Consider the following 72,089-nt stretch of genomic DNA (forward strand, 5'->3'; position numbering starts at 1 on the left):
AATCTTGATTGCATTTGCTTTTCAGGAAATCCGTCGTGCCAACCCCGACTTATGGCCTAGCTACGCAGCGCGTTTGGACCGAAGGCCCAGAAATATTGCAAGTATGAGATTTTGCTTTTGGCCTGTTTGGGGGTGTTATGCTTCTTGGCGGGTGGGTTGCCGGGTCTTGGGGCATTCCTGGGAAGGTCTAATACCGGGTAGAAGTGGTTGGGACAAAATCCAGGCCGATTTTTTTTTGGGCTATTTCAGACATTTTGCTCTATGTAGCGTTTTCGGGGGCCTGTTTGGGGGGCTTCCTGGTGTTTGCGGGTGAGTTTCGTGGTCTGGGAGCACTGCTGGGACACTCTAATCTTGATTGCATTTGTTTTTCAGGAAATCCGTCGTGCCAACCCCGACTTATGGCCTAGCTACGCAGCGCGTTTGGACCGAAGGCCCAGAAATATTGCAAGTATGAGATTTTGCTTTTGGCCTGTTTGGGGGTGTTATGCTTCTTGGCGGGTGGGTTGCCGGGTCTTGGGGCATTCCTGGGAAGGTCTAATACCGGGTAGAAGTGGTTGGGACAAAATCCAGGCCGATTTTTTTTTGGGCTATTTCAGACATTTTGCTCTATGTAGCGTTTTCGGGGGCCTGTTTGGGGGGCTTCCTGGTGTTTGTGGGTGAGTTTCGTGGTCTGGGAGCACTGCTGGGACACTCTAATCTTGATTGCATTTGCTTTTCAGGAAATCCGTCGTGCCAACCCCGACTTATGGCCTAGCTACGCAGCGCGTTTGGACCGAAGGCCCAGAAATATTGCAAGTATGAGATTTTGCTTTTGGCCTGTTTGGGGGTGTTATGCTTCTTGGCGGGTGGGTTGCCGTGTCTTGGGGCATTCCTGGGAAGGTCTAATACCGGGTAGAAGTGGTTGGGACAAAATCCAGGCCGATTTTTTTTTGGGCTATTTCAGACATTTTGCTCTATGTAGCGTTTTCGGGGGCCTGTTTGGGGGGCTTCCTGGTGTTTGCGGGTGAGTTTCGTGGTCTGGGAGCACTGCTGGGACACTCTAATCTTGATTGCATTTGCTTTTCAGGAAATCCGTCGTGCCAACCCCGACTTATGGCCTAGCTACGCAGCGCGTTTGGACCGAAGGCCCAGAAATATTGCAAGTATGAGATTTTGCTTTTGGCCTGTTTGGGGGTGTTATGCTTCTTGGCGGGTGGGTTGCCGTGTCTTGGGGCATTCCTGGGAAGGTCTAATACCGGGTAGAAGTGGTTGGGACAAAATCCAGGCCGATTTTTTTTTGGGCTATTTCAGACATTTTGCTCTATGTAGCGTTTTCGGGGGCCTGTTTGGGGGGCTTCCTGGTGTTTGCGGGTGAGTTTCGTGGTCTGGGAGCACTGCTGGGACACTCTAATCTTGATTGCATTTGCTTTTCAGGAAATCCGTCGTGCCAACCCCGACTTATGGCCTAGCTACGCAGCGCGTTTGGACCGAAGGCCCAGAAATATTGCAAGTATGAGATTTTGCTTTTGGCCTGTTTGGGGGTGTTATGCTTCTTGGCGGGTGGGTTGCCGGGTCTTGGGGCATTCCTGGGAAGGTCTAATACCGGGTAGAAGTGGTTGGGACAAAATCCAGGCCGATTTTTTTTTGGGCTATTTCAGACATTTTGCTCTATGTAGCGTTTTCGGGGGCCTGTTTGGGGGGCTTCCTGGTGTTTGCGGGTGAGTTTCGTGGTGTGGGAGCACTGCTGGCTATATATACTTTACTTTGCAAGAGGTTTGAAGCAAATCCATGGTGGCTGAGGGGACTTAGGGCCTAGCTGCAGAGCGCGCGCGGAGTGATTTGGGAAATTTGTGAAAAAGTGACTAAGTCCCCATTTTTGTACTTTTGCTCTTTGGCTGTTTGGGGGTCTTCTACTCGTTTTCTCCTGGGTTGACGGCTCTGGGGCCATTGCTGGGAAGCTCTAATACCGGATAAAAGTGTTTTGGACCAAATCCCAGGCTGATTTTTTTTTGTGTTTTTGATGACTTGCTTGCCTTTGAGGTGCTCTTAGGGGGGGTTCCGTCTGTTTGCGGGTGAGTTTCGTGGTCTGGGAGCACTGCTGGGACACTCTAATCTTGATTGCATTTGCTTTTCAGGAAATCCGTCGTGCCAACCCCGACTTATGGCCTAGCTACGCAGCGCGTTTGGACCGAAGGCCCAGAAATATTGCAAGTATGAGATTTTGCTTTTGGCCTGTTTGGGGGTGTTACGCTTCTTGGCGGGTGGGTTGCCGGGTCTTGGGGCATTCCTGGGAAGGTCTAATACCGGGTAGAAGTGGTTGGGACAAAATCCGCGCGGAAAAGCCTTTAGTTTTGGCACTTTTTGTAACTTAGGGTTCGTTAGGGTTAGCCCTAGCAGCAGGATTGCATGTGTTTCGGGGTGTTCTAGATTTTTCAAACTGAGTTCTGGGGTCTTAGAGCACTCGTGAGAATGTGTAATTTTGGTTGCAAGTCATTTGAAGAAAATCCATGGTGGGAAAGGGGGGATTTGGCATAGTTAAAGAAAGCCTTTGCCACTATTCTTAACTTAGGGTTCGTTAGGGTTAGCAGTATTTCTATTGCATGTGTTTGAGTGGGGGGGATTTCGAGTCTTGGAGCGATGCTGGCTATGGCTACTTTTGCTTGGTTGCTTGCAAGTGGTTTGAATGCAATCCACGGTGGGTAATGGGTAATTAGGGTACTTCGGCCTACTTTTACTTTCAAAGTAAGTTTTGTCACCAGTTTTCTGCTAGGCCTCGTTTTTTGAGATTTGATTGGGGGTCTTCTACATTTTTGCGACTGGCTTTAGTAAGGGTCTGGGTGGGAGCACTGCTAGGAAGATCTAATTTTGTTCTAAAACACAGTTTACAGTACACCTAGCTTGAGGGGCAAGATCCGATACATTAATTTGCCCATACATCCTTCAAAAGGTGACTCAGAGTACGCACTTTCAAAAACATTGTACTGTCTACTAGGAAAAACAAATTGTGACTTTTTGCACTCATAAGAAAAACAGGGTGCCTCTTCCTGATTGTTATACCTTGTTTGGTGTGCCTCTCCCACTGGGGGTGGCCACCTCTGTGTATACAAAAGTTGTGCAGTCTTATTAAGGTTACCAAATTTACAACATGAACTAACAATCCTTCAGTGTCATGGGGGACCAGATATAGAACAAAGACTTGTTTAAAAAAATTTTTGTGCATTTATTCAAAAAGAATTCGTAGTACTACAAAATAGTTACATTAAAAACCGTTACACGGTATCTGTTCACATTTATACAAACAATATTCATAACACATTTCTTAAAATCAATTTCAGTTGTTTCTAAAAAAAGGATTATTCCTTATGCAGCATTATTTCCAAAAACCATATATATACAAATGTAATAAAACACAAATAATAGGAACAAAACTGTTGACGCGGCGTTTCGGTGCCTCTTATGTTCTTGCACCTTCTTCAGGACTCGTTCCCTGATTGGTCAAATCCAGGTAAGATTCCCTGGATCTTTTTTGGTCATATGAGTCTGTTTAACCTCTGCTCATATTCTCGTTCCCTTGATTCATATGGGCTTTTGTTCGCAACCAGTATTATTGGTCTTTCCTCAGAGACTATGGAAATTGACCACTTCAGTACGGTCTTTATTTCCAATGTTACTTTAATTTTCAGGAGGATGCCTCTGGGAGCTCCCTTTTCTTTCAGTTGGACACTTCACACCCCTGCTCCATCTCGTTAGAGATTTTGAGTTACTCTTAATTTACTTCACTCGTGGGGATGTAGGTCTTTAAGTTGAAGCCTTTTTACTTGGCTTTTGTCTTTAGTTGAGGGAGCTGAGCTGCGTGGCGTCCTCCTGGTCTCTTGAGTCTTCTCGATCTTCGCGAACAAAAGCCCATATGAATCAAGGGAACGAGAATATGAGCAGAGGTTAAACAGACTCATATGACCAAAAAAGATCCAGGGAATCTTACCTGGATTTGACCAATCAGGGAACGAGTCCTGAAGAAGGTGCAAGAACATAAGAGGCACCGAAACGCCGCGTCAACAGTTTTGTTCCTATTATTTGTGTTTTATTACATTTGTATATATATGGTTTTTGGAAATAATGCTGCATAAGGAATAATCCTTTTTTTAGAAACAACTGAAATTGATTTTAAGAAATGTGTTATGAATATTGTTTGTATAAATGTGAACAGATACCGTGTAACGGTTTTTAATGTAACTATTTTGTAGTACTACGAATTCTTTTTGAATAAATGCACAAAAATTTTTTTAAACAAGTCTTTGTTCTATATCTGGTCCCCCATGACACTGAAGGATTGTTAGTTCATGTTGTAAATTTGGTAACCTTAATAAGACTGCACAACTTTTGTATACACAGAGGTGGCCACCCCCAGTGGGAGAGGCACACCAAACAAGGTATAACAATCAGGAAGAGGCACCCTGTTTTTCTTATAGTTGTTGACCCAGTCCTTTTCCTGACAGAAAGGGTAGCTCCCTACTCATAACTTTTCTGACTTTTTGCACTCCACAGCCTACATGCCTTATATTTATTTATCAGTGGTGTTGTAATATTATATCACTTCCTGTTTTTCGTTGAATAATTACAGGCCGGGTTTCAGTCTCTGCAATGGGGAAAAAAGGATGGAGTCAGGCTTCACAGTAGCGAGCCACAATTCAGCATCAGGCAGGCAGTGGACAGGGTGTCTTCTGGTGACCAACATCGATGGACGAAGCGTCGGCTGCAATGGAGGAGTGCCGCTAATAGGAGGATTTTTTTTCTGCGGGCAACTTACTTACCACTTCCAACAGGACCACTACAACCACATAGATACAGTATCCCTTGCCTTTTTCTCTGACTGTGACTGCATTTCTTGGCTCTCTCTCTGCTTCTACATTGATCCCTTAACACATCACTTAGTCCACTCCACTATCACATCTGCACCACACATAGTCATTTGTAAGTGCTCCTACGTAATTCGCAAGTCGCAGCACGCCCCAGGCCGTAGAGGACTGGGATGGCCCCAATGATGAAGCATGTCACCAAGGGGCAACCCTGGTGAGTGAGGGGACACCTAGAAAAAAAGCAATTTCTCCTTTTCTATCTACTATACCTTCTGTCAGGTTACGCAGCCCCTAAGCGCCTACCGTACTATGAAACTACATTTCCCATGAGTAGGCGGGAGACTTGCAGACTATTTAGTGAGACTATATGAGAGTACCCTTGTATGTTAGGACAGCACTTCACTGATGCCTGTCTTGTCTTCTGTTACAGGTATCCTTTCCCTGCTGACCCTACCTTTACCCATCCCACATTTTTTATTTTAGTTTGTTATTTTTCTCCCCCGCCTAATGCCTCGAACACCCTGTGTTTACACTTCTGGGTGTTGGTGACATTTGGAGGTGGAACCATATTTGCATCGACTGGATCACGGGGAGTAAACCTGACACCTTCCAGACCAACCCCATTGAGTGTTGTTGTGAATGGATTTATAGTGACCAGCAAGGCTCTCAGGTATCTGGCTACAGAGACCTTATGTTGAATATAGTTATCAATATTTCCACCCACGCCCTGTACTGTCGCATTCTTTCTTCCACAGTTGTCGAAAGTACTAATTACTTTTAACTGACATGCATGCAGTTACAGTAGTGTATGCACTTTCAAAGATTGAGGGATAGGTTTGTACCCAAAGATTTGTTTATGTTCACAATTGTTCGTCCATGCTGTGCTACTTTTTCTTGTCTCCCAAAACCTTTCCCAAAAACCCCCGTACCCATCCATTTTTCAAGCCCTAACCCTCTTCCCCCGGGCTGTGTGGTTTTGATTGATGTGTGACTAAATTACAGCAATAAATGCACACACTTGCTGGGGAGGATAAGGTGATAGCAACAGGCTGGTGAAGAAATCCGAGGATATATTCTTACTCTGCTTGACAAAGACCCATGGCTAATGTCAAAGATCTTCAACCCAATTAGTTATACTTTAACATTTGTTAAGCTACAACGTGGCACTGTTCTAGTGTACTTCTGTCACCTGCTATATTCTGTATTGTACCTTTGTATTGCTCAGGAGGACAAACCAGATTTCATTTTCTTTTTTTCATAGGCAAGCAACTGCCACTGTGTCACACCAGTAGTATCACCGCCATGAGGAAATTTTATCCGCCCAGGATTGCCAACCTTATTTGCTGTTTCCCGTGGAGCCAGCCCTGGGCCTAGCCCTACTTGCAAACAGAAATTACAGGTAAGATAGGCGTTTGGTTGGAGGTAGTATAATGGAGTATTAGGAGAGACGAGAGATTTGATTGACGGTAGTACTACTAAAGTCCTAGGACTATTCAGGAAAACAAACTTACTGTTATGTTAAACCCCCACCCACCAGACTCAAAAGCAGTAAAAAACAGGTATGGTCAGATAAAGTTTCAAAAAGTATATTTTTATAGCCCTAACAAAAGAATCTCCCGCAAGACCCTCCCTAACCCCAACGATTGTCCTTCAAAAGTCCCCAAAAATCACAACTCCCAATTCCCACCCCCCAAAAGTCTCTAAAAAAGGGGCAAGGGACACTATGGCAGGGTGCTGTTGGAATTAGCAGCCAGGGCATCATGCTCCTTGCGGAGGGTGGCAAGTTCGAAGCGGAGGCCCTCCACCACGTTCTTATAATTATGGACCTCCTGCTCCAGGTAGGACAGTCTGAGGGATAAGCGGCGCAGGTGTGCCTTGCAAATCCTGTGAGGGGCAGCTGCTTTCTTTGCTGCTGGGCGGTGGCGTTTGGCTTTGGTAGCCCAGCTCCGTACCGCTGGAGCAATGCGCTGGCTGGCAGCCCGCACGGAGGAGGAGGCAGCTGTCCCAGTGGACGTTGTTGTTGTTCCAGACTGCGTCTCCTCCTCCTCCAGGGCCACCAGCCGCCGATATTCAGCAACAGTGGCATCCAGCCTCCGTTGCCGGGCCATTCGAGCCTGCTCCTTCCTCCTTGATGGTGTCTTGGATTTGGAAGGAGCAACTACATGAAAAAAGAAAGACATAGTCTGTAACCAATGCTCCTTAAGATTAACACAAAATGATTGAGCAGAAAGTTGTCACAGTACAAGTAGCAAATTGAAAGCACAGTGCATAACTATTGAGGACAGTATCTATGTAACCTCCGACTTCTTCATCCTTGCTCTAACATTAGTGGGAGTTTAAGGAACAAATTCTACGAGCACTATGGACTTCTATTACAGTGGACTATGACAGTACACCACTCTTATTCTTCTTCTTCTCTCTTGTTTAGGAAAATTGGTACGTTATCTTATGCAAGCCGGCATAATGCCAGCGCAGTGAACTTGCACCCGAGAAAAACAGACGCACACCATGGTGAGTGAGACAGACTTGCGTTACTGTACCGGTCCAGTACATGCAGGTGGTGAAGCTCTTACTTTTCTATTACGGGTGGCACTGAGAATACTCTGTTAAAAGGGCTACTGCTTAATTAATTTAGCTTTCACCCTACAGTGCAAATGAGTATTAGAAAAGGAAAATGAAGAAGCTAAATTATCTGATTATCTATCACTTCACATGGGATGTATTTGATGACATATGGGATGACTTTAGGTGCTTTGCTTATTATTGAGTGAACAGTGATACCCCCACACATGAATGACGTACTACTACTAAACTAAAGTTATTAAGGGAGGTAGGGAGTGCCCACCGTAATAACTGGATATTTGCTGTGCTTGCAGTTGCAATACAAACTACTGCTACTATTCATGGTAGTCTTTGGACAACGTTACAACTTCTTTTCCTTGCCTTTCCTACACTGGAACGGACGTGCGGGTGCGGTGTTACATGCTCTTCAAAGTAACACTTAGTTCATCCAGTGACCGTCTACTCTCTCTAGATTCACATATGCTATCTAAGAGTCAGATAGTACCATGAATGATCCAGGCATCCATCCATTCAAAGTATATTGCACACATACAGTTTCTGTCTCACCCACCCAGGCTGTTCTCCTTCCACCCATCCTTGCTTCATCATTCACCCAGCCATGCACCATACCATTTTCTTACCTTCCCAGCCACCTCGGGGACCAAGCAAACACATATCATTCTTCTTTGCCAGTCATCATTACATTTCTCGTGCTTCCACACTTACTTACACCCTTCTTTCGCTTTTCGTTCATCCCATCCATCAAGTTCACCTCAGATCTGATTGGGATTCTTCTCGCCAAAAACTTCACAGCTAAGTCGAAGTACATTTAGAGGAGGCTACTACCTGCTTTTTTTATAATACACCCGTGCAGAAAGCACACTCTGCAGTCTTCAATCTCAATGACTAAGGAATGTATAGCTTACCTCTGCCCGCCACCACCGTGTGAACCCTCACAGGCATGTCCTTTTCCGGCACTTGCACCGCCTCCTCCCCAGAGTTGTCCTCCTCGTCCAATGCCACCACCTCCGCGCTGGCCCCGTCTCCAGATGTTCCACCTACAAAGTACATTTAATAATGTTAGAATACACCACTCACTACTATATAATATTTGGTCTAGGAGGAAGAAAGAAATGTGAAAAAAAGTGTACAATTTAATAATTTTTGACTGTGTACTCTAGAGTAAAAATGTCCCTTTTTCCAGGGAAGGCTGTTGTCTTGCTGCACTTTTTGGCACAACTGATGAATGTTTGCTTTTTACTTTTTAACACGCACCACTTTTTCTCCTAACAGACAGAACCTTGACTTCTAAGAACACGAGCAGGATCAAGTTCAAACCAGGTGAGAGCTCGGCTCGACCACAAGAAATGTGTCCAATTAATCGTCAGCACTAAGCACTTTTCCATTTTCAGTTACACGTTCACTTTTATGACAAACTTGAATTTAATAAATGTGTTTACTTTTAATAAAGCTTTTAAACTTAAATAGACTCTGTGGTTTTTGGTCCTCCAGACTAGAGTGGATGAGCTAAAGGTTTTCGAATTTTTGCAAGCATGAGTCCGTGCCTCTGCCATCGGTGACTTTGGGAGCTAAATGACTCTGCCACACTATCTAGTCAGTAAGGAGATTGGGGCCGGGGTTCAACTACAAAGTCTGTTATCACTGAGGTATGTGGAAAGTCTAACAGTTACAGCACCTATTATAATTGATAAGCTAAGCGATGCATTATTTAGTGTCCATAGTTCTGTTTGTGCAGATTTGTCCCTGCAACAGTAGTAGAATGGATTGTCCTATCCAAACCAAAAGTAAAGTAGTATCTTATTATTTCTTGGTGGTGGTCATTCACATTTTTATTGTTGGCAATGGTCAAAGCATAAACATTTAGAATACTTGAAAAGACAATATGGACAATCCCAGAGGACTACACTCAGTGCATAGAGCTATTGCTGACTAGAATGGGAGTCCAATGGAAATGCCAAATGTGCAATCTTAGTTAGCTACACAGACAGACTAATAAGAATAATCTAGTAATACCACACGGAGTCATAGGGATAAGAATTTAGATCCTGTCTACAAGAAGATCAAAGACGATTTAGAAAAAATCGAATGAGGAACGCTAGGAAAAAATAAGTACTCTATATTAAAATTAAAACTTACTGGGGCCAGCAAAGGAGCCCTCGACTGCCCGGTCCTGGCCTGCATCGACAACAGCACCCTCCTCCTCCTCCTCCTGTGTCCTCCTCTTGCCCCTGGGGGAAGCTGATGTACAACATGAAAGAAAGAAAAACAGAAAACATGGATGATATTTATTTCTCAACCAAATCAAACATTTAAAAAAGAACTAACAAAGTAACAAAATATTTTTGCGAAATAGCAAATAGGGAACGACTCCACGGGATATATTATTGACCAATCTCATGTGGTCGACTACGTCATTACTTTAGTATTGCTTGATTTGCGGACCGTCGAATTGGAAACTACCCTATGTAACTCACTAAACAAAGTACTAAAAAGGTTTGCCTAGGATTGGCAGGCAGCAGTCCGCAGCACGCAAAGTGACAGCCAAAGTCCATCGTGATTGAAGATCAGCGACAACACTAAAGTTTCCTACTACATTCACCAGTCATTAAAATACTCAAACTATTAATCCACCACCACTATTTCTTCTTATCGCCATGTGTACAAAGGAAGGACTGGACTTGAGTCTGTAGGGGCTGATTTATAAGGCCCTTGCGGCTCTTTTGCTCCATTGTTGCGTGACTTTTGTGACGCAGCGACAGCACAAAAGAGGCGCAATGGTGCGGCGTATATTAACAACGTGACGCATCTGGGAGATGCATCACGTTGTAAAGCCCTGCGCCAATAGGGGTGTTCCGGCGCAAGGGAGGGCGTTCCTGCGCAGGAACGCATCCTAAAAGTGGCTGAGGGAAATCTACAAGATTTCAATCAGTCACTTTGAGGACAATGATGCGTGACTCAAACCCTGCGCCTGCTTGAAGCAGACGTACGGCTTGACGCAGCATTGGGGAGATAGGGCACCCCAGAGAATTGATGGAGCTGCACCATCGTTGCGACGCAACTCCAGCAATGCGCCACCTTTACGGCACAGATGCGTAACGCTTTGGTGACGTTTTGGGCCCATGGCGCGCCGCATTGTAATACGGCGCACCATGGGTGATGGTGGCGTGACGCACAATTACTGGCGCATCCCTGCAACTTTGCAGGGATGCGCCGGTAATTAAAAATCTGAACCTTAGTGTGTAGCATTGCGCAGTTCTTTCAACTACACTCATACATAATTTCACAGGCCAATGAAATGAACACAAAATCTAAAACAAATAAGCATAGTAGCAACACTACTGAGAAGGAGAGCAGTGTACCTGAAATGCACAGAAGATTTTGAAATAAAATGTACCTACAATGTAATGAGCAGCATTATTGCTCTTGGTAAAAAACAAAAATTTGCAATATAATAACACAGCAGGAGAAAACATAGTAGTAAAGACATAGCTACTACTACTCACCAAGCCCGGGGATCTCAAGGCCAAGGAGGTCGAGCAGATCTCGCTCACGGGTCAGGACATCCGTCCAGCGGTGGGTGGCCTGGTTGTAGGTGCGCCAGACCCGAGAGTGGTGGTAAATGGCCTGGCACACCTTCTCCCACCGCTTCCGGCGCTCCCGGGCCCCGTACCCGGCACTGATCTTGCCGCCTCCCATGATGGTCCTGGGGAGGCGGCGCTGAACATAAAAAATGAGTTGGGCCACCTCCTCCGGGGTAAAGATCTCCCGTGGCATCACTAGCTCCCCCCTCAAACGCCCGCACGGGAGCCGGACACGGGGTGCGGGACCCTTCCCCTTCTCGGGATGCTTCCCGGCTCCCTTCACCATGGTCTGGGCGGAAAGGAATAAAGAAAATAGAATAGGGAAGAGAAGAAAAGAAAAGAGTTTACAAAAGTAGTTTAAAATTAACCAAAAGTAGCAGTAAACACAAAAATATAGGGCTAGAAAAATAGAGGGATAGATAATAAGTAAAATAGATAAAAAAAAACTTCAAACAAGCAAAGGATGGCAGAGATTGACAGAGGATACAAAGACCATGCCCAGAACCATAGCAATGAATGAGAAACAAGATGGCCGCGCCCGTTCACGACCGCGCGGGTAAGTTCGCGCGAGATTTTCCTTGCGAACACGCGCGAGACTGTACTGGCAAACCGCGGACTTTGCGAGATTACACTTCGCGCCCGGAAACGGAAATACGTCAGGCAAACAAGATGGCTGCGCCCTTGAACGACCGCGAGGGTAACTTCGCGTCTTGCGCTACGAGCGGCTCGCAAAAACGCACAAAACCTTGCCAACTAACACGCCGCAAAAAAAACAAATTGCATATTCGCACGAATTTGCGGCTTCCGAATCCGATCTTGCGCGTGTTCGCACCCCGCGAACCCCGCGAAATTGCAGAAAAACGAGTTTTTCAAAAGTGAAAGCACTCGGCAGGGGCAAGAGTTCAAACTCATCATTAGTAACAATTCCCGGTAGTGCTTCCTGACTGGGGCCCCTCCAGAATTCAGTTGCTAGTTGCAACAATTGTATGACCCTGCTCTGACCCTCACAGCAGGCTCATACAATAGCTACAAGTAGGCCACAAAGAAGGTCCTGGGGAAAAAAAATGCACTGCAACAGAAAGCAAAATTACAGATAAGGAAGCAGGTGCCAGACTGGAATTTTAAAACAGTGACACATTAATAAACTAACCCCAAATTAATTCATCTGAGTTGAAGCAGGGATGGTGTGCTTGCTTTTCCCCCCCATAATCTACAGTAATGATGAACCAGAGGGTGGCATTGATGTAACAGAGGGTTGCAGTGGTGAAACAGAGGGTGCTGGGAACCTGTGATGATGAACCAGACGTAGAAACAACATAATTCGCGACCGTTGCGCGACGAAATGTAAGTTCGCAATTGCGAACTGGTACGAAACCCTCGCGAACTGGCAGAAATCCTTGCGAACACAAAAAAAAAAAAAAATCCGCAAATTCGCAAGAATTCGCGGATTTTGCGGATTGCGAGTTCAAAAATCCGCAAATTCGCGAACGCGAGATCCGCAAAATTCGCCCATGCTTAACACCTATACATCCTGTTATACACCGACACTCATCCATAGAGTTACTCACACACATACTCACACATGCAAATAATCAAACATCCATTTATTTGCATATACAGCTATACACACACCACTACACTTACTTTTACAGAAACATACACATATTTACTCTCTTAAATGATCACTTATAGAAACACATACTTATTTATACAGGAACTCTTCCAATCTCTAACTCTCACACATAATCACTTATATACATCAATACTCACATATAAAAGTTTAAAACAGACGTACTTACTCAAAAAGACAGAATTGAGACAGTGATTCACTCACTAAAACACCCATACACACACTTATCCACCCATTCGGTCCTACACACATGCTGTCTTCAAAACACATGCAAACAGTGAGTCACTCATTTATGAATCTATGCGCTAAGTAATACCCCATGGAACCATACAGACACTGATACTCAAAAGACCAACTAACAACCCATATACACACACTTATGTAGCTACTCACTAACCCATGCAGCCACATATACACAAAGTGAGACACTGATACAGATATTTACATATTTAAATATTACTTGCTAATACATGTATTCACTAAGATACACTTAATAAGTCAGTTATACAACCAATTTTAGAAAAAAAGAAATGCATTTAGATAGATATTTGCCCATTTATTCTTCCATCGACCTTGAGATATACATATATAAAACATATTTAAATTTCAGAAAGACACACATTCACTGGATGATGTCATCAGTGATGTCATGAGTGATGTCACTGACCATTTCATGAGTGATTTAATATGTGATGTCTTCAGCAGTGCATTGCGGGCGCGCAAGTTATAGTTAGATGAACCAACTATAACAGGGGAATTTCAAAGGTTTTGTATGAGTTAAATGTCCAGCTAACTATAACATGTGTGAAACCTATGTTTTTTTTAATGAATTTGCAAGGTTTTTTAAATGCTAATTCCAAAGCATAAAGTGTGTGAAACCTATGGTTTTTCAGTGAATATATATATATATATATCCTAGTTTCCATAGGAAATCCGCAACATTCTTTTGGAAATAACTTTGGTGCCGGTGGACAAATCTTTGCAAATTTCTCAAAGAAGATGGCCTGCTCCGCTCCGCTCCTTCCCTTAAAGTTTGGGGGGGGATTCGTCAAGTGTGGGCTGAGATAAAAGGTGGGTCCCAAAACGTGTTTTCCCCATGTTATTTTCCATTGGACGATTAGACACGGCTACAGGCCGAACGGCTGAATGGAATTATAAGAAATTTGGCAAAAAGGTAGAGTCCGGTCCGCAGACGTCTGTCAACATTCGATTCGGAGGAAATCAGGAAGTGCTGTCTGCCATTTTGTCAGTGCGAGTCAACATATTGTAGAGAACAAAGGGGCAGAACGTGGAAAGGGGGCAGGTTGGAGACTCTCTGCCCCCATAGGTTTTCTCAGGGGGTCCATTAAGGACCCCCAAGGCCAAAAAAAACATTTTTTTTAAAAAGTTGCGAGGTGCGCGCACCTGGTCGCTCACCTCGATTTACAAGAGTGTGAAAAACTATAGTGGAGATCGTGGAAAGAGGGCAGGGTAGAGACTCCCTGACCCCCTATGTTTTCTCAGGGGGTCCATTAAGGACCCCCAAGGCAAAAAAAATATTATTTTTTTCAAAAAAGTTGCGAGGTGAGCGCACCCGGTTGCGCACCTCGATTTACAAGAGTGTGAAAAACTATAGTGGAGATCGTGGAAAGGGGGCAAGGTAGAGACTCCCTGACCCCCTAGGATTTCTCAGGGGTCCCTGAAGGATTTCAACGGGCAAAAAAAATATTTTTTCGAGAAAAAAATACTGCGCCGTGTGCGCACCGTGCGCGCACATTGACAAACAAACACAAAAAAATATAGTTAAATAACATGTTTGAGAGTTTAGATGTTGGTTGGCTCTAAAAAGAGCCATTGAGTTTATAAAGTATTTTTGGTACCTACAAGTAAGTACTGATGCAGAGTCGTAAATTCAAAAGAAAGACTATGTTCCTGTCATCTGTTAAATGTACACCGTCTCCTCTATAAATGCCTTGCATGTTGTAACGCAAGATTTTGTGGTATATAGAACCCATTCCATAGTCTCTGAGGTACGCAGAAACAGACTTATTCACATATTTCCTTGCTTTCTCAATCTGTGGACAATATTGGTTGGAGCAATTCCATTTTTGTCTTTTGGCATATATTTGAATATACAAAGGCAGTTTGTGGAAAAAGTGACATCAATTGCCCAAAGGTGTCCATTAAAAGCATTTCCAGACCTACCCCAGTTAAAGTGCCCAGATCATTTCCACCACAGTGCACAATAATTAGGTTAGGGTGTGGCAGATGTAAAAAGGATTTTACCAATGGCATAAATTGGTGACATTTTAATCCTCTCTGGCCAATCCACATAATATCCACATTTGGTAAATCAAGGTTGAGAAAGCATCTATTTTCTGCATAACTTTTACTCCAGTACATATAGCTGTGTCCTATAACCCAAACTTTTAGCATTTTGAAGGCAGAACCAGTAGTACTCAGATAGGCTCTGGAAGTGAAATGGCAGTTAGAAGCTGAGAGTTTAGAAAAAAATGTGGATGAGGTTCAGTGCACTCACTTGGAAAAACTAGAAATGTTTGGTTGTTTCTTACAATTCAAAATTAAAAACTAGGGTGCATGCTAATGTTTTTTTAAAGGAAAAATGATGTTGCTTGAGAAAAATCATCAAAACTAACAAAGCAGTGGATAAGCAGGTGTATTTGAAGGTCATACAGCCTCGCTGGTTTTATTTGCAACATTGAGATATGAACTTCTGACCTGTGTCTTCAGCCAGGTGCAGCATGAGGTGTTACCATGGTAACAGGCAGAGAGGGAAGAGGGGGATGGTTGAACTTTATGTGACTTTGAAAATATTGAAAGTTGAACCAATTGAAATGTTAGTTTGATTTTGAATTTGTGTGGGAAGAACTTTTATTGGTTATGTACATGAATATGCGTCTGAAATGAGAGGGAATTTGTGCCATTATTCTGAGGCTACAGTGACAGGAGCATTTTTCAGAGATTCTGCATAAGAAAATCTGGTTTGTGACTGCCACTGTTCTAAATCTACAAAAGCATTTTTAAAGGTGAGCCTCTAACTCTTTTTCACTCCATTTCTCCTTTTATTATGCATTAGTACCTATAACTGTTTCACTCCCTCACAGTCTGTCACTGTCCTTATTTTTTCTCTCTCACTGTTTTCTTTTCTTTCCACTACTCTTCCTTTTCTTTCCTCTCTCTTTCTATAAATGATTTCCTCTTACTTACTACTTTTTATTTTTTCTTATTATGTTTTTTTTCCTTACTCCTCTTCCTCACTTCATCTCAGATATTCCTTTTCATTTATTCGTTCTCTTTACTTTTTCCCTCTTTTTCTTCCTTACAACTGTTAGAATTGTCAGATTGTCACCTTGTAGTTTTGTAACCATTTTTGGTATACTGTAGAAATGCCATAGAAAATGTTTTAAGAGCAGATAGTAATTATTTTACTGATTTGCAAGCTATACTGTCATGTGTCTAAGATCACACTGTGAGTGAAGCTTGATTTCTAATTAATCTGGGTGAATAATTTGCTTAGTTGATGTGTTTAAAAATATGGGAATACATGTATTCTTGAAGTCAGTTAGGGTTTAGGAAATGTAATGCTAGAGAATCTTAGGCAGCATGCCTGTCAGGCCTCCTAGTTCCCAAATAGGCTTTATGCTGTGCAATAAAGATCCAGGGTGTGCTGTTGAAATGAAAAAGGAATGTTATGTCTTGCTTATATTTATATGGTCTGTTTTTTGCCAGTAGAGATGGTGAGATGGTATGAGCACAGACACAGATAGTGCAAGCAGACACAGACATGGTAGATTACATGTAAAATCCTGGTGAAAAACTTTAAAAGTGCTCATTTTACTAAAACCATTTATCACAGTCATTTATTTAAGACAGAGAACACAGCACATGTGTTGAATATGAGACAGATTTGTTGGCATGAGCTGGAAGCCATTTTGTATTTTTGGAAGTCATTTTGTTTCCCATGTGTTCTATCCTACCTTTCTGTTAACTGTCCTTGTAGCCTGTCTAGAGACAAACTATGTTTAACATACTCCACTTCACACATGGCCAGAAGGGCCTAACTAACGGAATGCACCTACTTCTCTAGTATAACTCTCAGACTATTTTAACCAGGATCACAGAGAGTGTCTGGGTGAAAGAAAGAGTTATATTTCCATGTTTTTCTTTAATCTGTAAAGATGGTGCAGAAAGACGGTGAGATGGTATGAGCACAGACACACATAGTAGAAATCAGAGTCAGACATGGTAGATTACATGTAACATCCTGGTCATGTGTCCAAGATCACACTGTGAGTCAAGCTTGATTTTAAATGAATCTGGGTTAATTATTTTGCTTAGTTGATGTGTTTAAAAATATGGGACTACATGTATTCTTGAAGTCAGTTGGTCTTTAGGATATGTACTGCTAGAGAATCTTAGGCAGCATGTCTGTCAGGCATCTTAGTTCCCAAATAGGCTGTGCAATAAAGATCCAGGGTGTGCTGTTGAAATGAAAAAGGAATGTTATTTCTTGCTTATATATAGTCTGCTTTTTGCCAGTTAAACATAGTTTCAACTTGTTCCATCTCCTTTTCTGTGTGCAGTATGACTCTCTCTGTGAATGCACTTTTTCTCTAGCAGTATATATCATAAAGCCTAAATGCCTAATGCTCTTTTTCCATTACTCCTTTACCTTCACTCTTATATCCCTTCCCTCACTATCACTGCCCTTTACTCAATCTTACTCTTCATCTCCCACTTCATGTTCTCTTCTCTGTGCATCACTCCCATTCCTTTTCCTCTTCTCCAATTTAATCAGTACCCCTCCGTTTCCTTTCCTCACTTCATCTGTCAATCCTGCTCCCTTATTTCTTTTTCCTCATTCCCTTCTGCTAACTCCCTTTCATTTACTCTCTCACTCATCTTTTGAACATTTTTCTCTCCCTCTCTTGCTGTGTCTCACTCAGTTTAACTTCTCTTCCTGTCTGTATCTCACCCCTTTTCTGTTTTCCACTCTCTTTCCCTTAGTCCCCCTCACACTCTTTCACTCATTTAAATACTCAGGGGCAGATTTAGAAGCCCATTGCACCTCTTTTATACCGCCGCTGCGTCACTTTTCTCACGCAGTGGCAGCGCAAAAGAAGCGCTATAGTGCATTGCATTTAGAAAGTGAAGCATCAGGCAAATGTGTCACGTTATAAAACCCTGCACCACATGAAACCAGTGCCAGGTTTCATGTGGGCGTTTCCACGCAGGGGTGGGCATTCCGTGGCAAGAACGCCCTTCAAAAGAGATTCAGTGATTCAGTGAAAAATACAAGATTTCACTGAGTCACTTTGCCAATGCTGATTATATATACTCCACAGTTTCCTAATGCCTTGGTGCACTCAAACAGGAACACAGACTCGATGATTAGCTAAATTCAGATTGTTTTATTTCATTTTTTCAAATGCTTGGTTAGTTGTTTAAAGACAGAGTTATCAAACATAAATATGTTATTATGTAAACACCTATCAATCATTTTTCATAATCATCTGGTTATGGCGATGCATTTCAATAGGTCTTTTGTTTAAATAAAAACTGACAGCTCGTATGCCGTCGATATAGGCAATACTGGTGTAAAGGCTGGATATGTCAATAGTTAAAAACAACAGATTTTCAGACCATTCACAAATATTTAGAAATTTTAGCAACTTAGTAGTATCCCTAAAGTACGCTGGTAGTGCCGTCACAAATTCCTGGAGCTAAAAGTCAATATATTTAGAAGTATTCTCAAAGGTGCTTCTGATGGACGAAACAGAAGGTCTTCCTGGCACAGGAGTTTTGCCTTTATGCACCTTCGGAATGAAGTAGATGTTCGGGAGAAAGGGATGTTCATTGTAAATAAACTTATACTCGTCTTTGGAAATGAGTCCCTCACTTCGCCACTCATGGAAATCGCCCTTGTATAATTTCTGTGTATTTTTCGCTGCCATCATGTCTATTTTCTTAAAACACTGCGTATCATCCAGGTGCCGGTAAGCCTCTGCTACATATGCCTTTCTGTCCCACATAACAATATTCCCGCCCTTGTCAGATTGATTGATGACAATAGAGTTGTTACCTTTTAATCGTTTCAAGAGGTCGGAATATTGTTTCATTTGTTTACTTGGTCCCTTGAAAGATTTTTTTGTGGCAAATCGTAATTTCTTAAGCTCTTCTGTGATGCGGTCAGCGTAGATATCTATAGCGTCACGCGGCATACTGGGAATGAATGTAGACACGGATTTAAAAGGGCTTTTTGAGGTGTGCATATTTATTTCTTCACTATCGGCCACTTGTTGGGTGCTACTTGTGCTTGATGTATCATGTTTCAGTTCATGTAGCGTTCGTAAAAGTCCCACATGCTTAGCGTGTAGCCTGCACTGGTCTATATGACTGCTGTTGATGTTTTCTTTTCTGTTGTTAAGCTGGTTCTTGATTGCATAATACTTTCTCAGCTTGATTTTCCTAATAAACTCGAAAATGTCAATGAGGGTATTGCAATAGTTGAAATTGCTTTAAGGGCAAAAAGATAATCCCAGGGACAATAGTAGTTTTTCTGCTTCATCTAAAACTGTGTCCATTAGATTCACTATAGTGTTGCCATGCTCTAGTTTCTCTTTTTCCAAAAACGATTTTTCTGCTTTCTCCCTCTTCCTGTTGGCGAATTTGCATCGCTGTCATCTCCTTGCATTTCTCCTCTGTTTGTTACGGAGTTTTGATTCCTCAGGTGTAATGTTAATTTTCTCTGCAATCGGATATACTCCAACTCTTCGGCCAGCGTCAACTGCCCCAAATCCCCTTGTTTTGGACCTGGGATACTGTCCTCAGATTCTGTTTCGCTCGGGGCAAAACTTGCATCAGACGCTGATAAGTTTGAGTCGCTGGTTGCAGGTTCCCCATATCTCACAGTTGGTGCCTGTCTAGTGGCCTCACAGACCTTTGCTTACGGAGATGATCAAATTTGCGTGCAAACGTAAATATTTGCCCTGACTCATAATCATGTTGGTCGCGGGCAAACTTAAATGCTTTCCTGCTTTTTATCGTTTCCTCTTGTTTGCGCAAACGTTCCTTCATTTCCTTCACGCTTTTATCAATGTATGCTTTGTCATTGGTGTATTCTATTTTGCTCAGTTGGTTGTCCAGACGTAAGAATTCTTCCAGGTTCTTTTCCCGGTCTATTCTGGCATATTTTACCAATTAGCATACTAATCTCATTGATGCATCCAAATTACTTTCAGCCCACTCCTTAAGAAGGAGTGGGTTAGGATTCTCAAAGCTCGGAGCCAGCATGATTCGCAGCTCCTGCGGGACCCTTCCTACTTCGTGTTACTTTTCTAGGGATCGTATTTACCACCACTTAGTCAACTCGCTGCAGCTGTTTTTTTCCAAAGCTTTCATCAAGTTTTTTACGTCTGAGTTACTGCCGGTTTCCACTGCCTTCATGGCGCCTCCTCTCTGTACCACTTTAGGCAAGTTGAGAAAAAGCTCTCCTGCTACCCTTACTCTTTCTCGTTCGTCCGACATGCCACCGTATTTGTAATTCCACTATGTATAACAATAAAGGGACTGTTGCTTCACTAAACAGATGTCCCGTACTGATTTTATTGGCACCTCCCAACCTGCTGAATTTCTTATAACTGCTCACTGCATGTAGATGTCGCTGGACTTCATCCTCCGACTGCAACCAGGAAGCCTGCAATAAGGTTCTGCAATGTACTTGATAAAATCCGCAGGGGGACGGTCACCTTTTGCTCTCCACTGAACAAACACTCCCGGTAGGTTTGAAATGTGGCCAGCCAGCTTGTAGGAGGGGTCCGCGTAGTTCAGGAACAAACCAGCTTCCTGATATGAATGAACTCCACAGTTTCCTAGTGCCTTGGTGCACTCAAACAGGAACACAGACTCTATGATTAGCCAAAATCAGATTGTTTTATTTCATTTTTTCAAATGCGTGGAACGATGCATGCCTCAGACGCGTTTCGGACACGAGGCTGGGTCCTTGCTCACTTAACAAACAAGTAGGCTCAACAGTGAAATTTAAAACACCCAATAGCACCAAACACAGCAGTATGATCATAGAAAGCGGACAGGAGCTAGAATTCATCAAGTAATGTCTGGCGCCGCCATCTTGTAGTGTCTGCATAAAGCAATACTAATAAATACACTGCCTGCTTGTACATTGAATCATGACAATAAATGTTTATAATAATCACTCTCTATATAGTTTTATCGTTTGCCCTTAAAATACAATTTCGGTTTGTTAAAAAACATTATTCCTTTTAGTCCATTATTTGACTTCCCTGGGTTGATCATAAACCCCACTTACATTAAAGTGCAACGTGCAGAAATGTATATATATACATATTTCTATATACAATTTCATATATTATACACAACATGGGCAAGCTCTTTGATAACGAAAATTATAGGGTATTTAAACATTAGGGGCCAGATATAGGTGACCAAATACCGGTCGGTAAAGGCCGATTTTGGCCGTTACCGACCGGTATTTAGTTCTCGAGATGTAGGGGGCCCTAATTTTACCGATTCTGTAAATTTACAAATTCAGTAAAATACCGAATCGGTAAATTTACCGAATTGGTAAATCAGGATGTAGGTGGCACTGAAAACAGTGCGATACAAAAGGGGATGATGGACGGAGCATTTGAGCAAATCAAACACTCACCCCCAGTCAACTGATCTGTGTTTAATCCATCACCATTCTTTAGCTCACTCAGCCAACCCAATTCAGACATGGCCATATGCAAATCAGTCTGACCTTGTGCCTCATGGGAACAGTCCAGCCTGAACTGCCAAGCCATGTCTTCCCTGGACCAGAAGCAAGCATCCTGGGACCGGTTTCGGATTCATAATCCTCTTCAGCCAGGCTATCTTGAATCCAGTGGCCAAGTGAGCAAGGGACTCACGACTGAGCATACCCTGCCAACTTAGGGCGAACAAATCGATACAAAAGGGGATGATGGACAGAGCGTTTGAGCAAATCAAACACTCACCCCTAGTCAACTGATCTGGGTTTAATCCATCACCATTCTTTAGCTCACTCAGCCACCCCAGTTCAGACATATGCAAATCAGTCTGACCCTGTGCCTCATGGGAACAGTCCAGCCCGAACTGCCAAGCATTCTTCCCTGGACCGGAAACAAGCATCCTGGGACCTATTTCGGATTCATAATAGAACACAGTGCCACAGGCCCTTTAGAATTCATTCGTTATTTACCATCAAATACTATTTGATGGTAAATAACAAATTGCTGTGTACATGCACATCTGTGCCATGTGGCACACATAAAGGCCCTAAGGGCATGTATGTTTGTCACATGCCACACAAGCCTGAATGAGGGGTGCATCAGGGTGTCAAAGTGACACCCTGTCCCCCTTGTCAATTCGGTAATTTTACCGAATCGGTATTTACCGATTCGGTAATTGCCATTGGTTCCTTTTGGGCCTCAAGGCCCATAGGAATCAATCGCAATTACAGAATCGGTAAATACTGATTCAGTAATTAGCGAATATTACCGATTTGTTAAATTATTCGGTAAAAATACCTATATAGCATTTACCGATTTGTAAATACTGAATCGGTAAAATTCAGTATTTACAAATCGGTAAATGCCATTTACCTACATCTGGCCCATTGATCTGTAAAAGCAGTGCAAAAGGTATCAAAAATAGGCTATGTCCGACAAATATATTACTGCAAAATATATATATATATCTATTGGTAGCGGCAGAAAATAACATTTTAAAATCGCACACAGCGTCGTTATTTGTATGGAGAATTACTAGGACTCGGTATCGAGGAATGACACAACTCTCGGTTTGGAGGGGCAAAGAATGCTCGAGGAAAACGAGAGAAAAAAATATTATATATATATATATATATATATATATCAACATTTTATGAGACTATCCAGAGACTTCAAACTCCAGAAAAAGAGGGTAATTCATTTTCTAGAACAATAATATTTCACCTATCTATTTCTGACAGAAGCCAATGTCATTCTGAATCTCTATACTTATTTAGAAGCTGACTTATTTATTAAGGAGAGCGGCTAACCCTCAATTTAGTTCAGGTAAAATGAAGGAGTAAAGTATATAATAGTAAACCCAACACAACTCAATAAAAAACATAATCTAGTGTTCCTATTAACCATTGTTATATGTTTTATAGGTAATCCTCGAGAGAACAGGCAGAGGGAGAGGGTTGTATTGCCAAGAAGTGGACGCACCTGATTAGAGAATTCTTTCTGGTATCCCCTTCCACTTTCACCCCTTATGGCATTAGAATTAGGGACTGGGGACTTTTGTTGTTCTGCTGAGGGAATCGTCAACAGTTACTTTGACATGTAAGTTACAGTTGCTACACTGCAGTTTGAGGAATATAAACGCCGTAAAGGACTTCTGGGCCTCACATGTTCAATCTACATTATTTTGTGCCAAAAAAACATATCCTGCCTTAACTGAATGAAATTCATTTTGTGGGGTTATCTGTCTTTCTGGAATATCTCACTTTTAAGTCTCTCCTGTTTAATTTAGATAGCTGCCCTGAAATCAGAGGGTACCCATCACACCTCTAGAATGAGTATATACATATTGCCATGGGTTGGCTCGGCTGCAGGATGTTTGTAAAAAAAAACAACTACACTACAGCTATGGATACAACCTATGTATACACTTTATATTTCTCCCTATGAATTCAAAATGTGGAACTACTGATTTATCGAAATCCTCATTTGAGGCTTAGACATTGCTCCCTTGTTTGAATGCTGACTGGAGATAATTCATATTCGTCCTTGATTTTATTGTACAAATATAGGATCTTCTAGTTATTTTTAGGTCTGCCTTGTAACAGGCTTGCTAAGTTTATCTGAAAACAGAGAGCTGGAAAAAATAAATATACATTTTTACACCTGACCTAAAAAATCATCTTGTTTTTCTAATATTTTTTTCTAGAAAGACATTCTTTCAATTTGTTAAATTTGAAGAGCCTGAGTAAATGCTATCCTTCTTTTCTGAAATAGTTAAAGATAATGTTGTTTTAAATTTGTTTGGGTTTAGCTAGCAAACCTATTGCTGCTTTTGCCATTAGGTAGACAATGAAGGATTGAGATGGTTTGCACTTTCTACTTAGCTTGCATTATTTGATAAATGTCACCATAAAAGTCATCTCCTCTATTACTATGCTAAATACTGGATATGTGTATTTTTATAGCTTTCTTAATATGCTTAATATGCTTTCTTACCGAAACCTGGCTAAAACCCCACACAGTACCTGACATTACGTTGGGCATTCCGGTGGGGTATAAAGTTATAAGACTGGACTGCCCCATTAAAACAGGGGGTGGCATTGCTATCATTTATAAGGAGGGGATTAATGTCTCCATAGTCGAACAAAGAAGTACTCCTCAAATGGATATCATGATCTTCCAGATTAATATTGGTTCCAAATATATGTGGAAGGGAGCCCTGGTATACCGCCCACCAGGGCCAAGCACTAACTTCGCTCTCTCTTTATTGGAGGTATTGGCTCCGCATTTTAGAACTGGAACTGGCATCCTCCTTTTAGGGGATTTTAATGTGCATGGGGAACTTTCTAACAATCCCGAGACATTATCCTTTCTCATAGATCTGTCACTATTAGGGCTTATTCAGCATACTAAAGGACCTACTCATCTAGCAGGCCATACTTTGGATATGATTTTTTCAAATACTTCCAAGGTCATATGCCATCCCTCCATCCAGGTGAATTGATCTGATCATTGTATCAATTATTTCTCCCTATTGGGGTTGGATAAGCCCAGTAAAAGGTCCTGTCTTCCCCCATTATGGCGCAGACAATGGTACAAAATGACCCCAGAGGATTTTCAGAAAGCCCTAGTTGAACCATCCTTAACTGTTCTGGGTAATATTGAAGTGGCCTTATCTAAATTTAGTTCAGCCATCTCAACGGTAGTTAATACTTTGGCCCCCCTGAAATCCAGCAAACAGCGTCCTCCTTCTCGTCATGAAAAGTGGTACACGGACCAATTGCATTCAGAGAAGCAGGCATGTAGGAAATTAGAAAAAATATGGAGGAAAAGTCATCTGGAAGCAGACAAAAGGAGCTATTATGCTATCCTGTCTACCTATCATAAAAACATTAGATCAGCTAGGAAAAATCACATAGCCCTGCAATTAGCAGAAGCGGGCAACTCCCCAAAGACCCTTTACCAAATTCGACAAGCCTTTACTAAACCCACAACCTGTGAAAGCTTGGATGCTTTTTCACAATCCCTATGTGATGACATCTCCCTTTTCTTTAGAGACAAGATAGAGCTGATCTATAATAAAATCATTAACACAACATGTCTTATGAACTCCCTTCCTACAGCCCTCCCTCAGTCCCGGGCCATGGACATGGAGACACTTACAGTATTTCCAGCTGCTAACTTAAGTGACCCTGAGGCACCTATGGCCCATATTAAAACAGGGTCTCCGCTTGATCTTATTCCGGCCAGAATTATTTCCACCTTGGGCAACTCTCTAGGGCCTCTGATCCAAACTCTGGTAAACTGCTCTATTACTGAGGGCCAGGTACCACAAGATTGGAATAAGGCCATTGTAAACCTAATTCGGAAGAACTCGGCCCTTCCCTGGTCAGACTTATCCAACCTCTGCCCCATTTCGCTCCTTCCCTACCTGAGTAAGATGACAGAAAAACACATCAACACCCATCTGTCTAGGTTTATTGAGCAGTCTGGTGTTCTAGATCCTTCCCAGTCTGGATGTAGGCCCAATTACAGCACAGAATCAGCACTCCTATCTGTGACAGATACAATCAGAATGTCACAGGATAGTGGGAGCTCTGTGATTCTTGTGCTGTTGGACCTCACCACGGCCTTCGAGATGGTATCGCATGAAATCTTGCTCAGTCGATTGAAGGAGATTGGGGTGGGGTTTTGGTATAATCTTGGCTGGAAAGTTTCTTATCAGGTCGCTCTCAGAGCGTTAACCTGGGCACTTTTCGCTCAGCCCCGATAAAGCTCACTAAGGGGGTACTACAGGGCTCATGCCTAAGCCCCACACTTTTTAATGGGTATGTGGCCCTCCTAGCAGATCTCATGAGATCATATGGATTCATCCCCGTCTCATACCCGGATGATACTCAGCTGCTCTTTCCTTTTAAAACCTTGACAGCTGCCGTTAAACACTCATTTTTGGAAGGGATGAGAGCTGTGTCCCAATGGATGGCCGCTAACTTACTGCAATGCAATGTAGAGAAGACTGAGGTAATGTTATTTGGAGACGCCCCCCTACTGTGGTCACCAGACTGGTGGCCTTTAGATCTGGGTCCCGTCCCTAGTCCTAAGCAGACTGTAAAGAACCAGGGGGTTCGATTAGACCAGGGCTTATCACTTAAGGATCATGTCAACCAAACAGCAGGATCTTGTCTGCATGTAATGGGTCTCCTTCGACGAGTGTTTCCCCTGCTACGGGGCACATCCAGAAAGACTCTGGTCCAGGCCCTAGTGCTTATTCGCCTGGACTACTGCAATGGGTTATTGATGTCAGCTACTGATAACTCACTGGGCAGGCTTCAGGTGGTCCAGAACACCGCTGCCAGGCTGGGTCTCATTGTCCATCCGAGAACTCCCTCGCGCCCTCTTCTGGACAAACTGCACGGGCTGCCGATTTGGGCACGGGTGCAATTTAAAACCTGCTGTATAATCCACAAGAGTATTTATAGCTCGTGTCCTCCTTACTTAGCTGAGAAATTTGTTCCATACAATCCAGCACGTACTCTCCGCTCCAGCAACCAAAATTTACTTCAGGTTCCCTCAATATGGAGGGCAAGACTGGGTGGAAGAGCTCTTTCGTTCTTAGGACCCACCCTCTGGAACAAACTACCTCTTACCCTCAGACAGTGCACCAACCATCCAACTATCTAGCTTTTAGGAAAATGCTGAAGACATTTCTGTTTTGATCCCATCTCTGTCTTCATTCTGACAAGCACTTTATCTGTACCTGCAAGGCATACAAAGCGCAAAGATACTCCTTCGGGAGTCGAGTCCAGCGCTATACAAGCCTATAAATAAATAAATAAATAGTAATGTTGGTTGAAATAAACAAGGCATTACATTGTTTGATTGGATATGGTCTCCCTTCTTGGTCCAGAGAAGTGAAAAGGCATGACTCTTTTTTTAAACTGTTCTCTTAAAAGTCGTTGTTAGCAATTACTCATTGCGAAAAAGTGGATTATTAGTAAAAGGGGATGGCAGTCCCATTCAAGTAATATTGACACTATTCCTTACTTGGTCCAGTTAAATCTTAATATTTAAAACCTGACCTCAACCCATGGCTGCTGTATCCTAAAGCAAAAATGCTTAACTTAGAAGAAATGTGTAAACATTTATCAGTACCTAAACAGGTAAAAAGCAGACAACTTAACACAATAAGTAATCCGCTCAAATTTATAGAAATAGAGAAAACATGAATGGAGAAATTGAGCCCAAAAAGAACAAAAAAACAGTTGTAGAGTTGCTTAGTCTTCATTAACACTGATTTGGAATTTCTAGGGTACCGTAATTCCTGTTACAAAGTAACAGTCCTGTGAGAAATGTTCCTATTTCTGTATCGCTGGTTACAATACGTTCCCCCTCATTCACCTTGTGAAAATGAAAACGAACAAGAACAAAGACCTTACTGTATCCTTCAAGTCCATGTTTTGCATCAAAGAAGCTCTTGTAAATCCCTTAATGTCTCCTGTCACCGCTATGAAGGATTTCATAAATCCTAGCATTTTTTTCATTTCATTTTCCCCCACAGAAATAGTACTACTATATATCTGTCAACACACTGTCTGGAAAGCTATAAATTGTGACATGTAGATTTGGGCAGTGAGAGAATTGTAATGCACCCTTTTCATTATCCGGAAACAATGCATATATCTCCATGCCTTTTATCTGCAATGTGAAGTGATGCAGTCTAACCACTGCAATACTTTTGACTGTCCTTTGACTCTGTTTTGAAAACATCTGTGCTTTGTTTAAATTCATCGGCAGGGCCAGGGGGCCTAGAATACAATTCTTTCTAAAAAAAATCCATTCCGGTTTACCCACTAAACTAAAAATGGTTGTATTTGGAGAACTTTACCACGCAATATGTGCCTTTTACAGCTACGTTTTTTTCTAAGCATGTTTCAAAGTTCCGTTAGGTTTGGAGATGTACTGTAAAGCTGCAAGACTCTGTGCCTGCTCCAGATGAGTATTTCCATCTCCACAAACCTTCTAAGAGACATCCCATGTCCGATCCCGCGCCTGCATTCATCTGTAGGCAGATTCTCAAGTATGTTCAATACTGCAGTCATCCTGAATGGAAAATAAAAAGCTTGTAATTTTGTGATTCGCGATCTCAACATTCTAGTAGCAAAGATTTCCACCTGTAGGTGGCAACTAGGTTGTATGAGAGGAACCTTAAAATGGTTTTAGGAATTACTTTAATAATAAATATTTGAGAACTATACTGTGTGAGCCAGAAAGCATATTGGGTTCTCTTTTTGTAAAACAATACTAGATGCATTCAGACAAGGTCAAGACAATTAGTTTTAGATCAAATTTATAAATAGCTGGAAAATAATTAATGAAGACTTAGGGGTCTATTAGGATGTAGGGCGGATCGCCACCGCCTGCATGGCAGTGGTGATCCGCCATACATCATACCCGGCCCGACATCCATTTCCCCCTCCATACTAGTATGATGGGGAGGCCAGGGGGGCCCCGATGGATGGAAAGACCATCCACCGTTTTCCCCCCTGTCGACCAGTCGACTGGACGGAAATTGGGCTAGATATAGTGGCGGTGTCTGCTAGACACCGGTATCTACATTAGCATTGTCAGCGGTGCATGGGTTTCCATGGTGGAGACCCTGCTATGGAAAGCCATGCAGAGTCTGCTTTCGGGGGCCATTTGCTGGCCCCTAAGGTATTGAGGGGGTGAGGGGTATACATGAGGGGTACCTATGGTACCCCCCTACATTTTCATTTACAAGATGGCAGGCAGGTACCTGTCACATTGTGCATGACAATGTACGCAGTGCATTCCCAGCATTGTGGTCGGCGGTGCAGTGAGCACCGCCCGCCACAATGCTGAGAATAGAGGATGCCACCACCACAGTGGTCATGGCATCCTAATCGCCGGTGTGGGACCGGCGCACCACTGTCGGCCAGTCCCAGCACCGCTAGGGTGGAGGGCGGACAAAAGTCTGCCCGCCATCCTAATAGACCCCCAAATATCTATTTTAGGCAGACAAGAAGCCCTGAGTTTGGCTCAGCCCTGTCTGTCCCTTCCTCTTCTTTGGACTGTTTTAAAATTGAATTAGAGAATCTTTGTCAGAATTTCTATGGTGCACAGACAGAATATCCAGTTTAAATTGTCGACATCAAAAATATTGAGTTTTTAATATTGTAATACAGAAATATCGACAGGAAAAGAATCATGGTCAAGAATATCGACTTGCAGTTAAGAAATATCGTTTTGGGAAATATCGAAGTAGTTAAAATCATATTGAAAAAATATAATTGTTTAAAATATAGATGATTTAATTAGTTTTATTTATTTTAGCATGCATTTAAAAGTATGTGATCTACTTTTTGTATAAGAATTTGTTTGATTTAGTAATTTATATGTTTTTTTTTTGTAAAACAATTTTTATTGCAGATTTCAATACAAGCATTACAGTCATTCCGTTTGTATACATATGCGGGATCTCAAGTTCTCAAAGTTTCTACAACAAAGTTCCGACATCGTCATTGCTCGTGGGCCTGGGGCTGGGTGATGGTTGTCTCACCTAGCGCTCCCCCTCTACCACTACTCGGTGGCGTGTCCAATGATCAACCGCTATCTGCTTTTAACTTTTCTCCCCCCCCTCACCAACCCCCCTCCCTTGTCCAGTATCCGGTTTGTTCCTACTGATAGCTCAGCGTCAATGACACACTGCGACCCCCCTCCCCCCCCTCCCCTAGCCCTCCCCCCACCCCCGGTGTTCCATGGTGTCTGGTGTCTGGGTTGCCGCACTCTGAGGTGTGATGGTGACCTGTGGAGTTTTGAGATGTCTAAGGAGTGTGTGTGTCCATGGGGGGAGTTGTGGTAGACACCGCTACCCTAGGTTCCCCAGGGTCCTCTGCATCCTCCTCATCCTCGCTCTCTATTGTACTATCCCTAAGTGCCTGGACTAGAGTTTCCCATGCTAGTGCCGCTTCCTGGGCTTTCTCGTCAGGCCCCCGTCGAGCCAATTGATACCTGATCGTGCTCTCTGCGGCCGCCCATTTCAGGAATTCTGTGAGCCATTTCCCATGTGTCGGTGCCATCTTCGCTTTCCATCCCCTAGTGAGTTCCCTCTTCGCAAGGAGTAGGCCCATGTCTATGAATTTGCTTGTCAATTTGTTCTTACGTGTGTGTGGAAACCAGTGTAGTAGTGTGGTTGCGCTATCGTAGTGTAAGTCCCTGTCTGTGACCGCGTTCATGGTATCGCCCACGTCCCTCCAGAAGTCCTGCAGGTGCGGGCAGTCCCTTAGCATGTGCAGCAAGTCTGCTTCCAAGCGTGCGCATCTAGGACACGCTGCGTCTTCTGCTCCAAAGTATCTCGCTATTTTGTGCGGCGTGAGGTAAGCCCTATGAAGGATATAGAGCTGTATCAATTGGAACCGGGCATTCCTGGTACTCTTCCTGGGCCTCTGAACCAGCTGGGCCCACGTCGTATCCGGGATCTCCCTCTGTAGGTCAGTCTCCCATTGGGTCTTTAAGCGCGCAAGGGGTCGTAAGGTGCTCTCGAGGATTCTGGAGTGTAGGCACGTGACTGCCTTGACTGTTCCTGCGGCCATCATCACATATTGACATGGTGGCGACGTCGCGGGTTCACACAGTCCCTCGCCCCAGTGCGCTTGGATCCCTCGTACCACAGCTGCGTGCAGTAGATAGTCCCCTCTCGGGAGGTCGTATCGTTCCTGTAGGGAGTGGTACGGCGTGAGCACCCCGTCGGCAAAGAGGTCTCCCACCACCTGTAGGCCAGCCTCCTCCCAGCCCCGGAGGCTCGACCAGTCGCCGCCATGTGGCAGCGCCGTGAGCATGCCCAGTGGTATTTCGGGTGCGTACGGGTGTCCGGGGCCAGCGCGCTTTTGCACGCGGTTCCAGCAGAGCCTCAATGTCCGTTCCTCTTGAGACAGGTCTCTGAGTGCTAGCCTCTGCTGCAGGGTGATGTACGCCAGCACATGGCGAGGGGTGCCAGTGTCCCTCTCCTGCTCCGGGCCTCGGTATACCCTAGCCACTTCCTGCGTGAGGAATTGCAGCTGGGCGGCCAAATAATAATACTCGAAATCAGGGACCGCGAGTCCGCCCTCGTTCTTCGGGCGGGTCAGGGTTGCCAAGGCTATTCTCCGCCTACCAGTTCCCCACAGAAAGGACACCACTTGGGATTTTAGTCGTCGAAACACGGCACTCGGTATCCACACAGGCAAGGTTCGAAAGAAGTACAGCAATCGCGGCAGGGCGATCATTTTAAGCAGCGAGACACGGCCTGTCATAGACAAAGGGAGGGTGGCCCAGAAAAGCATGTTACCCTGCAGCGTTCGGATACAACGGTTTATATTGCCTTCTAACAGGTCTGTGGGATCGTGGTAAATGTACACCCCTAGGTAGGGCAAACAGGTTGGCTCCCAGCGGGGCTCGGGACGGGTCATGGGGCATCTCTCCGCCCTCCGGAGAGGAAAGAGGCAGGTCTTCGCCCAGTTCACCCTCAGGCCCGATACATCTCCGAAACGCGCTAGTAGATCTTCCGCCCCTTCCACTGCCTCTTCGGCATTCTCCAGGAACAGTAGGAGGTCGTCCGCATATAATGATATGTGATGACGAATTCCGTCCACCTCCAGCCCTTGGTAGGAGTCACCATTCCTGGCCAGTGCCGCCAGGGGTTCTATCGCGAGGGCGAACAGCAAGGGGGAGAGTGCACATCCCTGTCTAGTACCCCTATGCACTGCATATCTATCCGATATCAATGCTCCTACCCGCACCCTAGCTCCCGCCGAGGCATATAGCACTTCTGTCCACCGCACATACTCATCCCCAATGCCAAAACTTCGCAGCACCCTGTACAAGTAGCTCCATTCCAGGCTATCGAAGGCTTTTTCTATGTCGATCGCCATCACCACCGGGGCTCTGGCGGACGGTGGAGGGTTCGCAACTATCCTCAGCAACCTACGAATGTTGTGAGACGTATTTCTAGTGGGGATAAAGCCCGATTGGTCTTTGTGGATCAAGTCTTGCATATGGGCCATCAGCCTGGTGGCTAGTATAGTGCTCAAGATTTTGTAATCCGTCGTGAGCATCGACAGTGGTCTGTACGATGCCGGGTCAGAGCTGGTTCTATGTGGCTTGAGCAAGGGGATCATGAGCACCTCACGCATCGAGCAGGGCAGCTCCCCCCTCTCTTTCGCCTCATTGTATACGGTTTGGAGTCGTGGGGCTAGGATATCAATGTATTTACCGTAGAACTCGATGGGCAGACCGTCCACTCCTGGAGTTTTCCTGCGTGCCATTTTCTTTATGGCTCCCCTTATTTCCGCAAGGTCAATTGGGCCCCCGAGGGCTTCCGCTTGGTCTGGTTCTAGGCACGGTAATTGTATTTCAGACAACAAGCTCTCTAACACCTCGGGTCGGTCTACCGGGCCTCTCTTATACAGTCGCTCGTAGTATGCTTTAAAGCATTGTAAAATGTCCGGCTGGGTGTTACACTCAGTGCCATTCGCGTCCGTCAGAGATAATATTGGGGCAGCACCCCTATTGGGGTTTGCTAACCAGGCTAGGAGCGTCCCCGTCTTATCTCCCTCGGCGAGTGCTTTGGTTAAGTATGTTTTGTGGTCAAAGCAGCGAAGGCGCTCCACCTCTACCGCCATTGCCTCCCGCGCTGAACTTACTCTATCCTGCAAGTCGGGGTGGTTGGGCCGCTGTTTCTCTACCGCACGCAAGGCTTGCTCGGCCTTGTACACATCTTCGACTAGTGTTCGCCGTACGCCCGCGAACTTCCCTATACAGTGCCCCCTTACTACCACCTTGAGCGCGTCCCATTCCACTGCCCTGGAAGAGGCAGTCCCCTCATTCTCGGCAAAGTATTGGGAGATTCTACCTTCCAACGCTCCGCTGAACGGCGGATCGTCCAAAGTGTCCGGATGAAGCCGCCACGTTGGGATTGGCGAGACTTCGTTCATCCAGGCAAATGTAAGGAGTAGGGGGTTGTGGTCCGAAATCGTGCGCGCTAGGTATTCGGTTCGAGTAACCATTGGCAACACCGATTGGGAGCATAGGAACGCATCAATGCGAACATGGAGGTCGTGCAGGCCCGAATAGAAGGAATAATCCCTGTCTGTTGGGTGTTGGGCGCGCCAGGCATCCGTCAGGTCCCACAACCCTTGCCAGTTTGATCTGTGTTTTGCCAGTCTGTGAACTGGGGATGCATGTAGAGGTGGGTGTGACCTATCAAGGGTGGCGTCCGCCACGGAGTTGAGATCTCCCCCCAGCAGCACTGAACCCGTTAAATAAGAGGCTAACTGTTTGGTCAGTCTATTGAAGTATGATGCCTGCTCTACGTTTGGCGCATAGACGCTGCAAAGTGTCAGCTGACGGCCCCGGAGCAGACCCTCAACTGCCACATACCTCCCTTCTGGGTCTATAGTGTGCCTAGTAGCTTGAAAGGGAACCCCCGCCCGGATCCATAGAAGTGTCCCCCTGGCAAATGCCGAGTATGTGGTGTGGAATAGGTGACCCCTCCATCTCCTCTGCAGTGCGGTGCCCTCCTTTTTAGTCAAGTGGGTCTCTTGTAGGAAGGCAATGTGTATCCCTCTGCGGACCAGGTAGGCGTGTACTTTGTGTCGTTTTGTCATGGAATTCAGTCCCCGCACATTCCAGGACACACACTTCAACGAGCCCATGTCAGCCATCACCCCAGTCAGTGCAGATTAAATCAATAAACGTACGCTTCCGGACACCAGGCACCTTCCCACCACCTCCCAACCCCACCCCCCCGCCCAACTTCCCATCCCCAACTGCACCTCGAGTCACCCCAACTACTCCAGGTCCCCCCTCCCCCAGAACAGGACTCAACTGCGAAGTAGAGGCACCCATCCAAACTAGCGAGCAAACGTGCTCACGTAAACTTGTAGTCCGTAGTAATCACCACGGGGGCCTTATGGGCCCTGTGGCGCGTGAGCTGGCTCCTAGGCCTGTTAAGCTTCGGTCCCATAACCCTCTGCCCCACAATACTCAATGCGACTCATAAAAGAAAAGTCTCACATTAGTCTGTTCCAATGTCCATGGGGGGGCGCCGCCTTCAGGGTTCCTTCACTCGGAAGCCGCGGACAGCTGTTAGGGTCCAACGATTTCCCCCGAAGTCTGGGGGGTGACCTTCGGGCCCCTAGCCCCGTCCAGCCCCGAGAAGTCAGTGTCTGATCCCGTGGCCAGGGCCTCCGAGGCTGATTCTCTTGCCGATTGGACCGGCGCCGTTCCTGACACCTCTTTAACCGCCTGCAGCGCTGCTTGCCGTTCTTCTTCAGTTTGCGATGTTGAAGGCTTCTTGGCTCCCCGGTTGCGTCCCCGGAGTCTTCTCGATCGTCTGGTCGCATGGTTCTGGCGCTCCTCCTCGGCCCTAAATCGAGCCCCATCCGTGCCCGCCTTGTAGGTGTCCCACCAGGTCCAGGCGTCCGCCGAAGTTTCAAAGAATAACGCCTTGTCGTCCACTATCACTCTCAGTTTGGCCGGGAACAGCAGAGAGTATTGCAGTCCCTCGGTGCGTAGCTCCTTTTTGATGGAGAGAAAGGAGGCTCGCTGTTTCTGAGTTTCGAACGTATAGTCCGGGAAGAGTGTGACGTTACTATTGTCCACCTGGAATGGGCCCGCTTCCCTGGCCCGCTGGAGGAGCCAGTCTCTGTCCTTATAGTGGAGCAGTTTGATGACCACTGGGCGCGGCGGGAGACCCTGGCGCGGGGGTCGGGAGGGCACGCGGTGCGCCCGTTCCAGTGTGAAGAAGGGAGATTAGCCCTCCGGGGCAACCACAGTCTTTAGCCAGTCGGTCAGGTAGCCCACCATGTCCGTACCTTCTTTTTTTTCCGGCAGGCCAACCAGGCGCACGTTGTTCCGCCGACTGCGGTTTTCAGCGTCCTCTGCTCTCTTCTCCAGGGTCTGTATCCTCTCCAGCGCCTCCGTGAGTCGCCCTTCCATCGATTTGTGGGCCGGTACGATATCCTGCAGGGTAACTTCTGCGGCCTTGACTCTGTCCTGCAGCTTTGCGTGATCTGCGCGCAGGTGCCCCAGCCCCGTCGCCACCTGACCAATATCGTGATGTAGGGCCTCCTTCGTAGCAGCAATGGCGTCTAGAATCCGGTCCTGCATCAGTTGGAGCTCCGTGGGGGGTTGCGGGGAGTCGTCTGGTGTTTCCGTGGCTGGGCTCCCGTCCCCTTTGGGTCCTCTAGGTTTTCCCATCTTGCGCCTCCCTGCAATTCAGGACCCTCAGGGTGGTCCGACGTCAACGACGCCTCCCGCAATATTCTGCCACCAACCTCAAGGTAGTCACACTACTAGCCGTCGTCAGGGGGGGTGAGCCGAGTCTCCGGGGGCCGCGTTGCAGAGATCGAAAATGGTGCCAGTGAACCGGTAGGGCTTACAGCCTCCCCCGGCGACCGGGCGTCAGGGGTCAGCACTGGGGTCCACCAGCCGGTTCCGTCGTCCGGTCAGTGCTCCATGGAGCACATCTCAGCGTTCTGCAGCGCCGACGACCCGGGGTGCACAACCCGGGGCCAGGGGCGGAGTGGTGAGTATAAGATGCACAGTACCCCAGCAGGCGTAATCCTCCCTCCGGTCCCGGCTCTCCGTCTCCCACGGGTCCCGGGCTGATTCAATGCCCCTCCTTTGCGGAGTCAATTGCACCCTGCACGCTCGGTCCGGGCCGTGCCGCCGCCCAATCAGGTCACAGGCCCTGCCGGTGGGCCATGCAGTGTCCCCTCCGATCGAGGCTGGACGTCCTCCAAGCACCCTCCACTCTTGTTGCCTCCGTATGCCTCCTCAAGGCAGGCCCGCTGTGTCACGGCCGCTTCCGGGGGTATTGCGCCGTTGCAGGACGTCGTAGGCCTCAAAGCCGGGGCCTAGAGTGAGCCCCTTGTGGTTGTGGGCGGAGCCCCGCCAGCACTCCGCTCCCGAGCGGACCACGCACTGACCTCAGGGTCCGCCGATGCCCCGTGTGGCCGCCGCCGTGTCCCGCGAGTCCAGCACTGTACGCTGCGCCACGCTGTGGCCTCAGGACATCAGGGACGGGGTCGTCGCTATTCCCTAGCGGCTGCGATGCAGGGAGCCGCCATCTTATCCCCTGCCGTCTTGGGTGGTCCGTGCCCTTCAGCGCCCGCTATGCCTGGTGTTGCGGCGCGCTGACCCAACCGGAACAGACCTGAGGGTTGGCTCCGGGATCGACCCGATTTCCACGGGGATCCCGGGTCTGAGACAGGATGTGAGGCGGATTTCAGGCTGAGGGTCGGGAGCCTCGCTAGGCTGCGACCGCGTCCATCGGCTGCTAGCCACGCCCCTCTAGTAATTTATATGTTAAATAGATTTTTTGTTTTGTGTTGTGTAGTGGGTTGTGGGTTTAGAGGGGAATAGGGTGTGAGGTGATTTAATTATAATACAATAAGTTTAATGATTATTTTTGTACATATTAGTATTCATTTAATTTAGATTTTATAGCGTTACTTGTGGGAATTAATTTGTTATTAATGATTTACTAATTAGTTGTTAATTCATTTTAATTATTAATTGGCAATTATGTTAATTGTGTCATTATTTAGGAGCAGGTTGTGGGTTTATAGAGGAAGAGGGTGGGAACTAATTATAATATTAACAAATCCATTATAATTTTGTATGCATTAGTATTTAATTAATTGAGATATTATAGTGTTAATTGTGGAAATTCGTTTATTATTAATTAATAATTAACTGGCAGTAAATTAATATTAATGAATTGACAATTATTTTATTGTCTATTTTGTTTTAGGTGCAGGTTGTGGGTTTATAGGGGAATAGGGTGGGAAGCAATTTAATTATAATCAATGTATTAATTTTTTTATGTTTTATTATTTCTTTAATTTATATTTTCCACTGTTAATTGTGGAAGTTATTTTATTATTAAATATATATTAATTGGTTGTATTTTTTTAATTAATTAATTTGTAATTAATTGTGTTAATTATGTAATTTTTTAGGAGTTGGTGGTGGGGATTACACAACACAGTGTCATGCACACATTCAGACAGTTTAGTCACTAACCCATGCATTCAGTAAGAAACATTTAATCGCTCACTCATACATTCAGTTACGCACCTACTAAATCCTTCATCCAGACACTTATACATCCACTCATTCTTTAAAATGTTAAACATATTTAAACTTTACAGAAACACAGTCACTAGATGATGTCATCAGTGATGTCATCAATGATATCATTTGAGATGTCATCAGTGATGTCATCAGTGATGTCACTGACAATGTCATGAATGATGTAATATGTGACATCATCAGCAATGGATTTCGGGCGCGCAAGTTATAGTGAGTCCAACTAACTATAACATGGGAATTTCAATGGTTTTGTATGAGTAAAATGTTCAGCTAACTATAACTGGTGTGAAACCTATGTTTTTTTCAGTGAATTTCAAAGGTTTTTTAACTGCTAATTCCTAACTATAACGAGTCTCAAACCAATGTTTTTTTCAGTGAATTTCAAAGGTTTTTTAAAAGCTAATTCCTAACTATAACGAGTTTGAAACCTACGGTTTTTAAAGTGAATTATTATGTTTGTTTAATAGCTATTTTTTATAGCTAATAATTATAATATATTTTTTAACTTATTTAAATAATGTATATTTTTTCTAACATCATTTTTAAATGTATTTTACCTGTGTTTTTTTTTTTTTTAATCTTTTTACCCTGGAGCACCCGCACCTGCAAACGCACCCGTACACGTACCGAGTGTGCTATTCCCGCGTGCGAAAAAAAATATTATTATGTATTTAAAGTAAATAATAATGCAAGACATTCAGTGGCATACTCATGAAAGTACTAATTTTCATTTTTAATAACCGCATTTCACGCATTTAAGAAAATCTAGCAAAACGTCATTCTGACGCGCCGCGTAAGCGCCCCTGGGAGCGTTCCCGGAAGGGCCTACGTATGTGCCGCGTAAGCGCCCCGGAGCGCGTAGCGTAAGCGTGCTTCAATCCATGTGACCTTAAAACAACACTTTTGAGTGGTTAATAACAGTTTTTTTTTCACAAGTAGGGAAACACCCCACCCATTTCCCTCACAACCTCTTTGCTTTTGCTGAGACAACACCTCTTGTCTGTTCCTGCAAAAAAATAAAAACCTTATTCAACCATGTCTGGTTCCAAGAACCCTTCACAGGACCAGTCCTCGGACTCTTTGGATGGATTCCTGCCTGAGGCCCCCCACAGAGAAATGTGATGGACCACTTCATATGGAAGTTTTTCTCTTTTCCAGAGGGGCAGAAAAAATGCAATGCTGCCAAAGTCACCGGTAAGATTTGTGACACTGTCCTATCACGAGGGGATCCCACCTGGAAGTATAGTTTCGGAAATGCTACTTTTAATCAGGCATGTTGAGAGGAGGCACTCAAATAATTATGCACGGGAGAGCACCAGGGCCCTGGTTCGCAATCCACCGCAAGATGGCCTCTCCACTTCCACCGGAGCTTCAACATCATCGGTGAGAGGAAGACCAGCAGTGATGATCCCAAATATTCAGCTTGTTTTTGCAGATATTACAATTTGTTGTAAGCAGTGTGACCAACTGCTCTGTTATGGGGAGCAGAGCATTGATCTGATTGTTAGAAAGAGGGGGGAACACCGCTGCGCCCCTCAGTCCTAATGTTCCCCCTTTTTTTTGCTCCTGTTGAGCAGTTTTGCATTCCCTAGTTTTGTTTTTGTTCTGAAAAAAATACCCAAAAAATTTGAAAACGTTCGGAAAAAGTAAAAAAAAAATTCTAAACTAAAAAAGAAGAAAAAAAGAGTTATTTTTAGAACTACCTCCAATTCCTCAAAAGAGCTAAATTCCTTACATATTGTGTTGTTCTTTTTTTTAATGAATGTGTACTGCATAACTTTTTGGATGAAATGACTGAATGAAGGGGAGAAAGTGACTGATGGAACAAATGACTGAAGGGGAGTGAGTAAAGGTGAGTTGATGACAGTAAGCAATGCAAGGTGAGTGAGGGTGAGTGAAGGGGGAGTGACAGAGTGAGAGGATAGAGGGAGTGAGGCTGAGACTGAAGGAATGAGGGAAGAGGAGTGAGGAAGTGAGAGGACAGAGGGAATGAGAGAAGGAGTGAGTGAAGTGGAGTAAGGTGAGTGAGAGAAGCGGAATTACTGAGGGAGCGAATGAAGGGAAGAGAGGCGAAGGGAAGTAAAGCAGGGGGACTGAAAGAAGGTGAGTGTGGGAGTGGAGTGAGAGGAAGTGGAGTAAACATGGGGAATGAGGATAAGTGAGGGAAGTGGAGTAAGGGAACAGGGGTGAGGGACGTTGACAGGAGGGCAGTGAGCGTGAGTAAAGAGGAGTGAAAGAGGGTGGATAAAAGCAAGTAAGTGTAAGACAAGGGGAGTCAGAGAGTGAGGGGACAGAGGGAGTTAAAGAAGGAGTGACAGAAGTGGACTCAGTGAGGGACCAAAGAAAGGTCAGTGAGGGAGTGTGAGTGAGTTACAGGAAGTGAGCGTGACGGAAGAGGAGTGAGACAGTGAGGGGACGGAGAGAGTGAGGCTAAGAGAGAGGGAGTGAGAGAAGGAGTGAGTGAAGTGGAGTAAGGTCAGTGAGGGAAGGGGAATGAGTGATGGAGCGAAGGAAGGGAAGAGAGGGGAAGGGAAGTAAAGCAGGGGGACTGAAAGAAGTTGAGTGTGATAGGGGAGTGAGGGAAAGAGGACTAAACATGGGGAATGAGAATAAGTGAGGGAAGCGGAGTAAGGGAACGGGGTGAGGGAGGGTGAGAGAACAGTAGTGAGGTTAAGTAAAAGACTGATGAGAAACAACATTTTGTTTGTCAAACTTACCTTATAAGTAATGTAAACTTAATTACATATTTTGACCTAATGTAATATCTGTGGAAGAGGAAAAAAAATAAGTTATCATTTTTATAACATATATTTCAAAATACAAGAGACAATGCAGGAGATTAAAAGTCATAAAAAGGTACTAAGAGATAAAGTAGGAGTGAAGGACACAGAAAGGGAAATAAAGTAACGGTGAAGGACAGAGAGAGGGAAAAAGAAATAGAGGGAGAGCAAATTACTAAGAGTATAATGAGGCAGATAGATTAAGTAACAGAGAGGAAGAGAGGGAGAGAGAAATGAACTGAAGGTGAGTAAGATACTAAAGGAATGTGAGTTAGCAAAACTAAATGAGGAAAGGGGAGTAAGGAAAGGGGAGAGAGTAAGAGGGAAGGTGGAGTGAGTGAGGGTGCATTCACAACAATGAGGGATGGAAGGTGAGTGAGGGTGAGTAAAGGGGCGTGAGAGAGTGAGGGGACAGAGGGAGTGAGGGTAACAGAGAGGGAGTGAGGGAAGAGGAGTGAGGAAGTGAGAGGACATAGGGAGTGAGTGAGAGAAGGAGTGAGTAAAGTGGAGTAAGGTGAGTGAGGGAAGGGGAATTTCTGATGGAGCAAAGGAAGGAAAGAAGGGGAAGGAAAGTGAAGCAGAGGGACTGGGAAAAGGTGAGTGCAGGAGGAGAGTGAGGGGAAGGGGAGTTAAGGATGGGGAATGAGGATAAGTGAGGGAAGTGGAGTAAGGGAACGGGGTGAGGGAGGGTGAGAGAAGGGCAGTAAGGTTGGGAAAAGAGGGGTGATAGAGAGTGGATAAAGGCAAGTGAGCATAAGATAAGGGGAGGGAGGGAGTGAGGACATGGAGGTAGTGAAGGAAGGAGTGAGAGAATGGGACTAAGTGAGGAAGCATAGAAAGGTAAATTAGGGAGTGTTGGTGAATTAAAGGGAGTAAGTGTGAGGGAAGGGGGAGTGACAAAGTGAGTGGATGGAGGGAGTGAGGGTAAGAGAGAGGGAGTGAGGGAAGGGGAATAACTGAGGCAGCAATGGAATGAAAGAAGGGGAAGGGGAGTGAAGCAGACGGATTGAGAGCTGGAAAGTGGTGGAGGGGAGTTAGGGTAAGGGGAGTGAAGGAATGGGAAATGAGGGGTAGTGAGGGACGTTTTTGACAATGCGCAATCTGCCTGTGTCATCTCACTCTCTGCCTGCGCTATCTCTCTCTTTCTGTGTGTCATCTTTCTCTTTGCGTGTGTCATCTCTCTCTGCCTGTGTCATATCACTCTCTGCCTGCCCTATCTCTCTCTCTTTCCGTGTGCCATCTCAGTCTCTGTCTGCACTATCTCTCTCATTCCGTGTGCCATCTCACTCTCTCCCTGCGCCATCTCTCTCTTGGCGTGTGTCATCTCACTCTGTTTCTGCCCCATCTCTCTCTTTGTGTGTGTCATCTCTCTCTCTGCCTGTGTCATCCCACACTTTGCCTGCGCTATCTTTCTCCTTGCGTGTGTCATCTCACTCTCTGCCTGCGCCATCTCTCTCTTTCCGTGTGCCATCACACTCTCTCCTTGCGCCATCCCTCTCTTTGTGTGTGTCATCTCTCCAATTGCGTGTATCATCTTAATCTCTGCCTGTGTCATCTCACTCTCTGCCTGCGCTATCTCTCTCTTTGCGTGTGTCATCTCACTCTCTGTCTGCGCTATCCCTCTCTTTCTGTGTGCCATCTCACTCTCTCCCTGCGCCATCTCTCTCTTTGCGTGTGTCATCTCGCTCTGTTTCTGCCCCATCTCTCTCTTTGCGTGTGTCATCTCTCTCTCTGCCTGTGTCATCTCACTCTCTGCCTGTGTCATCTCACTGTGTGCCTGCACCATCTCTCTCTTTCTGTGTGTCATCTCTCTCACTGCCTGTGTCATCGCACTCTCTGCCTGCGCTATCTCTCTCTTTCCGTGTGCCATCTCAGTCTCTGTCTGAGCTATCTCTCTCTTCCACACACTGAGTGTCTCTGTGAAATAAGGAATTATATTTTCACATTTTTCGATAATGTCACCTGGGTCTCCTCACAGTTTGCATCTCTTAGCTTATAGGGTACAATTTATTTTATTATGATTTGGAATTCCAAAGAATTCCACATAAAATACAAATAAAACGTCATTTCTAACACATCATAATATTTAAAACACAAAAATACAACTTCAATTTTCTTTGATTACACCAGAGAGTACCTAGACACTTTTCTTAATTAAGCTCTGCACTACGTGGGACAACAGAGATCAATAACTAAAACATCAAAAGTTACGACTTCAGATTTCCTACATAGCATCCTCCCAGGTATGGAAATCTCTTTCCTTCCTTAAGTTCCTCGCTGCGATGGGCAAAACATATTCTAATAGAGTACACTTGCGGCCAATAACTATCTTTCACCAGCGGATAAAACCGTTGGCTATCACCCAGGATTTGTGAAATAATCTACGTTTGGGTGGCACATAGTTAATAAAAGGTACAAATATCATCCAATATACACATAACAATTTACATAAATAGTTAAAAACTTTTCTAAGGAGATGAACATGGAACAGTAATACAGCAAACATTTTTTTATAAAATACATATTAAAGTGCTAATGCTTTACATAAAGTGCCAGTGCATTGAATACCCTATTCTATCTTACAGGAATGCTAGTTCTATATAAAAATAGTATATAGATTATCATATTTGGTAACTGATTAAAGTGCTTGAAGTGCGTAAAAAAGTACTAATGCATGGAATCACATCAGACAGTACTATAAAAACCTATGTGTCACCGTCGCCTACTAGTTTTCACTAAACATTCAAAAATTCTATAAAAACCGAACATTTTTAAAACAGATCAATTCAGATGGGGGGAGCAGAAGGAAGTTGCAGCCTCCTCTGCTGTAGAGATTTTATACTGTAAAAAACCATGCCTTAAGAATTTGCGACGTATTGAAAGGAGTGCTGGGCACACAAACAAAACATGGTTAAGATCTTGTATGCCGCCATTACATAAATCACAGTGTCTTTCGTTTTTGGGGATACCCTCCCAGGAACCTGTTTCAATCTTCAGAGGTAGCAGATTCATTCTTAACAACAAGCTCACTCTGCGAACCCCATGATTCAAGTTCCAAAGAACGTACAGCTGAGGATTTTTAACTTGAGAGCTCTCTGCAATACAGTCCAAACTTCCATTCATGCGGCATATTTTCAGATCTCTTTCCCGTGAAATCACATATATGGATCTTTTAATTATATGCTTTAAACCTGTTTTATCCGAGCCTGTTGCCCCTTCAAAATCTATACCAAAACTGCTCAAAGCCTTTAAATAATTCTTAAAAATTACGCTTTTTGATAACATATTAACAAAGATGTCCTTATGTAAAGCCAACCTTAATAGATTCTCCTGACCATTCATCAATGCGTTACCCCACCTTAAACAAGCTGCCATTGTTAAGACATAGGTTGAAAGAAGGCCAAATTTGAGCCTAAGAGACACGATTGACGCAGCATGACTCAAATTGCATAATTGGCGCCAGATTTTTCCTTCCACTTTCTCGAACTTTGCCCATTCACATTCATCTATCATTTCGCTTGCATAATTCAAAGTCGGGGGTATCTTTATTTTGTATACTGCAATAATATGTGAAAAGTGTCTTTTCCCGCATTGGAAGTACAAGCGATTAATTGCAGAGGCTTGAGAGATAGCTTTACTTTTGCAGTGGTCCATATGTCTGTTAGCGGAACACCTATTTGTGAAAAAATTCCTACGTAAGGGTAACATTTTATAGGGTACTGTTTTAATGTTTAACATTTTTGACAAGGTTCACACTGAGTGTCTGTGTGAAATAAGGAAAGAAGAAAAACAATATAAAAAAGAGTACCCTATAAGCAAAGAGATGCAAACTGTGAGGAGACACAGGTGACATTATAGAAAAAGGTGAAAATATAATTCCTTAATTGACAAAGACACTCAGTGTGATCCTTGTCAAAAAAGTAAAAGCCATACATTTTACCAACAAACATTTAGCATAGTAAATCGTTTTAGACGCAGAGCACAGCCCATTTAAATGACCACTACATTACAAGGCAGAAATCTGACTCATTTCCAAAATACATTTCCAATATGCACCAATCATTTTTTTGCCAGCATTACATACTATCATGAGACACAATGCAAAAAGAAACAGTACCCTATAAGCTAAGAGATGCAAACTGTGAGGAGAACAGGTGACAATATAGAAAAATTTGAAAATATAATTCCTTATTTCACACAGACACTCAGTGTGATCCTTGTCAAAAATGTTAAACCCTTACATTTTACCAAAAAACATTTAGCATAGTAAATCGATTTAGACACAGAGCACAGCCCATTTAAATGACCACTACATTACTAGGCAGAAACCTGACTCATTTCAAAAATACATTTCCAATATGCACTAATCATTTTTTTGCCAGCATTACATACTATCAGGAGACAAAATGCAAAAAGAAACAGTACCTTATAAGCTAAGAGATGCAAACTGTGAGGAGACACAGGTGACATTATAGAAAAATTTGAAAATATAGGGGCATATTACCAACGTTTAGCGATATTTACCGCTAACGATGCCTAGCAACAAATTTTTTAACGCTAAGCATCGCCGGAAATTATCGCAGAGATAACTTGCTATTAGCAAGGTTTATCTCAGTAGTGATAAAAATCCTCGCGTTAACTGTAAATTGAGAGATTATCTCTGGAAAACCAACGATAACCTCTCGAAGTTTGGTGTTAGCTTGATAATAGGGGCTCACAAACTTAGCCATGATATCCACCTTCCATAGGATATCATGGCTAAGTCAGGAAAATACCAGGTGTAAAAAAAGCAGTGCTAACCGCGGTTAGCGCTGCTTTTTTTTATCACTAACAGGGTTAGCGAAATCCTTGATAATAGGAGAAATGTCGCTTAACAACATTTCTCCTATTATTTTTCTCTGGAACGCCCCCTTTGCATCTCATTAGAGATGCAAGGGGAAGCTTAGAGAAAAAGGGTGCTAACATGCGAATTTGCGTGTTAGCACCCTGTTGCTAATAGGGAGATAATTTTATCTCCGCTTTCTCGGCTTTTAAAGCCAAAAAAGCGGAGATAAATCCCTTGATAATATGCCCCATAATTCCTTATTTGACACAGACACTCAGTGTGATCCTTGTCAAAAATGTTAAAGCCTTACATTTTACTCAAAAAACATTTAGCATAGTAAATCGTTTTAGACACAGAGCACAGCCTATTTAAATGACCACCACATTACAAGTCAGAAACCTGACTCATTTCCAAAATACATTTACAATATGCACCAATCATTTTTTTGCCAGTATTACATACTATCATGAGACACAATGCAAAAAGAAACAGTACCCTATAAGCTAAGAGATGCAAACTGTGAGGAGACACATGTGACATTATAGAAAAATTTGAAAATATTATTCCTTATTTCACACAGACACTCAGTGTGATCCTTGACAAAAATGTTAAAGCCTTACATTTTCCAAAAAACATTTAGCATAGTAAATCGTTTTAGACACAGAGCACTGCCCATTTAAATGATCACTACATTACAGTGCACAAACTTCACTCATTTCCAAAATACATTTCCAATATGCAGCATTAGAAAAAACATGACACTATACAAGAATAAAGAAGCCCAATATGCTTCTTAATTTTCTCCATAGTGCATACAGCACTCTCTCTATATTAAATGAATCATTACTCACCTTTAAAAATGATTTTGAAGATTTAGAACAGTGTCAGTCACACACACCAGATTTTCTTAAGCAGAATCTCTGAAATGCACCTCAGACACTGCAACCACAAATGGCCCTGATTTCCTGTAATTCTTCACACATATCCCTGGACTTAACCAATCAAAATTCTTCCCACACTATTTCAAAACCAAACTAACATTTTAATTGGTTCTACATTTCAACACTTTCAAACTCACATAATATTCACACATCTTCCCAGTGCTCATTCAGCCTGTTACCATGGTAACTCCCACCTAACTAAGCACACAGGTGAAAAGTTCATCATACTATGTTGCAAATCAACCCAGCAAGGGTTTTTGACCTCTCAATACACTAGCTTATTCTGTGCAATGTTTCTTTAAATGACTTTTTCTCAACCACTACAATTACTTCTTTCAAAAAACAGAAGAATGCACCCTAATTTTCAGTGTTGAATTTTTGAGAAACCACCAATCAATCCTTCTTTTTCAAGTGCACTGAATCTCAACCACTTTTAATTCTGAACTCCTACTTTCAAACTGCCATTTCATTTCCACAACTCATCTGAGTACAACCACATCTATCTTCAAAATGCCTAAAGTCTGGATTGCGGGACATAGCTATGTTCACTGGAGTGAAAAGTATGCAGCAAACAGAGGTATTCCCAACCTTGATTTAGCAAATGTGGATATTATGTGGATTGGCCAGAGAGAATTGAGATGTCACCAATTGATACCATTGGTAAAGTCCTTTATGCATCTACCACACCCTGACCTCATAATTGTGCACTGTGGTGGCAATGACCTGGGCACTTTGACTGGGGTAGTTCTGGAAATGCTTTTAAAGGACACCTTTGGGCAATTGATGTAACTTTTTCCAAAAACTGCCTTGGTATATTCTAATATATGCCAAAGGCAAAAATGGAACTGGTCCAACCAATTTTGTCCACAGATTGAGAAAGCAAGGAAACATGTGAATAAATCTGTTTCTGCTTTCCTGAGAGACTACGGTATGGGTTCCATATACCACAATAACTTGCGTTACAACATGCAAGGCATCTATAGGAGAGATGGTGTACATTTCTCAGGGGAACAGAGTCTTCCTCTTGAATTTTAGACTCTGCATCGGTACCTACTTGTAGGTACTTAAATCACCCACATAACACAACAGCTCTTTTCAGAGCTACCCTACCTCTAAACACTCTAAATTATTATTTTACTCTAATTTTTGTCACTGTTTTTCCCGTGGTGCACTCAGGGTACGCGTACCTTTAAACGCCCGTGTAAGCGCACCCTGAGCTTTCTCTGTGACATTTTCAACAAAAAAATAATAGTGTTTTTGCCCTTCAGGGTCCTCCTAGGCCCCCCTAAGAATACCTAGAGGGTCAGGGGGTCTCTACCCTGCCCCTTTTGAGTAGGTTGAAGATTATGTGAGTTTGAAAGTGTTGATCTGTATAACCAATTAAAATGTTAATTTGGTTTAGTATTTATATGCGAAGAAATTTGAATGGTTAGGGAATGAGAGGGAATGACTGCCATTTTGTGATTGCAGTGTCTGAGGTAGATTTGTGAAGAGTTTTTGGTTTTCAGTTTCTGGTGTGAGGATTTTCAACAGCATTGTAAAAGGTTACTTGTTAATTTGTAAGGGGAACTATGTTGTACACGTTAATAAGAATAATGTTTTTTAATGTTGAAGTTTCTTACTCTTACTGTCTTTCTCTCTCGCTCTCTTTTTACACTACCCTAACAGCAATGATGGATCTTAATGAGGAGTCAGTTGATATTGTTTTTGAAATTTCTGAGACTATTATAGACAGTTTGAATGATCCAGTTGGTGTGAATACATATACTGAAGACCTTATTGAAAAAGGAGATGGCAGGGGGGATTTTTATGATGAATCTTTGGATTCTGAATTAATTGAATATTTGGAGTTCATTGAGTTCCAGGATTCTTCTTGGGAGACTACCAATGACAACATTTCTGACGATTTAATGTTAAAAGATCTTTCAAATTATGAAAATTCAGAACAATAAATGTATATTTTGTAATTAAAAATTGTTTGAGAAATTATACTTTTTTTAATGTAATTTATGTGGCCAAGTGATTGTGGTATGAAGTGAGACTTGTAGTATAGAGTGCAACATTTTTGAGTTACATAGTAAATTTACTCATAGTTAATCCCCTTCTCACACTATACTTTCTCCTGTGTGTATCTGACATCTCTTCTCTTTTATGTATTTTTTCCATCACTATACCTCACTTACTGCCCTTTTCTCCTTAAAATCCTGAGTTCCCTTTTTTCAATCTAGCTTTCTAACTCTCTCCATCCCCTCACTGCTCTTCTCGGAAGGACCTCAAAGGATAAAAAAAAGTTTATTTTTTTAAAATAAAATAAAATTTGATAGGTCCGCGCACGGGTAGTGCTCGGAGAGTGTGTGGTGAGTGCTCAGAGAGCTAACCCTATCACTGCCATTTTGTGCTTTCAGAAGAGAGTGAACAATAAGAGTTGAAAACGTGGAAAGGGGGCAGGGTTGAGTGTTTCTGACCACCTAGGCCTTTTCAGGGGGTCCCTGAAGGACTCCAAAGGTTAAAAATAATGTTTATTTGTTAAAAATACTACTAGTAGGTACTTAATTCACCCAGATAACACAACAGCTCTTTTCAGAGCAACCCTACCTCTAAACACTCTAAATTATTTTTTTACTCTAATTTTTTTCTCTAGTTTTCCCATGATACGCCCACCTGTACGCGCACCCGGAGCACACTCCGCGAAATTTTCAAAAAAAATAATAGTGTTTTTGCCCTTCAGGGTCCTCCTAGGCCCCCTAAGAATACCTAGGGGGTAAGGGGGCCTCTACCCTGCCCCCTTTTATAGTATTCCTCTTTTGTTTTTCACCTCTTGTGTCTCGATTCTACCGAGACACAAGATGGCGGACTCTCCGGACTGTTTGGAATGTTGACAGACACCCGAGAGCCAATCAGCTTTCCGCTCGCACACTTCCGTGGCGCACCGGGTGCGCTTACGGGTACGCGTACCCAAAGCGCTTGCAGCGCTAATATAGATATATACATTTTTTAGAAGTAACTATTAATGAAAACCACTGAAGCCATTTTCACCAAATATGAAAAAGGCATTTCTGCATACCAGTCCCTACAATGTTGCCAAGTTTGCTGTAATTCCGTTTAGCGGTTCGGGCTGTAGCCATGTCTAAACGTCCTATTGAAATTAACATTGGGGAAAACATGCTTGACGAATCCCCCCAAAACTTTCAGGGAAGGAGCAGAACTGAGCTGCCCTAAATTTTGGAAAATTGCACGGAAATTCCTCAATCGACACTAAAGTTATTACAAATAGAATGTTGCGGATTTCCTATGGAAACTAGGTCCTAACTATAACTACCTACTGGCGACCGCCAAGAGGTTTTATATATATATATATATATGTACATATATATATATATATATATATCCCAACGTAGAAAGGTGTACCCTTAAAAGAAGCCTCATACCAGAAGGATGTGGTTCATCGCTTTATTGGTGAACAGCAACAACGTGGAGTTCAGCAGCATTCACCCCTGCTTGCAGCCCGACGCGTTTCGTGAAAACCCTTTCACTTCTTCATGGGCCAAGGTATGTTGCACTCGCACTTAAAATAGAACACCTGTTGAAGCGGACCCGCCCCAGTGGGCGTTGACACCTGCTGCATTCTGGTCCAAGTAGTGCCCTCAATTAGTTTACCTCCAGTGAGTTTTAAGTGCGATGCTTGATAAAAACCAGATGAATCCCCAGTGGGTGGATGAAATGTTCTGTTTCAGCACGCTGAATTTAAAACTGTTCACAGCGCCCCTTCCAGTCCGTGCAATTAACCTCAGCCATCTGGCGTTGGTATCGGTCCACTGTTTTTGTGGCGGGGCTCCTTTAGCGGCCGGACAAGCCGCAATAATCCCAACGTAGAAAGGTGTCCCCTTAAAAGAAGCCTCATACCAGAAGGATGTGGTTCATCGCTTTATTGGTGAACCGCAACAACGTGGAGTTCAGCAGCATTCACCCCAGTTTTAAATTCAGCGTGCTGAAACAGAACATTTCATCTACCCACAGGGGATTCATCTGGTTTTTATCAAGCATCGCACTTAAAACTCACTGGAGGTAAATTAATTGAGGGCACTACGTGGACCAGAATGCAGCAGGTGTCACGTTGGGGGATATATATATATATATATATATATATATATATATATATATATATATATATATATATATATATATATATATATATATATATATATATATATATATATTCACAGAAAAAACCATAGGTTTTACACACGTTATAGTTAGGAAGTAGCATTTAAAAAACCTATGAAATTCACTGAAAAAACCATAGGTTTGACACATGTTATAGTTAGCTGGAAATTTTACTGACATAAAACCAATGAAATTCCACGTTATAGTTAGTTGGACTCACTATAACTTGCGCGTGCAATGCACTGCTGATGACGTCACATATTACATCACTCATGACATGGTCAGTGACATCACTCATGACATCACTGATGACACCATCCAGTGAATATGTGTCTTTCTGAAAAATAAATATTAGTGAGTAATGTTTAAATATTTAAATATATATATTAGTGTTTCACTTTGTGTATAAGTGGCTACATGTGTTGGTAAGTAGCTACATGCGTATGTATATGGGTTATTAGATGTTTCTCTTAGTATCAGTATGAGTGTCTATATGGTTTGGTGGGGGTATTACTTAGCACATAGATGCATGAGTGACTGTATGGGTGGATGAGTGTGTATATGTGTTTGTTAGTGAGTGAATGACTGTCTCACTAGTGTCTTTATCAGTAGCGACATATGTTTTAATCTAGTATATGTGAATATTGATGTATATAAGTGAGTATATGTGAGAGTAAGAGATTGAAAGAGTTCCTGTTTAAATAAGTATGTGTTTCTATAAGTGATTGTTTAAGAGAATAAATATGTGTAATTTTCAATAGAAGTAAGGTGGAAGTGTGTGTATAACTCTATATTCAAATAAATGGATGTTCAATAGTTTATTTGCACGTGTGAGTATGTCTGTGAGTAACTTTTCGATGATTGTCGGTGTGTAACAGGATGTATAGGGGTATAATTTCATATGATGAGTGAGTATATGTATGAGTGGATGTGTATATAGATGGTGGAATTACTGAATTACTTGTAACTGATATGGGTATCTGCATTTTTTTTTAAATTTCAGTTTCTATTTTTGAATATGTGTTTCAAGGGTTACATTACAGTGAAAGGAGGTCTGTCACTATGTCACAAGGATGGTGTCAACAGTGATGTCACTGACCATGTCATGAGTGATGTAATATGTGACGTCATCAGCAGTGCATTGCACGCGCAAGTTATAGTGAGTCCAACTAACTATAACGTGGAATTTTATTGGTTTTATGTCAGTAAAATTTCCAGCTAACTATAACATGTGTCAAACCTATGATTTTTTCAGTGAATTTCATAGGTTTTTTAAATGCTACTTCCTAACTATAACGTGTGTAAAACCTATGGTTTTTTCTGTGAATTTCATTGGTTTTTAAAATGTTAATTCAGAAAAATGTCGTGTATGCAACCTATACTTTTGGCAATAAAGTTCTGGCAATATTTTTTTCGAAAACAAGCCGTTTTCTTCACTGTTCAAGTTTCATAGAGACTCATTGTAAAGCAATACAGAATTCGAAAGTCTGTACCTTGCCTTTTTTTAAACACATTAAAATTTGTCTGTAAATAAAAATAGCCTTACTAAACTTTCGTGCGCGACCCGGTGTGCGCACTCTCGGCAACAGTTGTCAATAAAATGGATATCGCATTTCCAGGCTTTTGTGCGCGACCGAGTGCGCGCACAGGCCTATATATTTCGTAAAAACCTTGCGATTCGAACTTATTGAATTTCTTCATACACCCCTCAAAGAACTTATAGTACGTCAAAGAGACTGTACCTAAACTTCTTTTTTATTCTTATGAAACTTTCCAGTAAATGGAGCCGAATGTCTTTTTAAACTTTCGTGCGTTACCGGATGTACACACCTTGGTATTTTTTTTTTAAATATAAAACGTTTCATACTTTAACAATTGTGTGCTTAAATCCAGCTCAGAAGATATACAAAATCAGGATGGTAGTTGGTTCAACCCGGACCGTTTATTAGAGGTAGATCGTCCGACTCCACCGGAAGACACCCCTAATAAAAAAGACATATATATAAAATGCGGACTAGCCGCTGTATCGTGCTAGCAAACTATAACATATAAATCGTTAGAAAAAACAAAAGGAATCGAGCAAAATCAGTAGGCCACTGATGGGATCTTTTTTTGACCTCGCTAAAATAGAAAAATTAGGAACAACCCCTCATGAGAAATATGAAACTAGTGAGAGAAACCGAGCTTGACGCCATGATGGCTGCAAGATAGCTCGGCTCCACCGCCCACCCCACCCAAAATAACGACAAATATTATAAAGATACACAACACACCAGCAAAGTAACAGGGTAAAACGTTTTATTAAATAACTATTTACATGGCAGCCTACTGCAACATGAAAACAACACTTTCAATTGGTTCTTAATAGTTTCAATTCTGGAATTTACACGCAGCACTCCACCTACTTCCCTCACTATCTTTTCTACTCTCAAGAGACAACAACGTCCTACATCTTTCGGAAGACTTTGGTGAAATGGCTACCGTATCTCATTCATCTTCCGAATCTGACCAAAATGATCGACTACCTTTAATAAGAAAAAATAAATCTTTCATCTGGCAATTTTTCACTTATCCTGAAGATCAAAAGAAAGTGAATGCACCAAAAGTAACCTGCACGATATGTGACTTGGTTCTCTCAAGAAGAAATCCAGCAAAAAAATATTTCTTTTCCATACATACCATGGTGCGGCATGTCAAACAAGTGCACCCTCTGCAATTTGCAGAGGCAACGAAAAGAGCCCTGGCCACGCTATTACCATTAGAGGTGGCCAGCACATCTTCTGATCGACGACCTGTATCTCCATGGAGTGCAGAGATGGACTTCAGATATTTAACTATATATGGTCTATAACCTATGGTTTTTCAGTGATTTTCTTTGGTTTTTTAATAGCAAATATCAAAAGCTTTTTTGTGGAAAATGACTAAAGTTAGGTATACATAAGCGGCGTTCATTTATGTTCACCACAGCCATTGTTAAAAGTAAAGTGAAAGTCGCGAAACAGTGGCCACGCCATCTAGTCCCTTTTAGGCCCCATCATGCACGTAAGTAACAGCCATTTTCTGTGTCATGGCCTCTCTGTCCACTGCCAATAGCCTATGATTGTTCGAAATTGGTTCTCTTTGGGTCATTCTCTGTTCACAAATAAGCATAAAGTCGCAATACTCTATTTAGTTTTTGCAGATAGTGAAGGATAGGTAGTGCACACTTTTGTCCCCTTTGTAACCCGTCATGCCTATCTCTGCCCCGTTTGTTGGTAGTTGGTTCAACCCGGACCGTTTATTAGAGGTAGATTGTCCGACTCCACCGGAGGACCCCCCTAATAAAAAGGACATATATATAAAATGCGGACTATCCGCTGTATCGTGCTAGCAAACTATAACATATAAATCGTTAGAAAAAACATGAAACTAGAGACAGGAACAGAGCTCGACGCCATGATGGCTGCAAGACAGCTCGGCTCCGCCACCCACCCCGCCCAAAATAACGACAAACACTTTGCAAATATTATAAATATATACAACACACCAGCAAAGTAAGAGGATAAAACGTTTTATTAAATAACTATTTACATGGAACCTACTGCAACATGAAAACAACACTTCTAATTGCTTCTTAGTAGTTTCAATTCTGAAATTGAACACCCAGTACATCCAGAGGTCATGTCCGACAAGTTGTGTGGGGGGATGCCTTGCTAATGCCGCCACCCCCACCACCTTCTGTAGGAAGGACTCTGGATATCCTTGGTCCCTGAGAGGCTTCGATGTCCCTGCCTTGCACAAATGTCATAAGTTCTGGATGTTGAGAGCCATACTTCAGGGTCCGACAAGTTGTGTGGGGGGATGCCTTGCTAATGCCGCCACCCCCACCTCCTTCTGTAGGAAGGACTCTCGATATAATTGGTCCCTGAGAGGCTTCGATGTCCCTGCCTTGCACAAATGTCATAAGTTCTGAATGTTGAGTGCCATACTTCAGGGTCCAAGAAAAGCGGACTCGGAGGGGGCGCTTGGCTCCTGCCCCCTCCCCAAGTCTTGTTCCCCTGGTATGGCCTAAGATCGCCCCTGACATAGGCGGCCGGCTCCCGGGGTCAGGCGGCACTTCTTGCCTTTTGATGCCTCTTCCATTCTGGACCTTGTCCCACAATCCATTTGACCTGAAGACACGTCCTGCGGTGCCCTGGTCCAACCATCACATTTACACCGTCTCACCCGCCATCCGGCTGAATTGCACCCACTCTTCCGATACAGCGACAGGCGGCTGCCACGGAGCTCAGGAAATGGCGGTCGGCTCCACAGACTTGGGCCTGGCCTGCAAGGATGGCTCTGGGCAACCCTGGAACTCGGACGCTTGACTGCTAGGGCATGAGCCCCATTCCCAAAAGCGTCCCGTCAGCCTTGAAGATTCTACAAGAGTCACCGAGGCCCCCGACTCCTGCAGACTTCCGGTGGGGAGCGACTGCCATGATTGCTTGCGGAATGGCCACGACGTAGCCACGGGGTGCTCTCATGCTGACGCCAGCTTCAGTCTGAAACATCCAGAAACACTGTAGACTACCAATTCGATCAGTTCCGGTGGAGCCCCAACGACGTATCGCGTTCTTGCGTAATCCGTCATATGACGCGCCGCGTTAGCGCACCCGGAAGTGCTCCGGTGAGCGAGGCGCGAAGCGCAGCTTCCCGGAAGCAATGCGGAGCGCGTAACGTAAGCAATTACATTTCAGTTGGTTCTCCCTCACAATATTTTCAATGTCACATAAAAGTCACCCATCACCCACTGCCATCTCTGGCTGTTTCTATGGTAACACCTCATTCTGCACCTGGCTGAAGGCACAGGTCAAAAGTTCATATCTCAACGTTCTACAGCAAAGTAACAACACTGTTTTCCCTCCAGAAACACCTGCCAATCCACAGCTCTGTTACATGTCTTTTTTTTTCACACCCAATAGTACTTTTCGTTTAACATAAACATTAACATGCAACGTACTGTTTAATCTCCACTTCTTACAATCAACCAATCATTTTTATTTTTTAAACCACACCCAGCCTCTTCCTTTTTCTTTATTTAGAATTTCAACTTCTAACTACCATTCCACTTCTAGAACCGATCGGAGGACGACTACAAATCCCTTGAAAATGAAGGTCTGGCTAATAGGACACAGTTATATTCACTGGAGTGAAAAATATGCAGTAAGCAGAAAAATTTGCAACCTCAGCTTACCAAATGTACACATAACATGGATTTCCAAAAGAGGATTGAAATGTCACCAATTGATTCCATTGGTGAAAACTTTTATGCATCTCCCAGAACCAGACCTTATAATTGTGCACTGTGGTGGGAACGATCTAGGCACAATCACTGGGGTAGGTCTGGAAATGCTTCTAAAAGACACCTTTCGACAATTGATGACACTTTTTCCTCGATCTGCCTTGGTATATTCCAATATATGCCAAAGACAGAAATGGAATTGGTCCAATCACCATTGTGCACAATTTGAGAAAGCAAGGAGACATGTAAATAAATCTGTTTCTGCGTTCCTCAGAGATTATAACATGGGTTCTATTTACCACAACAACTTGCGTTACCACATGCAAGACGTCTATAGGAGAGACGGTGTTCATTTCACGAATGAGGGAAACAGAATCTTCCTCTGCAACATCAGGCTCTGCATCGGTACTTACTTATAAATGCAGAAAACACTCAATTAACACAATGGCTCTTTTCAGAGTCACCTTATATCTAAGCACTCAAACTTCTGATTTATCTCCATTTTCACACTCTTGTAAAAAGGTGTGTGCGACCGAGTGCGCGCACCACGCAACTTTAAAAAAAAATATATATATATATTTTCGCCTTTAAGGGCCTTACTGCACACCCTGAGAAAACCTACGCAGCAAAACAATCTCTACCTTCTCCCCTTTCCATATTCCAACGCTTTGAAATCAACAATATATTTACTCGCAATGACAAAATGGCGGTCAACACTTCCTGATTTCCTTCGAATCGAACGTTAACAGACATCACGCAACAAAATTCCGCTCGCGCGCGCAGCCGTTTGGGTGCGCGCACATGTGCGCGCGTATAGATATATAATTGACTTTAACTTTAATTTCCTCAGCAACTACTGAACGGATTTACACCATTCCAAAAAAAGCGTAATCTGCGAGCCGGACTGTACAGTTTTGCCAAATTTCTTATAAATCCATTCACCCGTTCGACCTGTAGCCGAGTCTAAAGGTCCTATGGAAAATAACATGGAGAAAACACGTTTTGGAACCGCCCTTTTATCTCAGCCCCCACTTGACCAATCCCCCCCAAACTTTTAGGGAAGGAGCGCAGCGGACCGAGCCATCTTCTTTGAGAAATTCGCTAAGATTCTTCAACCAGGGCCCAAGTTATTCCAAATAGAATGTTGAGGATTTCCTATGGAAACTAGGTCCTAACTATAACTACCTACTGGCGACCGCCAGTAGGTAATATATATATATATATATATATATATATATATATATATATATATATATATATATATATACACATCCAAAAGTTGCCCTTATACAGAGAAGCCCAGCAGGTTGGTTCCATACGTGTTTATTTAGGAGAGGGGTACAAAGCGCTGCAACTGAGTCTTCACCACAAAAGTTCAAAAGCCTGACGCGTTTCGTGCGACAAGTGCACTTCCTCAGAGGCTTAAAATGTTGTTGCAGCTGATCACAGTCTCTTTAATAACAGCCACCTCGTACACGACGGCGTGGGCCACCCCCGAGCATTCTGGTCGCTGTAGTTAATTTCAATTGCAGCTTCAGTGACTTTGTATTTCTGCAACGAAATGGTTTAAAAGATTAATTCCATATCCCCAGTGGGTTGGGAAGAATTCAGTTCAAACTGCTCTGCATTGTGATACCTCTCCACACGGGCCGCCTGCCCTTTCACAGCCGCTTCAAGGAATGCAGCCTGGGTCCACGGAGTCATGGTCGGGCTTCTCTATGACCTGGGCAGGCCGTTAATATCCATCCAAAAGTTGCCCTAATACAGAGAAGCCCAGCAGGTTGGTTCCATACGTGTTTATTTAGGAGAGGGGTACAAAGCGCTGCAACGGAGTCTTCACCACAAAAGTTCAAAAGCCTGACACGTTTCGTGTGACTAGCGCACCTCCTCAGAGGCTTAAAATGTCATTGCAGCTGATCACAGTCTCTTTAATAACAGCCACCTCGTACACGAGGGCGTGGGCCACCCACGAGCATTCAGGTCGCTGTAGTTATTTTCAATGGCAGCTTCAGTGAGTTCGTATTTCTGCAACAAAATGGTTCCTTGAAGCGGCTGTGAAAGGGCAGGCGGCCCGTGTGGAGAGGTATCACAATGCAGAGCAGTTTGAACTGAATTCTTCCCAACCCACTGGGGATATGGAATTAATCTTCTAAACCATTTTGTTGCAGAAATACGAACTCAGTTGCAGCGCTTTGTACCCCTCTCCTAAATAAACACGTATGGAACCTACACAAAGGTGGCTCCCCTGACACTCACAGGGAGCTTAGCCGGGCACTACACGGCATCACTGAGCCGAAATTGCTTTTAATAAAGTTTTTTTCGAAGTTGGTTAGAATTTTTTTTTTTACTTTTTAATTCACTCCTTGTCACAGCGCCTGGTCATATTAGCTGTTGGGGGCATTTTTCGAGCCGTTGCTGGGCTCTGAATGACCTCTGGTAACCAAAATCTAAACCGGAAGGTCCCGCCATCTTGGATTGGTAGGAGGGCATTTTGCACTCTAGTGCGAGGGCGATCACAGGCCCTCGTGATATAAATTGAGGCAGGAGCCTCGTGCGCAGCCTGTACACAAAGGCGGCTCCCCTGACACTCACAGGGAGCTTAACCGGGCACTACACGGCATCACTGAGCCGAAATTGCTTTAAAAAAAGTTTTTTTCGAAGTTGGTTAGAAAAAATTTGTTTTACTTTTTCATTTCATTTCATAAAGCTTTATTCGGAACATTTAAAAAACATGTCCATAAAAGCACAAATAATACAGACAATTCATACAATTCTTAGAGGCAAACATAATACATATAAATGAACTAACGATCAAAGAAAAACAAAATACACATATTGCAAAATATCCAGAGGGGGATGGAATAAATATTTAAAATGTACAGAAGTTTAATTTAAAAACACATACTTTTCCTGGCGCTAATCGCTTTATATAAAAAAGATGCAGTAAAAAAACAAATGTCCGCATGCTTCAGATTAAAAATCAATTTCATAGCCTCTGTTATGTCTCTCACTCCAAATCTAATGAATAGCGGCTTCAGATAGAATTTCCTTAACTCAGTGTACAAATCACAAGTTAACAAAAAGTGCTTAGTGCATTGTTTGTACTTATTGTCACATTTACAGGGACCAACAGGGCGTGATTTGATGTTAGGCCACGCGACCAGATGATGTGCTATACCCATCCTCATTCTGGTCAATACAAACTGGTGTGAGGATCTAGTCACCTGTGATAAATATGGTCTGAAACCAGTAAATTCATTCATGTTATTATATAGTACACAAGTTGTTAATTTAGAGTCCTCCAAATGATGCCTTTCATTACAGTGATTTAAAAATATTGTTTTCACATCAGATTTGGGGATTTCCGAAAGCCTGTAGGGGTCCATTAAAACATTGATACCAAATAAATTTTGTACACGGTCAATAATGTAACCGATCCAGGGGATCTTCAAGTGTTGGTCCAATAAAAGGCAGTCCTTAATGATTGCTCTGTTCAGTGTGGTACCTTCACTGAGCCAGATCGAGCGCCACAATAGAATAGGCCTTAACATGATCATATCATTTAGGGCTTGGGTCCCTGTTTCATTGTAAACCAAGGAGTTGGAAGTAGACCTGGGTAAGCATAGGAGCTTTTTCAGGAAGAGGTTCTCCTCTACCTGCAAGCTCTTAGCAGATGTCACCCCCCAGACTCCTGCCCCATAAAGGGCAGCCGAACGACATTTAGATTTATAGATGTTTAACATATCTTTAATACGTCTATTCCCCAATTTCTTGGCAAACAGAAATACCCCGTTGGCGCTTCTAGTCATCTTAGTTCTGACCACCTTATGTTCAGTGGCCCAGCTCCCGTTATGCGAAAAGGTAATTCCCAAATAGCAAAAATTATCAACTTTTTTCACTGGTTCACCATCAATAACATAGTGGGTTTTCCCATTTCTTTTAACTTTTCCAGAGCTGCATTCCATTACGTAAGTCTTAGCCTTATTAATCAGCAGTTTCCTATTCTTAATAAAGGATACAAAGCAGTCCATTAAGCGTTGGAGACCTAATGGTGTCCTTGACAGTAACACTGTGTCGTCCGCATAGAGTAATACTGGTATGTTAAAATTATTAACTCTAGGGGCATCTGCAGCGACTGCCTGCAGGGCAGATTCAACCTCATTAATAAAAAGGGTAAAAAGCAGGGGCGCAAGAACGCACCCCTGTCTGATGCTCCTTCCTATCCCAAACTTAGTGGTACACTCTCCATTGGGTCCATAGCGAACACTGGTGCGAAGTTTTTCATACAAACGGGCTAAGAAGTAAATAATTCCCTCTGGAGCACCCATCTCCAGTAGTTTGGCCCATAGTATTGCGTGATCTACCAGATCAAAGGCACTACTAAGGTCGGCGAAACAGAGATAGAGCGACCCGTTTTTTGCCTTGGTATATTTTCCCACCAATAGCTCTAGATTCAAACACTGTTCTATAGTACCACGGCCTTTTCTAAAGCCAAACTGGCAATTACTTAAAATCTCATTAGATTCAGCCCACTCTTCTAATCTTACAAGGAGGACCCTGCTCATGATTTTAACAGATGAATCCAATAAGGATATAGGTCTATAGTTTTTTGCATCCCCGCGTTCTCCTTTTTTAAAAATAGGGATTATTATTGACTCTTCCCATGTAGACGGTATATTACCGCTAACAGCTATATTAAAGATTTTGGTGAGTAAAGGCCCCCATATATCTGGGGCGGTCTTGTACACGTCTATGGGAACGCCATCTGGCCCCTGGGCCTTGCCTCCTTTGCTAGCTCTAATGCTAGCCATAGTTTCACTGATGGTTATATCTAGGGCAAGGATGGGCCACCTATCCCCATTAGTATCTTTTAAATTACAAGAATCAAAGATTTTAGAAAAATGTTGGATCCATGAGTCCATGCTATCGTTAGAAGTGAGTTCAGGAACCCTGTCATCTTTTAGAAATGGGCTATTTACCGTGGACCAGAACAGGGTACAATTGTTCGTGTCCGCCGCTAGGGTGAGGTTATCCCAAGCCTCTTGCTGTAATTCAGCTTTTCTACGTTTCAGGGTAGAATTAAAACCCTGTCTAAGTTGGACCACCAGAACTTTGTCCCTCGGTTTGGCTGCAAGGGCCTCTTTGAGTTCTTTACGGGCATTGGAACAGGCATGATCAAACCAGCCCCTTGGACACCTTGCTTTGGACCCCGCCTCTTCAGTGAATTTTTTGTTAATAATGGAATTAATATTGTTAAAGTGGTCAATACTGTCGGACGAGGTGTCTTCACATTCTAAGATTGCTGCTATATCTGTCACACAACTAGATATAATTAAATCTGAAGTTATAGCGGCTTTATCTCCTTTCCACCTCAGTCTATAACCATTCTGTCTATGGGGTTCAATGTTGTTGATAATACCATTTTCACAGGCATGATTTTTAACCCAGAAGGTTAGTTCAGTGGTCAAGCAGTTATGGTCACTCAACATAATATCTATCACAATGGGCATCGGACATAACCGGGCAATAGTTGCTGACATACATATAAAATCAATAACGGTGTTAGCGCCCCTTCCTTTAAAAGTTGGAATATTACCACCCGTGTCATTTTTAGCATTATCCAAAATTTCCAAATCGTAATGAATCATAAAATTATTCAAAGTTTCCCCATAAGTGTGGTGTGGGAAATGGGCTTCAGCTTCCCCCTGTCGGTTATACACACCACAAACTTTCTGGGTGGATAATGGGCACACAGGTACATTAAAATCCCCCACAAAAATAAATTCAAATACATTATTAAAATTCCTCACGAAATTGTTCACCGCCGTATCTAGTTCATTAATCGCTAAATGTCTAGTGTTGTCAAATACATTATTGTAGAAATTTATCAATAGGATATTTCTGCCTGGTTCTTGTGTAAGCCATAGGATTTGTGAATGCGCCCCCACGTTAACAAATCTTTTTACAAAAATTGGTAGTTTGACAGAAATTAACACCAACAGACCCCCTTTAGCTCTGCCATGGGGTGAGGGTTGTGCTGGGAGCTCATAAGACACATACCCATCAATACAATTACATTTTTTACTCCATGTTTCCTGGAAACATAGGATGTCAAACAAATGCACAAAATCCATCCAGCCTAAGGCATCCTCCTTGGCCACAATTCCCGCAATATTCCAACTAGCGATATGACAAGTTATATTCTCTCTTTCATTGCTAGCGTTTGACAGATCCACACTAGGGATGGACATGTTATTATCAATATTAAAAAGCTCTATGCTAGGTATAGAGTTTAGGGTGTCTCCCCCATTCAACGTACAGTTCAAACTTACATTACTTATTTCATTAGTTAACAATACGGCCGCTTCATTAGAATTCCTAGACTCTAGGTCTCTAGGGGGTTCAATCTCATGTCAATCATTCTGATCTAGGTGACTTAGGGACTGAAACCTATTTTGAGTAGGGACCTGGTACACCATTCCATTATCAGACAGAGGGGAGTTGCCAAATGGAACAAAAGGGTTAGGTGTATGCATTAAAGGGGCATTCCCCCCAAACATAGGGTTCCCCATGTGCAGCGATGGAATGAATGGACCATGTTGTGGACCAAAGAAGAAGTTAGGCAACAATGGCCTATTTGCCAGATGAGGATAGGTGGGATTGCTCAGGGCCTTTTCCTTACAATTAGATGGAGATTGCCTGCCGAGGTGGTTATAAAAATACCCCAACGGCCTAGCAATTACTTCAGTCTCCGACTGCGTAATTGAAGCTGCTCTGAGCAGGACCGTTGCCACATGTTGTGGGTGCCTGAAGTTTATAATCATGCAGTCCCCTCCACCTATTTTTTTGGTGTTACCTATCCAATTTACTCTCCTGATGGAGATTATTTGGTCAGCGTAGCCGACTGGATAGCCACAATGACGATTTAGCCAGGAAATGGTTTTATTTCTCAAAGAATCAGGTGTCTCATATTCACTTGGGGGCTGAGTGAGAATAGGGACATTAGTTAAAACCACCACATAAGGTACACAGTCGGGTGGTAGATCAACAGGGCGTCTACAGATCCTAGTGGGCTCCCCATTTAATCCTCCCATCGTATCAGTTGGGACTGACACTATAGGTGCTGATGCTTGTGTAGGGGCTTGCATGGGTGTTGATGATTTAACACCCATTGGATTGCCTGTGACCCCTTGGTTGGATGGATTTGAGGAGCTTCCTCCCTCCTGTGACAAAATAGGTGGTGGCCTCTGTGATTTCGGCTGATCTTTAGTGGAGTGTTTCCTGGCCAAAGTGGAACTGACACTGGTAGAGGCTAGTGACTGCTCCTTATCCCTGGTGGGAGCAGTAACAAGACCAGTTGACTTTTTAATGTCAGCTAAGGACTTTTCCAAATTGTCTGCGCGGTTACCCACCAAACCCCTTAACCTGGCTACTTCCTCCTGAAGATCTCCTATCTTAGTTAACAATGGCTCTATCACCATACTAAGTTTACTAAGAATTGCACTTGTTAATGAGTCAATTTGATCAGGCTTCAGAGAAACATAATTATCAAGATTCACAGATACTAAATCATTAGTATGTTCCACTTGGGTCGTATCCTTTTTCCTTCTAGAGATATGACTACTTCTCTTAGGGATTGGTTTTCTGCAGGCACGCATAAATTTAGATGCCCTCCCAAATTGCTGAGGTGTCCCCTCGGGATTGTTACCTTGGTCTTCCTCCCCCATTATAGACTGGTCTAAGGTCTTGGTTACTTCGACATTAACACTAGTGGTGCTATTATTGAGTTCCACAGGTGCGACCATCTCGTGAACAGTATTGTTAAGATTTACCGGGTTTGCATGATTGATTACATCAGTGGAAAGAGGATCAGCAATAATACTTTTTCCCAATGACTTCCTCCTGTCGCTGTTGATTTTGGACACCACTTTAAGTAAGTAGTTATCCGGCAATGTACTTTGGACTGACATTTCAGGGGATTCTGTGACAAACATCCGTATAACTCAAGTTAAAATACGAGGGGTAACAGTGACTTGTACAGGTAATTGTCCTTCAATAGTACTCACAGTTCGAGCCAAGGGGGGTGGCCCTGCCCGGCCTCCTCTGGCCCCTGACGGGGGCTTCTCCCGGTCGCTCCCGCGCACGACTCGCGGGGCGAGAGGGGGTGTCAGCCTTTATTCGGCGCCTCCGGCGCTCACTGCGCGTCACGGGCGCGCTTGTAGCAGAGGGAATGCTGGGCAGTGTGGTCCGGTTTCACGGGACGCCTCCCGGCGTGTGCCTCTGCTTGCTGCTTTTCCCGCCGTTCCCCTCACGGCAATGCCCGATGGCAAAAGCGTCTGGTAAGCCTGTTGTTCCCCCACTGGGCTCCCGGGGGGTCAGCCTTTATTCGGCGCCTCCGGCGCTCACTGCGCGTCACGGGCGCGCTTGTAGCAGAGGGAATGCTGGGGAGTGTGGTTCGGTTTCACGGGACGCCTCCCTCGCCTCCCGGCGTGTGCCTCTGCTTGCTGCTTTTCCCGCCGTTCCCCTCACGGCAATGCCCGATGGCAAAAGCGTCTGGTAAGCCTGTTGTTCCCCCACTGGGCTCCCGGGGGGTCAGCCTTTATTCGGCGCCTCCGGCGCTCACTGCGCGTCACGGGCGAGCTTGTAGCAGAGGGAATGCTGGGGAGTGTGGTCCGGTTTCACGGGACGCCTCCCTCGCCTCCCGGCGTGTGCCTCTGCTTGCTGCTTTTCCCGCCGTTCCCCTCACGGCAATGCCCGATGGCAAAAGCGTCTGGTAAGCCTGTTGTTCCCCCACTGGGCTCCCGGGGGGTCAGCCTTTATTCGGCGCCTCCGGCGCTCACTGTGCGTCACGGGCGCGCTTGTAGCAGAGGGAATGCTGGGGAGTGTGGTCCGGTTTCACGGGACACCTCCCTCGCCTCCCGGCGTGTGCCTCTGCTTGCTGCTTTTCCCGCCGTTCCCCTCACGGCAATGCCCGATGGCAAAAGCGTCTGGTAAGCCTGTTGTTCCCCCACTGGGCTCCCGGGGGGTCAGCCTTTATTCGGCGCCTCCGGCGCTCACTGTGCGTCACGGGCGCGCTTGTAGCAGAGGGAATGCTGGGGAGTGTGGTCCGGTTTCACGGGACGCCTCCCTCGCCTCCCGGCGTGTGCCTCTGCTTGCTGCTTTTCCCGCCGTTCCCCTCACGGCAATGCCCGATGGCAAAAGCGTCTGGTAAGCCTGTTGTTCCCCCACTGGGCTCCCGGGGGGTCAGCCTTTATTCGGCGCCTCCGGCGCTCACTGCGCGTCACGGGCGCGCTTGTAGCAGAGGGAATGCTGGGGAGTGTGGTCCGGTTTCACGGGACGCCTCCCTCGCCTCCCGGCGTGTGCCTCTGCTTGCTGCTTTTCCCGCCGTTCCCCTCACGGCAATGCCCGATGGCAAAAGCGTCTGGTAAGCCTGTTGTTTACTTTTTAATTCACTCCTTGTCACAGCGCCTGGTCATATTAGCTGTTGGGGGCATTTTTCGAGCCGTTGCTGGGCTCTGAATGACCTCTGGTAACCAAAGTCTAAACCGGAAGGTCCCGCCATCTTGGATTGGGAAGAGGGCATTTTGCGCTCTAGTGCGAGGGCGATCACAGGCCCTCGTGCTATAAATTGAGGCAGGAGCCTCGTGCGCAGCCTGTACACAAAGGCGGCTCCCCTGACACTCACAGGGAGCTTAGCCGGGCACTACACGGCATCACTGAGCCGAAATTGCTTTTAAAAAAGTTTTTTTCAAAGTTGGTTAGAAAAAATTTGTTTTACTTTTTAATTCACTCCTTGTCACAGCGCCTGGTCATATTAGCTGTTGGGTGCATTTTTTGAGCCGTTGCTGGGCTCTGAATGACCTCTGGCAACTAAAGTCTAAACCGGAAGGTCCCGCCATCTTGGATTGGGAAGAGGGCATTTTGCGCTCTAGTGCGAGGGCGATCACAGGCCCTCGTGCTTCATTAATGGCCGCACTCACTCGTCCGCGCAGCGGGCGGGCGCAGCGGGCGCGCCGATGGCACGCCGGAGGCGCGCAAGAGGCAAGCCCGTCTGGGCCCGTCCGGGCCCGTACGGACCTAGGGCCAGACATGCTGCCCAAAGCAAAGCGAGGGCCTCTCACATACTCGCAAGAACAACTTTTATCTCTCTGCTACAAAGCCTCCTGCCTTTGTCCGAGGAGATTGAGGATGAATGTGCTTTTCAAAGTCTGCGATCTATGTACTACGGAAAGTAAAGAGGCCCAGAATGCTCCCCCCCCTAGGGAACTACTTCGACTAGCCCTCAGGAACTGTAGATCTTTACCTAGGCACTCCTTACACATCCACCATCTGATTTTGGATCATAAGCTTGATGTGCTATTTTTGTCGTAAACGTGGACATCTGACAGTTCGGACTTCGACATGGCCAACGCTCTTCCCCCCGGATTTTGTATCTTCTGCCTGCACAGACCGCGAGGCAGAGGGGGCGGGCTGGCCATTATATATAGAGATACTTTGACATGTAGGGCCGCTGAAGGGTCTATCATGTATGCGGAAAGTTGTAGATTTAAGATTCAACTGTCCGCCAACGACTCACTGTCGGGGCTGCTGATTTACCGGCCTCCGGGTAACATCAAGCAGTTCGTGAATTCTCTGCTTGAAGAGGCCCCAATGCTAATAGCGTCTGCACCCAATTTTCTCCTGCTTGGAGATTTAAACCTACATTTCGACTCAGCGGAGGATAAAGCTGCAAACGACCTAAGATCCGAACTTGGGTTGGGGAACATCACCCTCCATAATCAGGAGCCCACCCACGTCAAGGGCCATTTATTGGATACGGTGTTTTCTAATCTTCCCCTTCTCTCCATGTCACTGTCCTTGCCTCTCCCTTGGACTGATCACTTCCTGATCCCCTTTCAACTGGGTTTTGTTACAGCTCCCCCACCTCCCCCGGCAGCCACAGCACAAGTAACAGTAAGGGCATGGTCGAAACTCCCGGTCAGCGATCTTACACGCAAGCTGACACATACCATCCCGGTGCTTAACAGGGATCCTATAGAGGCAGATGAGGCTTTCTGCGAATGGCTCAGCACAGACTTAGATGCGGTACTTCCCCTGAAAATAGCCAACAGGAAGACGGGGGCCCCAAATCCTTATGGTTCACCCCAGAGCTGGGTCTTCTGAGAAAAATTTGTAAAAAGAAAGAACGTGACTGGTGGAAAAACTGGGCAGGAAACTCCAAAGAAGAGTACAGGGCAGCCATGAGAACGTATAAAGTGGCACGCAATGCCACCAAAGCGGCCTACCTTTAAAATAGGATAAAATCATCAGCCAATTCTTCAAGGGAAACCTATAAAATTCTCTAAGAGCTGCTCAAAGTTCCAGTATCTCCAGAACCCTCAGAGGGGAGTACGGACCGCTGTAACCTTCTGGCCCAGTACTTTGACCAGAAAATTCAAAACATCATAGCCGGCCTCCCCTTGCCCCGTCAGAGCCCGCCCTTAGGGGAGAGCTGTCTGGCCACTGATAGAGCCGTGCTGGACAAGTTTGCCCCGATCACTAGGGAAGCTTTCTGTAAAGAGCTGGCCGCGCAAAAAAGTGGCTCTCCGACGGATCCCATGCCTATGTACATCCTAAAGCAGTTTACGGATGTCATCGCGGGTCCAGCAGTAGATCTACTCAACGCTTCCTTTGCCGCCGCCAAGGTCCCCCCCAGTTGGAAGCAGGCTATAGTAAAAGCCCTGCTAAAAAAAGCGGGGCTTGACCCCGCCGATTTGTCCAACTTTAGGCCAATCTCCTTACTGCCAGGGATGGGAAAGATTGCTGAGAAATGGGTTAACCGGCAACTCTCGTCCTTTTTGGAATCCAATGAGTTGCTACGGCACACCCAGACTGGCTTTCGGCCCGGTCAGGGCACTGACTCGGCGCTGATCACCATGGTAGAAGAGGGCAGGTGCATCTTAGATTCAGGAGGATCAGCAGCCCTGGTCCTCCTGGATCTGAGCGCGGCATTTGACACAGTGGATCACAAGATCTTGATCCACCGGTTGGAAGAGCTGGGAGTAAGAGGCCTGGCGCTCACCTGGCTAACGTCATTCTTGAGTGATCGAACATATCAAGTGTGCGAGGGCAACAATAGATCAGTACCCACCCCCCTTCAGTGTGGTGTCCCGCAGGGCTCATCACTGAGCCCTACGCTTTTAACGTCTACATGGCCCCACTGGAAGGAGAGGTCGCACCCTTTGGAGTGAAACTCGCAATGTACGCGGATGACACCCAATTGATTGTTTCGCTCTCGCTCGCAGAAAACCATGGTGAGAAGTTTGCCGCCTGCCTTACCAACATCATGGCATGGATGGCCGACTCAAGACTCAAGCTTAATGCCTCCAAAACCGAGGTGATGTTGCTGGGAAATCTCTGCACCTCCCTCCCCAAATGTATGTGGCCGGCCTGCTTAGGAGATCCTCCGACCCCGAAGGGATCCATAAAAAGTCTCGGCGTCTGGCTTGAACCGGAGCTGTCGATGCACACTCAGGCGAAAAAAAACGCAGGGTGTTGCTATGGGCTGCTCCGCTCAATACGGAAAGTTATGCCCTTACTCCCACTAGACTCCAGGAAATTGCTGGTACAGGGCCTTATTCTGTCAAGACTGGATTATAACAACGCCCTTTTCCTGGCTGCACCGGAATACACCCTGAACGTGCTCCAGAGGGCACAGAATGCAGCCGCAAGACTGCTGACGAATACACCCAGAAGAACGTCAGCGAAACCTGCATTGAAAGCGCTCCATTGGCTGCCCATAAGAGCGAGAGTGAAATTCAAAGCGCTCTGTACAGTGTTCAGAGTCCTCCAAGGCACAGGCCCTCCGATCCTCAGACATCTGATCCGCCCTTACAAATCATCACGAACGCTCCGCTCTGGCGAGGAAAACCTGGTAGCTATCCCGAGAGCAAAAAGAGCAAGGACCGGAGGACGCCGCTTTTCAATAAATGCAGGTCAGCTATGGAACTCCCTCCCAACATCAATGAGGAAAGAACCTAGCTTGACCAGATTCCGAAAATCTCTGAAAACGTTCCTTTTCCCCCAGAATGACTAACATCTCTGGATGTGGTTCAGAGGAGGTCTGTCTGTGAGTACACGTAGCGCTGGGACGCCCAAGTGCAGCCATGCGCTTTAGAAATTCTTTTTCATTTCACCTGCTGGGCTTCTCTGTATTAGGGCAACTTTTGGGTGTATATATATATATATAACGTTTTGGCGTTTGTGGACGGAATTGGCTGAAATTTTCAGGAAAATGGAACATTTTGTTTCTGAGCAGCCCCTGACAATTTGGGGGGGTTTCATCAAGGGGGGCCGAGAAAAAAGGGGGGTCCCAAAACGCGTTTTTCCCATGTTAATTTCCATAGGGCGGTTGGCCTCACTTTTAGCTCGAACGGCTGAATGGATTTGCACGAAACTTGGCAAAATTGTAGGGACTGTTAGCCCGATGTGCCTTTGCTAGGTCTCAATATATGTGCTCCAGTGGATTTCGAGTAATTTAGGTTCAAAAAAAGATATATATCTGGGCGGAGCCTAACCACACATCTGATCTGATTGGCTGTCAGCACTTCATCCAAGAAGTGTTGGCAGCCATCTTGGGACCAATATACATGATAGCACCTCATTAAAAAGCATTGTAGTTAATAGAGGGTTTTAGGACTTTAGTTACATTATAAATCATTTGTTGATGGTACCATACTCGTTTTAGGAATTGTGGTGGGTTCTAAGGTGATTTTACCATGTGAAAAAACCTTCTGCTGTGATATCATGAATATAGTTTGAAAGAAAACTAATATCTCATGATTTTCACACAGTGGTTTGGAAGGGGATCTATAAGCTAAACTGAAAGCATATTTTCTGTAAATTCACATTATCTTTCTCAGTCATGTGAAAATGAAGTCTGACATTCTCAGTAAAACATGTACATCCAACAAGGACAGAGACTGTCAGTGGATTCCTTTGTGTTCTACTGCAGCCTACTAGAGTGTGCTAAAGAACAACTAGAGCGCTAACAGTCCTACTTATTGCAAAGGTATGGCACACCTGAAGCCATCTTGATTGGAATAAAGTGGTAACTCTTAAAACATTTAATTTAAAAAGAAACAACATGAGGGGGTATATTTTGCCATAGAAAGTATGATAAGTGCTGCAGAATGAAAAATTAGGGCACATTTTGAGTGACTTCTCAAATCCTTTTCTATTTCATTAAAACATTCTGACATGCAGTCTCCCAAAATGGCCACCAGAGACAAAAGAGCCCAAATGTAGGCCAAATATCACCCAGATGTAGCCCAAGTATAGCCCAATGACAGAATGTCCCAGAGTGTTCTAAAGAACAACTAGAGCGCTAACAGTCCTACTTATTACAAAAGTATGGCACACCTGAAGCCATCTTGATTGGAATAAAGTGGTAACTCTTAAAACATTTAATTTAAAAAGAAACAACATGAGGGGGTATATTTTGCCATAGAAAGTATGATTAGTGCTGCAGAATGAAAAATTAGGGCACATTTTGAGTGACTTCTCAAATCCTTTTCTATTTCATTAAAACATTCTGACATGCAGTCTCCCAAAATGGCCACCAGAGACAAAAGAGCCCAAATGTAGCCCAAATATCACCCAGATGTAGCCCAAGTATAGCCCAATGACAGAATGTCCCAGAGTGTTCTAAAGAACAACTAGAGCGCTAACAGTCCTACTTATTACAAAGGTATGGCACACCTGAAGCCATCTTGATTGGAATAAAGTGGTAACTCTTAAAACATTTAATTTAAAAAGAAACAACATGAGGGGGTATATTTTGCCATAGAAAGTATGATTAGTGCCGCAGAATGAAAAATTAGGGCACATTTTGAGTGACTTCTCAAATCCTTTTCTATTTCATTAACCCCTTAAGTGCTGCGTCCGTGCGTTGGCCGACGGCAGCCCTACCTTCCCAGTGCTGCGCACGACCATTGGACGTCCATTCAGCACTGGTTCCAATGGACAGCGCAGCACTGGGGAGGGATGTTTGCTAGCATTTATGAGGTTAAAACATTCTGACATGCAGTCTCCCAAAATGGCCACCAGAGACAAAAGAGCCCAAATGTAGCCCAAATATCACCCAGATGTAGCCCAAGTATAGCCCAATGACAGAATGTCCCAGAGTGTTCTAAAGAACAACTAGAGCGCTAACAGTCCTACTTATTACAAAGGTATAGCACACCTGGAGCCATCGTGATGGGAATAAAGTGGTAACTCTTAAAACATTTAATTTAAAAAGGAACAAAATGAGGGGGTATATTATGCAATAGAAGGTATTATTAGTGCTGCACAAAGAAAAATTAGGGCACATTTTGAGTGACTTTTCAAATCCTCTTCTATTTCATTAAAAAATTCTGACATGCAGTCTCCCAAAATGGCCACCAGAGACAAAAGAGCCCAAATGTAGCCCAAATATCACCCAGATGTAGCCCAAGTATAGCCCAATGACAGAATGTCCCAGAGTGTTCTAAAGAACAACTAGAGCGCTAACAGTCCTACTTATTACAAAGGTATGGCACACCTGAAGCCATCTTGATTGGAATAAAGTGGTAACTCTTAAAACATTTAATTTAAAAAGGAACAAAATGAGGGGGTATATTTTGCCATATGAATTATGATTAGTGCTGCAGAAAGAAAAATTAGGGCACATTTTGAGTGACTTCTCAAACCCTCTTCAATTTCATTAAAAAATTCTGACATACAGTCTCCCAAGATGGCCACCAGAGACAAAAGAGCCTAAATGTAGCCCAAATATCACCCAGATGTACCCCAAGTATAGCCCAATGACAGAATGTCCCAAAGTGTTCTAAAGAACAACTAGAGCGCTAACAGTCTTACTTATGACAAAAGTATGGCACACCAGAAGCCATCTTGATTGGAATGAAGTGGTAAGTCTGAAAACACTCAATTTAAAAAGGAACAACATGAGGGGGTTAATTTTGCCATAGAAAGTATGATTAGTGCTTCAGAAAGAAAAATTAGGGATCATTTTGAGTGACTTCTCAAATCCTCTTCTATTTCATTAAAAATATTCTGACATGCAGACTGAAACATACACTTTGAATACCAGCAGCAGACGTCCCTGGTGAGCAGTAGCTTTACTACAGTGATCTAATGTGCAACTAGAGTGCTAACATTCAGAAATTATGGCAAATGTGTGACACATCTGAATGCCTTCTTGATGGAACCAACGTAAACAAGCATTGAAAATGCAATAGATCTCGCCCTCGTTTAAGTAAAAGCCATTCTGTTTGTAATGAGGTGGCTTTTTAGCTTTGCTTTTATTAGTGTTTTTTCAACTTTCATGTAAATAACATGCATCTGTATGCATATAAGTATATGTATGCATGCATTTATGTTTGTATTTATATAGATATACAGATGATATATGTTTATATATGTATGTATATTTATATATTCACTGAAAAAACCATAGGCTATAGACCATATATAGTTAGGAATTAGCATTTACAAAACCTTGAAAATTCACTGAAAAAACCATAGGTTATAGACCATATATAGTTAGGAATTCGCATTTACAAAACCTTATTTTACTCACACAAAACCATTGAAATTCCATATATAGTTAGTTGCACTAACTCATTTTTCATTTCATTAATCTTTATTTCGATCACAGATCATAAAAGATGAGGAACAATACATACATTTAAAAAGTTATTAAACAAAATGTGATCCAATTGATTAAAATAAGGATAAAACATTTGCGGAACGCCGCTGGACATGTCCCTTTATACCAGACTTTTCATCATTCGGCTACGGGTAAACCACAATGAAGTTAAAAATTTTGACAGTGCACTAACTATATATCGCGCACCCGCAATCCACTGCTGATGATGTCACATATTACATCATTCATGACATGGTCAGTGACATCACTGATGACATCACTGATGACATCTCAAATGACATCACTGATGACATCACTGATGACAACATCCAGTGACTGTATGTTTCTGTAAAGTTAAAATATGTCTTACATATTGAAGAATGAGTGGATGTA

Source organism: Lissotriton vulgaris, chromosome 2_1, assembly GCF_964263255.1.
Source record: "Lissotriton vulgaris chromosome 2_1, aLisVul1.2, whole genome shotgun sequence".
NCBI lineage: Eukaryota > Metazoa > Chordata > Amphibia > Caudata > Salamandridae > Lissotriton > Lissotriton vulgaris.